The 66563-nt window shown below is 52.7% G+C and overlaps 4 protein-coding genes, 6 non-coding genes and 1 pseudogene across 14 annotated transcripts in view; 6 read left to right on the forward strand and 5 right to left on the reverse strand.

Annotated features, from left to right (window-relative positions):
* Nucleotides 1-9231, forward strand: part of PER1 (period circadian regulator 1) — an 11333-nt gene extending 2102 nt beyond the window's left edge. For both annotated transcript variants that reach the window (XM_045198968.3, XM_045198969.2), the window contains exons 3-23: nt 53-151; nt 245-399; nt 492-613; nt 705-906; nt 1062-1113; nt 1252-1394; nt 1751-1829; nt 1907-2013; nt 2184-2337; nt 2418-2526; nt 2614-2745; nt 2977-3082; nt 3190-3361; nt 3448-3575; nt 3798-3974; nt 4577-4819; nt 5700-6310; nt 6723-6909; nt 7123-7312; nt 7824-7974; nt 8380-9231. In XM_045198968.3, the coding sequence (XP_045054903.2) occupies nt 53-151; nt 245-399; nt 492-613; nt 705-906; nt 1062-1113; nt 1252-1394; nt 1751-1829; nt 1907-2013; nt 2184-2337; nt 2418-2526; nt 2614-2745; nt 2977-3082; nt 3190-3361; nt 3448-3575; nt 3798-3974; nt 4577-4819; nt 5700-6310; nt 6723-6909; nt 7123-7312; nt 7824-7974; nt 8380-8643 (3583 nt within the window). In that variant the 3' untranslated portion in view covers nt 8644-9231. The remainder of the gene's footprint in view (nt 1-52; nt 152-244; nt 400-491; nt 614-704; nt 907-1061; nt 1114-1251; nt 1395-1750; nt 1830-1906; nt 2014-2183; nt 2338-2417; nt 2527-2613; nt 2746-2976; nt 3083-3189; nt 3362-3447; nt 3576-3797; nt 3975-4576; nt 4820-5699; nt 6311-6722; nt 6910-7122; nt 7313-7823; nt 7975-8379) is intronic.
* Nucleotides 9232-10524: 1293 nt separating this feature from the next.
* TRNAS-CGA (transfer RNA serine (anticodon CGA)) lies at nt 10525-10606 on the forward strand. Its single transcript has one exon. It is a non-coding gene; the product is annotated as a tRNA-Ser (tRNA).
* A 10295-nt stretch (nt 10607-20901) lies between these two features.
* TRNAG-GCC (transfer RNA glycine (anticodon GCC)) lies at nt 20902-20972 on the reverse strand. Its single transcript has one exon. It is a non-coding gene; the product is annotated as a tRNA-Gly (tRNA).
* Nucleotides 20973-21073: 101 nt separating this feature from the next.
* On the forward strand, nt 21074-25128 carry HES7 (hes family bHLH transcription factor 7). 2 transcript variants are annotated; one of them, XM_053911592.1, is made up of 5 exons: nt 21074-21210; nt 21549-21615; nt 23597-23692; nt 24269-24356; nt 24677-25128. In XM_053911592.1, the coding sequence occupies exons 1-5, from the start codon at nt 21149-21151 to the stop codon at nt 25126-25128; spliced, it is 765 nt and encodes a 254-aa protein (XP_053767567.1). In that variant the 5' UTR covers nt 21074-21148. The 2 variants fall into 2 exon arrangements, with proteins under 2 accessions (XP_053767567.1, XP_024421014.2); XM_024565246.3 differs by lacking the exons at nt 21074-21210; nt 21549-21615 and adding an exon at nt 22638-22688.
* A 570-nt stretch (nt 25129-25698) lies between these two features.
* TRNAR-UCU (transfer RNA arginine (anticodon UCU)) lies at nt 25699-25786 on the reverse strand. The gene is given in 2 exon segments: nt 25699-25734; nt 25750-25786. It is a non-coding gene; the product is annotated as a tRNA-Arg (tRNA).
* Nucleotides 25787-26251: 465 nt separating this feature from the next.
* On the forward strand, nt 26252-26333 carry TRNAL-AAG (transfer RNA leucine (anticodon AAG)). Its single transcript has one exon. It is a non-coding gene; the product is annotated as a tRNA-Leu (tRNA).
* Nucleotides 26334-26780: 447 nt separating this feature from the next.
* TRNAQ-CUG (transfer RNA glutamine (anticodon CUG)) lies at nt 26781-26852 on the reverse strand. Its single transcript has one exon. It is a non-coding gene; the product is annotated as a tRNA-Gln (tRNA).
* Nucleotides 26853-27552: 700 nt separating this feature from the next.
* On the reverse strand, nt 27553-27825 carry LOC112308752 (small ribosomal subunit protein eS28-like; annotated as a pseudogene).
* Nucleotides 27826-27971: 146 nt separating this feature from the next.
* On the reverse strand, nt 27972-28044 carry TRNAK-UUU (transfer RNA lysine (anticodon UUU)). The gene has a single exon. It is a non-coding gene; the product is annotated as a tRNA-Lys (tRNA).
* A 1200-nt stretch (nt 28045-29244) lies between these two features.
* Nucleotides 29245-46582, forward strand: LOC112308514 (hydroperoxide isomerase ALOXE3). Its single transcript, XM_024564792.4, has 15 exons — nt 29245-29406; nt 30023-30227; nt 31324-31405; nt 31944-32063; nt 32408-32533; nt 33515-33618; nt 34181-34353; nt 35115-35258; nt 35346-35549; nt 35638-35724; nt 36280-36449; nt 37047-37168; nt 40105-40205; nt 40808-40978; nt 45664-46582. Exons 1-15 carry the CDS (start codon nt 29260-29262, stop codon nt 45841-45843), a joined length of 2136 nt encoding a protein of 711 aa, XP_024420560.1. The 5' UTR covers nt 29245-29259; the 3' UTR covers nt 45844-46582.
* Nucleotides 46583-52759: 6177 nt separating this feature from the next.
* LOC112308751 (arachidonate 12-lipoxygenase, 12R-type) lies at nt 52760-65020 on the forward strand. Of its 3 annotated transcripts, none has more exons than XM_024565045.3 (15): nt 52760-53210; nt 54691-54895; nt 58216-58297; nt 58413-58499; nt 58613-58735; nt 59045-59148; nt 59475-59647; nt 59893-60036; nt 61019-61222; nt 61465-61551; nt 61862-62031; nt 62299-62420; nt 64167-64267; nt 64440-64610; nt 64768-65020. In XM_024565045.3, exons 1-15 carry the CDS (start codon nt 53064-53066, stop codon nt 64945-64947), a joined length of 2100 nt encoding a protein of 699 aa, XP_024420813.1. In that variant the 5' UTR covers nt 52760-53063; the 3' UTR covers nt 64948-65020. The 3 variants fall into 3 exon arrangements, with proteins under 3 accessions (XP_024420813.1, XP_045055020.1, XP_045055021.1); XM_045199085.2 differs by having other exon boundaries at nt 54718-54895; nt 64768-65007; XM_045199086.2 differs by having other exon boundaries at nt 54721-54895; nt 64768-65007.
* Nucleotides 65021-66563: the final 1543 nt, after the last annotated feature.

Below are 66563 nucleotides of genomic sequence, written 5' to 3' on the forward strand. Positions count from 1 at the left end.
TCATGCTGCTAGTCACTTTCTCTTCATCTTGAGCCTGTTGCTTCTCCCTTAGCACAAACTCTCAGAGCCCCTCCCCACCCAGCAGTTCCATTGCCTACAGCCTCCTGAGTGCCAGCTCGGAGCAGGATAATCCATCTACCAGTGGCTGCAGGTTTGTGGGTTAAGGGTTCGGGGAGAGGCCGGGGACCTGGGCCATGCTTTGAGGCTAATGCTCATACCCTCCCCCTTCCGATGGGCCTTGCAGCAGTGAACAGTCAGCCCGTGCAAGGACCCAGAAGGAACTCATGACAGCACTGCGGGAGCTCAAGCTTCGGCTGCCACCAGAGCGCCGAGGCAAGGGCCGCTCTGGGACCCTGGCCACACTACAGTACGCGCTGGCCTGCGTCAAGCAGGTACAAGGTGAGTGCTGCTTCCTAGGAGGGCAGGGGCCAGGTCCTGGGTTACTGCGGTGGGGCCGTCTCACTGAATGCCCCACTGCCCTTGCCCTGTAGCTAACCAGGAATACTACCAGCAGTGGAGCCTGGAGGAGGGTGAGCCTTGTGCCATGGACATGTCCACCTATACTCTAGAGGAGCTGGAGCACATCACATCTGAGTACACACTTCGCAACCAGGTCAGCCGCAGCCTGGCCTCTCTGTCATAACTCACCCTCATCCCTACTCCCATGGCTTCTGAATCTGCTCTTTCCTCACCCTCCTGCCCAGGATACCTTCTCCGTGGCTGTCTCCTTCCTGACAGGCCGGATCGTCTACATTTCGGAGCAGGCAGGCATCCTGCTGCACTGTAAGCGGGATGTGTTCCGGGGTGCCCGCTTCTCAGAGCTCCTGGCTCCCCAGGATGTGGGAGTCTTCTATGGTTCCACTGCCCCATCTCGCCTGCCCACCTGGGGCACTGGGGCTTCAGCAGGTGAGGTCCCCAAGTGCCTGCAGGGGGGGATGAGTGGTTGCAGGAAGCTCCTTCTGTGAGGGACCAGGGGACCTGAGATAATCCTTTTGGGGTCTTCTCAGACCAGAGAAGGGTGTGGGGGGGCCTGTGCTCACTCCTCTCCTGGTCTGTCCCAGGTTCGGGCTTCAAGGACTTCACCCAGGAGAAGTCTGTCTTTTGCCGTATCAGGTAGGTGGGGGAAGTGGGAGCAGATCCCTCCCACTTTCCACACATCTCCTTTCTTTACTGTGTGAGTCCTGACCTTGGGGTGGAGGGTGGGTGGCCTTTCATTGATAGTCCCTAACACCTCTTTCTTTCCTTTGCTAGAGGAGGTCCTGACCGGGATACAGGGCCTCGGTACCAGCCATTTCGCCTAACCCCATATGTGACCAAAATCCGGGTCTCAGATGGGGCCCCAGCACAGCCATGCTGCTTGCTCATTGCAGAGCGAATCCACTCGGGTTACGAAGGTGGGAAGGCCAGGGACCTAGCTGGGGGTGAGGCAGGACATAACTTTGGAAGGCGTAATTCAGCCCCTTGGAATTTTGTAGTAGAGAAGGTGTTAAAAAGATGAGGGTTTGAGGCCTCCTTTAGAAGTGGAGTTGGATAAGAGTCCTGAGCTAGGAGAGGGTAAAGCAGAGTACCTTGTTCTCAGCTCATTACTAGTATGGGACACAGGGGTGGTCCAGGCCATCTTTGTAGGCCAGAAGGCCCAGGGAAGGGCTGTGGGGAGGATTGCCAGCCGGCCTGGGCCCCAGGCAGCATGGGGGGCTGAGGAGCTGGACCATTTCAGATGAAACCCAGTGGCTACATTTTCTGTGCTCAGCTCCCCGGATCCCTCCAGACAAAAGGATCTTTACTACACGGCACACACCCAGCTGCCTCTTCCAGGATGTGGATGAAAGGTGAGGTCAGGACCTGGAGGAAAAGTGGGTGGCCAGGGCTGAGGCCATAGCCAGACTGATGCCTCCTCCCATTTCAGGGCTGCCCCACTGCTGGGCTACCTCCCCCAGGATCTTCTGGGGGCCCCAGTGCTCCTGTTCCTGCACCCTGAAGACCGACCCCTCATGCTGGCCATCCACAAAAAGAGTGAGTTCCTCTCGCCCTGCTGTTCCTTCCCAGCTGTCTGCAAGGCTTCTTAACAGATGCCCTTGTGGTTATGTCTCTCATTGCCTTACTCTCCTGGATCTCCTGTGGGGTGGCTGTCTGTCTTAGCTCTCCTTCCCGCTCACCCTGACCTTATTTCCCATTCCCTTCAGTCCTACAGCTGGCCGGCCAGCCCTTTGACCACTCTCCCATCCGTTTCTGTGCTCGTAATGGGGAATATGTCACCATGGACACCAGCTGGGCCGGCTTCGTGCACCCCTGGAGCCGCAAGGTGGCCTTTGTGTTGGGCCGCCACAAAGTACGAACGTAAGTGGGCCGTGACCCAGAGCTGGCGTTGGATAGTGTGGGAGGGGGAAGGGTTCGACTCACCCTTTCCCACCTCGCAGGGCACCCCTGAATGAGGACGTGTTCACTCCCCCGGTCCCCAGCCCAGCTCTGTCCCTGGACTCTGATATTCAGGAACTGTCAGAGCAGATCCATCGGCTGCTATTACAGGTGAGAGTTGAGGAGAGGAGGCTCGGGAGGTGAAGAAGAGGTGAGGTGCAGGGCTGTAGATACCTAATCTGTTCCTCTCTGCCTCAGCCTGTGCACAGCCCCAGCCCCGTGGGGCTCTGTGGAGTTGGCCCTGTGACTTCCCCAGGCCCTCTCTTCAGCCCTGGCTCCTCCAGTGATAGCAACGGGGCTGATGCCGAGGGGCCTGGGCCTCCTGCGCCGGTGAGTGTCCTCCTGCTTCACCCCTCCAGTCTCCCCTTCCCCTGTCCTTGGAACCAACATTGCCAGTCCCAGAGGAGTTCTGCCTCATCCCCTCTCCTTTTCTTTCTTGCCCTGCGCTCATCATGGCCTCCACGTCTCCCCACTAGTTCTTCTTGCACTGTTCTCCCCTGGGCCCCGGACACTGGCCAGGACCCCTCCCAATGCTGCCCGCTGCCCTTCTCTGTCCCACAGGTGACCTTCCAGCAGATCTGTAAGGATGTCCATCTGGTGAAGCACCAAGGGCAGCAGCTTTTTATTGAGTCCCGGGCTCGGCCTCTGCCCCGGCCCCGCCTCCCTGGTGAGTTGGTGGGGGTGTGGGTGTGGGTGAGGGGTGAGACCAGGTGGTCTCCTGACCTTCACCCCAACCCAGAGGAGCTTTCCCCTCTTTTACTCTCCTCGGCTCAGCTACAGGCACATTTAAGGCCAAGACCCTTCACTGCCAGTCCCCAGACCCAGAGTTGCAGGCAGACCCTGCTTTAGTCCAGGCCCCACAAGCCTTGGCCCCTGAGGAAGCTGAGAGGAAAGAAGCCTCTAGTTGCTCCTATCAGCAGATCAACTGCCTGGACAGCATCCTCAGGTAAGGCCAGTCTGGCACCTGTCCCACTTGGGCACTGACCTTGCCCACCCGAGGCCCTGCCCTCATGTCTTCTGGGGCATCGCCAGGTACCTGGAGAGCTGCAACATCCCCAGCACGACCAAGCGTAAATGTGCCTCCTCCTCCTACACTGCCTCCTCCGCCTCCGATGATGACAAGCAGAGGACAGGTCCAGTCCCTGTCGGGACCAAAAAAGGTAAAGACCTCGCACATGCCCTGTTTTCACTGCCTGGCTGCTGACCCTGTGTCTCTGCCCTTCTGCCTTGGGGCCCCCACCTGGCTCTGCCCTGTCCCCCTCCCAGCCTCCAGATCTCCAGACCTCCTCCCCGCTGTCCATCCTTCCTCCTCCTTCCCGGGATTTCCTCTCCTGATGTCTGGTGGGGGCAGTGGTGGTAACTGGCACCATCTCTTTGCACAGATCCATTGGCAGTGCTGTCTGGGGAGGGGGCCACCCCTCAGAAGGAGCCGGTGGTAGGAGGTACCCTGAGCCCGCTCGCCCTAGCCAATAAGGCGGAGAGTGTGGTGTCTGTCACCAGTCAGTGTAGCTTCAGCTCCACCATCGTCCATGTGGGAGACAAGAAGCCCCCGGAGTCGGGTATGGGCTTGGACTGAGGGGGCAGTGCCCGGGCTCCCCTTGGTCCCCTAGCCAGAGCTCCCTCCTGCCTGTCTTTTCCTGCCCCGTCTGGCCCTAATGGAGAGAAGGAGGCCTCCATCTTAGCTTGGAGCTGCCACTTCTTGCCTCCATCCCCACCAGCCTTTGCTGCTTTGTCTTTTCCCTACCCTGCTTCCTGTGTTCTTACTGTCAGTTCACACACAAAGTGTGGGGTAGGGGGTTCCACCTGAGGTGTGACCACAGAGAGTCAGAAAAACCCTGAAGGGCATTGACCTGGAAAATGTGGGAGGGAAGAGCAAGGGGTGGGCTTCCCTTCCAAAGAGAGTCATGGCGCTGTCATCCTTGGGTAGTGCCACTGGAGGGGACTGAGTGTCTTCTGCCATGCTGGGACAGCTTTGCATAGAGAAGAGGGCCTAGAGCCAGTCCTCAGTGGGGAGGAGGGTAAGAGATACACACAGGGCCCAGGCTTGGCTGTGGGGCAGAGGCCAGGGGTTGGCTAAGCTGTTGGACAGGGAGGGTGTGGTGTGGTTGTATTAACCCCTGAGGTGATTCCGATGACCTTTCCCCCATTTCACCTTCCTCAGATATCATCATGATGGAGGACCTGCCTGGCCTGGCTCCAGGCCCGGTTCCCAGCCCAGCCCCTAGCCCCACTGTAGCCCCTGACCCAGCCCCAGATGCCTACCGCCCCGTGGGCCTGACCAAGGCCGTGCTGTCCCTGCACACACAGAAGGAGGAGCAGGCCTTCCTCAGCCGCTTCCGTGATCTCGGCAGGCTGCGTGGACTCAATGGCTCCTCCATGGCCCCTTCAGCCCCCGGAGAGCGAGGTAGCCACCCTTTACCTCTACAACCCTGTCCTCTGCCTGGTCTAGGACCAGACCAGTGGGGGGAGGGGGTTCTTGATGGAGATGTTCCTGCTCCAGGGACCCAGGCTGGTGTTTCCTCCACCACCAGCGCCCTGCCTGGGGATAGGTGCCTGGCTAGCCTCTCCCCATTAGGCTGGGGTTCCAGGCTGCAGCTAGGGGAGGGTAGCCTGGGGGGCTGGCACTGAGACAGGCAGGAGGAAAAGGTACTCTGCTCCAGGTAAGCTGCTTCAGGTCCAGTCTGGGGGCAGGGGTAGAAAGTATGCCGACTTCCGGCTCAGTTGTCGCTGATTAAGAGATTTATATGGACTCTGGGCCAAATAAGGCAGGGAGGGCTGGAACAACTCTGGGTGGGGCCGGGCTTCAAGGGCAGGTGGCAGCCCAGCAGATGCCTGAAGGAGGCTTCCTGTAGGCAGATGCAGGGGTCTGAGCTAGGCAGAGTGTGGCCTTGACTGGCAGAAGGAGCACCAACATTGGCAGTGCCTGAGGAAGTTTGGCACATGGACTGAAGTGAAGCCTTCCGCCTGTTCGTTTATGGACCCACCCTGCTCCTCCCATCTGCCAGTGTGCCTGTCTCTTCTGCACACGTCCGACTCATTCCCTCATGTAACTTATCCTTTCCCCCTCCTTTCTCAATAAATCTCCCTGTCCCTGCCTCCTGTGATTCTTCCCTGAAGGTTCCCATGTTCCCAGAGCCCCCTCTGTTCTGTGTGGTCTGGGAAGCTAGACTCTTCTCTAGGGCCTTCGCCTGCCCTCTGCCTGGTTAGAATGGCAGGGCGGTAGGGGTGGCAGGGGCACTCAACCCCAGGTTGAGGCCCTTGCTAACCCTGGTTTCTCCCCACAGGCTGCCACCATGGCCCCACACCCCCCAGCCGCCGACACCACTGCCGATCTAAAGCCAAGCGCTCTCGTCACCACCAGGCCCCCCGGGTCGAATCCCCCTGCTTTGTCTCCCACCCCTCACCTGTTCCACCCTCTGCCTCCTGGCCCCCACCACCAGCTGCTACTCCCTTCCCAGCTGTGGTCCAGCCCTATCCCCTCCCAGTGTTCTCTCCCCGAGGCGGCCCCCAGCCTCTTTCCCCAGCCCCCACATCTGTGCCCCCTGCAGCTTTCCCTGCCCCCCTGGTGACCCCAGTTGTGGCCTTGGTGCTGCCTAACTATCTGTTTCCCACCCCATCCAGCTATTCCTATGGGGTACCTCAGACTCCTGTGGAGGGGCCTCCTACCCCTGCCTCCCACTCCCCTTCTCCGTCCCTGCCCCCGCCACCCCCCAGCCCTCCCCACCGCTCGGACTCTCCACTATTCAACTCGAGATGCAGCTCCCCACTCCAGCTAAATCTGCTGCAGCTTGAGGAGCCCCCCCGTGTTGAGGGGGGTGCTGTTGCAGGGGGCCCTGCGAGCAGTGCTGGGCCTCTGCCTCCCAGTGAGGAGGCGGCTGAGCCAGAGGCCAGACTGGTGAGCACTGATCCCCCTGCGTCCTCTTACGGTCTTCATGCAGCCCTCCCCCCTTGCTCCTCCACTGGGCGCTTTTCCTGCCTTCTGCCTGCCTGGTATCTCCATCTCCATGAGATGGTGTGGGGGGTGGGAGAGCCAGCCCAGCTGAATTTCTGAATAACGTAGAAACCAGCTGCCTCATCTGTGAAGGGAGCAAGTAACTTCTGAGTGCATCTGACACTTGGAAATGGTCCAGTGCCATGTCCCTACTCTTCACCAGCTCCCTGCTCTCTCATTCTGGTCCCACTGTCATGGAGTGGGATCAGAGACCACCTGGGTTGGTGTGTCCCTCAACCAGTGGAAACAGTTGAAGGGAAACCCAGGTGTTGACCCCTTAATTTCTCCCCATTTCCTTCCTTTCCCCCTCCTCCAGGTGGAGGTAACTGAGTCCTCCAATCAGGATGCACTTTCGGGCTCCAGTGACCTCCTGGAGTTGTTGCTGCAAGAAGACTCTCGCTCTGGCACAGGCTCTGCTGCCTCGGGCTCCTTGGGCTCTGGCTTGGGCTCTGGGTCTGGTTCAGGCTCCCAGGAGGGGGGCAGCACCTCAGCCAGTATCACACGTGAGTGCCCCCCCACCACTACCTCCCAGGGTAGGACAGTGACTGGGGAGTTAGGAGGCCAGGCACCATCTTGGCTGAGCAGCCTGGGCCCATGTCCTGCCTCCTGAGGCCAGTGGGGTGGACATGTATGTGGCCTTGAGGGAGGCTTTTCAGTGTCCCAGGGATGGGAGCCCTGGCCGGCCTGACGTTGTTGGCTGGCCCCCTGCTTCACAGGCAGCAGTCAGAGCAGCCACACAAGCAAGTACTTCGGCAGCATAGACTCTTCTGAGGCTGAGGCTGGGGCTGCCCAGGCCAGGGCTGAGCCCGGGGACCAGGTCATTAAGTACGTGCTCCAGGACCCCATCTGGCTACTCATGGCCAACGCGGACCAGCGTGTCATGATGACCTACCAGGTGCCCTCCAGGTGAGGAGTTTGAGCCCTCCTTGGCCATCCTCACTCCGCAGCTAATTTGGAGTTTTCTTTTCTGGGGCTGGCTATGTTCTGTGGCTTTCCATCTCATCCCCTGCCTTTTGGAGCCCCCTCATCAGTTCTTCTCAGGCTGAGGACAGCTTCCCCGGGCTTAGAAGCCCTGCACTCTGCCCTGGCTGGTGTGGCTCAGTGGATTGAGTGCCAGTTCGATTCTCGGTCAGGGCCTAGATTGCGGGCCAGGTCCCAGGCTGGGGGCTTAACAGAGGCAACCAATCAATGTATCTCTTGCACATCAATGCTTCTCTCCCTCTCTTACTCTCTCTCTTCCCTTCTGTCTGAAAATAAGTAAATAAAAATAAAAAAGAAGCCCGGAACTCCCAGAGCACCAATTCAGAGGAAGAGCATGAGGCAGTGGATGGGGAGTTGTGGTAGAGGAAAAATGCCAGCCTCATGGGCCCTGATCCCCTCTCTGAGCCTTTGCCTTCTGAACCCCTTCCCTGGGCAGGGACGTAGCCTCTGTGCTGAAGCAGGACCGAGAACGGCTCCGGGCTATGCAGAAACAGCAGCCTCGGTTTTCAGAGGACCAGCGGAGGGAACTGGGTGCTGTGCACTCCTGGGTCCGGAAGGGTCAGCTGCCTCGGGTCCTTGATGTGATGGTGAGAGGAGAAGTCTGGGCCAGGAGGGAGGAGAAAGAATTAAGCTCAAGTCAAAAGGATAGAGATTAAGGGCTGACTCCCTTTAGTGTCATTGGATCATTCTGAAGGATGGTGATTCCACTAAGTTTGCTTTTGGGTTACATAGTATTAAACCACTTGAATTTTTGTAAACCTTTTCTGGACCAGTTCTGTGCTAATGCACACTGTGACTTTTCCATAGTAGGGTCTAGATCCATGGGGTACAATGCATTTTCCTATCCTGACCACATGTGCATCTTTGTGGACTAGTGTTTGTTCCAAGTACATTTTGGGAAGTCTCTTGGGCTGGGGGACAAGAGAGCTGGGGTAGCAGGTCATCAGTGACAGAACCTTGCCTGACTCACTCATTCCCTTTTTCCCTCCAAGGCCTGTGTGGACTGCGGTAGTAGCACCCAAGACCCTGGCCACCCTGACGACCCACTCTTCTCAGGACTGGATGGATTGGGGCTGGAGCCCATGGAGGAGGGTGGAGGTGAAGGTGGTGGTGGTTGCGAAGATGAGGGTGAAGAGGCTCAGGCCCAAGAGGGGGCTGGGGTCTCAGGCTCTCAGGACCTGGCCATGGAAGAGGAGGAGCAAGGTGGGAGCTCGTCTAGTCCAGCCTTATCTGCCGCAGAAAATGGCACCAGTTAGACTACATTTTGGGGCCACCTCCAGGAGTGCATGAGAAGCTTCCTTCTTCCGTGCCCAACTCTCAGAACTCAGATGTGGCTGGACCAACCAATAGCAAACTGCCCCAGATTCTCCTGCTGTGGGGGCTGGACCCCCATCACCAGCCCAGGATCCAGGCGCTGCCTCTGGCCTCTGAGGGAACAGAGGGTGGAGCTCTCCAGAGAAGCTTTATCTCCCACTGCTGGTGAAGAGTCCTTCCTTCCCTGGACAGAGTTGCTGACAAGCTGCTGAAGTGGTCTCTGGAAATCCCAGCTGAGCCCTAGTCCTGGTCCCCAAGGGTTGGGTCTGCACTTATTTATTGAGGGAGGCAGTCCTCTCTCCTGCCTCCTCCCCAGATGGGAGGGGGAGGGCCTGAGGCCCAAGCAGGAGCCAGTGGTCCAAACCCCTAGCTGCTCCAGGGTGGGGGAGGTTGGTGGACCGTGGAGTCCCTGGTGCTGCCTCTCAGGTGGGACCCAGGTGTTCTCAGCTGTACCCTCTACCAATGACATTTGTGTTTTTGATATTGTGTCTGTTAATATTTTTTTAATACAAAAACAAACAAAAAACAAATCCCAGGACTTTGTGGAATAAAGTTTGCAGGTTGGGTGAGGCGCGGTCTTTGTGGGAAGGTGTGGCCCCGCTTCCAGGAGGGTGGTGGTGAGAGTGCAATTCCTAGCCCTCTTCTCCCCACATGCTTTCCAGCCGAAGGGCCTTGCTAAACTTGCTAAATATCCACCTAATTCAAACCTTGCTCTCACCTCTAACATGACCTCAGCTGTGTTTGTCCAGAGATGGAGAGATGAGGAGCAACTTGTGGCTAAGGGCAGCGTTCCCAACCTTCTTAATACCAGGGATGGGTTTCGTAGAAGACAGTTTATCCATGGACCAGGGGTGGGTGGGATGGTTTTGGGATGAATCAAGTGTACTACATTCAAGCTCACCTCTTGCGGTACTGCCTGGTTCCTAACAGGTCTGTGTCCCAGAGGTTGGGGATCCCTGGCTAAGGGCTTAGGCAAGCTCCATTGTGGGTCATGGTGCCTGAGTGAGGGGAAAACCCCCTTAACCCACTAGTGTCCTGAAGCAGTTGAGGGCCTTTGGCTTTTTTGTCACCACACAGGAAAAGGCCTGAGGGTGTCTAGGTGGCTAAGGGAGCAGGAGTCACACACCCATGCATGGTCAAGTTGGCCCCCAAAAGTGTGGATGGCGGGGCGGAGCTTCCTGGTTCAGATCCCAGAACCTAGGAAGGGAAGGGGGAACTGGAAGGGATGAGTTACTGAGGACTTTGGATCAGCCATTGCTCTGTAATTATTTCTTACTGGCGGTGGAAGTAGTCCATCTATCTAGATGTAGCACTGGCTTGGGTGGTTAAAGTGCCTGTCTGTAGTTAAACAGGAGATCCTGGATTCCAATCCCAGCGGTACCTGAGCCAGTTGACAGTAATACATTATTGCTGAGGGGCCAACGCATTTCCACCTTTTCCAAAGGGCCTTTCTTGGCGCAATCGAAAACTTCTTATCAAGTCAAGTTCTTTGAGCTTCCGTGGCCGTGCCCTATCAGTGTGCATCTCTAGGCATATTCCCACTTCCCCTCCATGCACTACGTTGAAGTGGGCAACCTTTGCCTTCAAGGGTGTAGGGCCCTGCCCTCGGATTTTGGCTTATTTTGTTGGGGGCATATTTGGGCGAGGAGGGGGAAAAGGAAAGTTGCTCCCAAGAGCTGCCAATGACTAATGCAAAGCAGGCACGGTCAGCAGCATCCAGCCAAGGCACAAGTGCATAGGTATCTCTAGACAGTGGGGTAGGGTCGCAGGAGGCGGGCCTGTTTATAGGCAACTATAGTTGCACAAGCCCTGGAGTTCACGTGGCTGTGATGGCCGAGTGGTTAAGGCGTTGGACTCGAAATCCAATGGGGTCTCCCCGCGCAGGTTCGAATCCTGCTCACAGCGTCAGTAGTTTTGAGAACATGCATTAGTGCTTTGGGAAAAAATAATTTGTTTTCCCCACTGCGTTCTTCCCTTGGAGAAGAAGATCTTGCATTTGTTCTGGGACTTGCAGGGATTCAGCCACAGGTAACCACTCCGCGAGCGCCCCCTACCAGGCCTTACACTCCGTACTACATACACCTCTGAAGGTTGTGTCCGGCAGAAGCCTTGTAACTGCTGATATGAATTCATAACTCCACCAAACTCAGGCGATTCCTCAGGAATATTTGGCAATTGTAACCCATTCACGTTGCAACTGTCCCATACTATTTCATTTCTCTCCTTACACCTCAAGGCACAAATCCCTGTCCTTTCTCAGGTTTGTATGCTGTTTCAGTAAATAAACAAGGTATTCTGAAGGCCTTTCCCCATCGATATCCACCTACCTACCTACCTGTCCGTCTGTCTGTGGCCATATATTTTTCCTTTCCCTCGTAAGATCCCTTAGATCTTACTGTAGATGAACCCTTCCACGTAAGATCAACCCTTACGCTTACTAGATAGATCTCCATTTCCCTTTTGGCCCACAAGGGCTCAAGAACACTTCTCTCTTTCCCATACCATCAAATTTTCCCAGTCTAATTGGATTATTCCCACCAGCCTACAAACATACCGAAATGTATTCCAATTTAGAATAAGCAAGACAACAAAAGGTATCGACCTCATGTCCCCCTACCACCTCATTCCTTTGTTCCCCTCTCCTGCAAAGTTAGTTATACCCACTGTCTATCTTCCCAGTCTCCTTTGAACCATCTCTCTTAAGGTGCACCTCCCCCCCCCACCCCCAATTCATCAAAGCTGCTCTTGTTAAGGTTACCAAATGACCATTTGACACACAAGCTTACTCCCTCTTAGAAATACTCTCTTCACTTGCTTTCTAGGAGACACTCTTCTGATATTCGTTCTACATCTTTAGAGGTTCATTCACAGACTCCTTTGCTGGCTCATCATCTTCTGGATCTCTAAATGTCAGAGTGTTCTCAGAATTCAATTTTCCAACCTCTTCTCTATCTGTACTCACTCCTTCAGTAATCTCCAGTCTCAAAGCTTTACATACCAACTAGTAATACATTAATGCCTCCAAAATGTTCATCTCCAGCTCCAGAACTCTCCCCTGAATTCCAGATGCCTATATTATATTGCCTATGTATCATTTCCACTTGGATATCTAGTAGGCAGTTACAAACTTAAAATATCCACAACAAATTCCTGGTGGTCTCCCCAAAACCGGCTTCACCTGTGGGTCTTTCCATCCCAGTTAATGGAAATTTCATTTCTTTAGTTGGTCAGACTAAAAACCTTAGGATCATCTCTGATTCTTTTCTCACACACTGCACATTGAATCACTCAGCAATTTCTTATTTAAAATATGTAAAAAATTTTTTGACTACTTGTCACTATTTCACCACCACATCCTGGCCCAAGCCACCCTCATCTTTCACCCAGGCTGTTTACATTAGCTCCTAAATTATTTCCTTGCTTCTGCTCTGGCTCCTTGTTCCCTTACAGTCTGCTTTGAACACATTGGGCAAAGTGATCCTTTTAAAAAATAAATTAGATTCTGTCATTCCTCTTTTCTTTTCATGGGATATCAATATGAATTCCTGGTTTTTAATGTATAGAGGTAAAGAAAAAATGTATGCACATACACAACCTAAACACATACATATGAGTATATTCCCTAGCTTTGTCCACTGGGAGATCCTAAAAGGAATGATACATAAGTAGTGATAAGTACACCAAGTGTCCATACCTTGGTTAGCGAATATCATTCTCTCCCAAATTGAACCAGGGCTCCTTGGGAAAAGGCTGATTCCAGAGCTATGGTTGGGGAATTACAAGAGAATCTTGAAACATTTTGTTGTACCAGAAAGTAAAGAGGTACTCAAGGAATGTTGGGTATATATAAAAAAGACACAGCAGCTAGGGACTATAGTCAAAGAGGTTCCTATTGACAAATTTGAGGCAATTTGAGCATTAAAATAAATAATGATTGTGGTGGATTATAGCTCATCGAATCAAGTAAGAATCCAAAGTTCATACCAGTATAAATAAATGGGAGGAAAACTGAAAGCTTTTTTCAGTAAACTGCCAACTAATAAATATAGGAGTACTGAAGTTAGAAATCAGCAGTGGACACTACATTAGTGGGTGAACTTTTGATGAGATAGTAAAGAATCTCAAAATGTCTTCCCCCAAATTACATATTAATTACTACTAAGGGGAAATAACAACTCTACAGTGGAGAACCCTGGCAAACACCACTTTACCCATGTGATCCAAGTGTGTATCTCAGTGTTGGGACATAATGGCATGTGTCTTCTGAGGTGATGCATTGAGGACACAACATCACTTCCGTGGTGACATTTCTGCCAAACGTGCATAACCTGAATGATTTGAATCTGACTTTTCTCTGTGGAGAAACATCTGACAAAACAAGCTGAAGGACATTCTACAAAACAACGATCCCAAACTCTACAGAACTGTGAAGATCAACAACAAAGATTCTTCCAGATTAGAACTTGGTAACCAAGCTATCAAATTAGGTGAAAACATTTTCAGATGTACAATGTTAAAAAAAAAAAAAAAATCCCACCCATTCTTTCTCAAAACAAACTAGAGACTGTGCAACACTAAAACAGAGGAGGTAAGTCAAGAGGACGTGAGTTATAAGAAGCCCAGAGTCTAACACAAAAAACACGTGACGAGGCTTCTCAAGGTGACAGTAAAGAAAAGCCCAGGAGCAGCGCAGCAAAGAGGAGCAGCGCAGCAAAGAGGAGCAGCGCAGCAAAGAGGAGCAGCGCAGCAAAGAGGAGCAGCGCAGCAAAGAGGAGCAGCGCAGCAAAGAGGAGCAGCGCAGCAAAGAGGAGCAGCGCAGCAAAGAGGAGCAGCAGCCAGTCCAGGCTGAAGCAGTAAGCGTGCTCCAGAAGGAAGACTCTTTAAAAAAATTTTAAGGCTGAAATTGAAGGATCATGTGACCTGTTTGCTCACATCTGACACTTTAAATTGAGTTTGGGTAAAGAATTAGTTATACATTATAGAAAACTAAATAAACCAAAAAATAAAGCAGTTATTAACTCCGTGAAAATAACACTACAATAAAGGTGACTCAAGTGCAAAAATATTTACTTTATCATAATTATATAAACATTAAATATTCATTTAACTAAAAATTACAATAGCAGAACTGGAAGAATGAGGGAGAAAGAAAAACATCTGTGGACGGGGTTCTGGGGGAATAGTGTAGAAAGCCAGTAAAAGCGTCTAAAATGGGGGAAAGGAGATCAAGTATACAGTATGTCATTCAGAAATATGAAGCATAGATTTAAATGGTAGAACTGACAGCTATTAGCTGTCAAGTTGCCTCTGAAGCGTAGGAATCAGGGATGTAGAACGGAAAGCCAACTAGATAGAAATCTAGAAAAACTAGATAGAAGCTGTCTGGAAAAAGGAAAATTAAAGAATCATAAGTGACATTTAAAAATATGTTTATTTATTTTAGAGAGAATGAAAGAAACATGAGTGATTGAATCTGCAACCTTTTGGCTTATTGGGTGATGCTCCAACCAACCGAGCCACACCAGTCAGGGGAAGGTATATTTTCAACAAGGGCAAAAGTAGGTGTGAAAGAGTAGAAAAATGGCAAAAGGAGATGAACCAATGAAAACACAATGGGAGGCTGAGGAGATGTGAGACCATGGACCTGTCTCCGCACTCCAGAACTTGGACATCCCAGAAGGCACTGTCAGTCCTGCCAAACTGGAGCCAAGTAAATACCAATCTCTTTCTACTGGTCACGGGGGCTGGCACCCAGTGTCGTCATTTCACTAAGTTTATAGAACACCTTCACAGGTTCCGAAGTTACTCACCTTCTAGTTGCTGTTCCCAAATAAATGAGTTTTTCATTGTTTGGAAAAAAAACATCTGATTAAAATAATGCTCTTTAAATGTTTTAAAAAAGTTTTTTAAAAAGGAAGGATTCTTTCAGCCCTAGCTGATGTAGCTCAGTGGATTGAGTGCGAGCGTCAAACCAAGGGGTCGCGGGTTCCATTCCTAGGCAGGGCACATGCCTGAGTTGTGGGCGGGGTTCCCAGTGGGGGGTGCGCGAGAGGCAGTCACACATTTATGTTTCTCTCCCTCTCTTTCTCCCTTCCTTCCTCTCTGTCTACAAATAAATAAAATCTTTAAAAAAGGAAAAGAAAAGAAAATATTCTTTCAGATTAAAAGTAAAGAGACATAACAGCTAAATGCAACATGTGATCCTGTATTAGATCGTGGGTTGGGGGGAAAAAAAGAGCTATAAAGGAGGTCAGTGGAACACTTGAGGAAATCTGAATAGGGACTGGGGCTTAAGTAATAGTATTATATTAGTTTTAATGGACTGATATCGGTAATTGTACTATACATACTATTTAGCTACAACTGTCCTTGTTCTTAGGAAATACACATTGAGTGACTAGGGGCAAAAGGGCCTGATGTTTCCCGCTTACCCCCAAACGGTCCAGAAAACACATATTTTACATTTGGAAAGCAGTGATAAAGCAAAGGTGGCAAATGCAAACAATTAATGGGCCTGGGAAAAAACAGTACTGGAGTTCCTTGTATTATTTGTTTAAAAATTATATTAATTTATTTTTAGAGAGGGGAAGGGAGGGAGAAAGAGAGACAGAGAGATGTCAAAGTGTGGTTGCCTCTCGCACGCCTCCTAGTGGGGACCTGGCCTGAAACCCAGGCATGTACCCTGACTGGGAACCGAACCAGTGACCCTTTGGTTTGCAGGCAGGCACTGCATCCACTGAGCCACACCAGCTAGGGCTCCTTGTATTATTATTGTAACTTTTCTGAAAGTGTGACATTATATAAAAATTAAAAATGCCAGAAAACAAAACAAAACATAAAAGCAAAGGGAAAAAAGAAGCCCTCCAATGTCTTCTCAGCTTCTCAGTTGACTCAGAGATGAGTAAGTCCGGACAAAGTCTTCTCAGTGGCCTAGATGGTTCTACATGATCAGCCTTCCCATTTATGGCTCCAATCTCACCTCCCACAACTTCTGCACTTGCTACCTCCACTGCAGCCATGCCTATGCAGGCCCTTGTTGCTCTCTGATCCTCTGACAAGCCAGGCCTTTCTGTCACTTTGCCTGGAGTGTTGTCCCCCCAACCCCCGCCCCGCACTGTATCCTTGTAGCTGGAGCCTTCACCTTACAATTTACCTCCCTGATGACACCTTCTAAAATTGTAGTTCTCACTCTCTACTCCCCTGCTTCACTTTTCCCCATAGCACCTATCACCATCTGACAAAAGGTAAGTTTTGTTTAATGTTCATTTGATTGTTTCCCCCACAGGAAGTTTATGACTCATAAGGGCGAGGAGTATTGTGTTTTGGTTTGGGGCTATATGGAGGTCTTCTATCCTGATTCTTCCTGTGGCTCAGAGGCCAGGTCCTCCTACTTCCCGACCCCCAACCCTCCAGGATCCAACCCTCTAGGTACTCCCCCTACCCAGGACCCAGGGGGTCCCAGGAAGCCAGCCTTCCCTTTGAAGAACAAAGAGGGAGGAGCTGAGCCTTGGAACCCAGGCCCGGGGAGACATCACAGCAGGGGAGGGGAAGCTCAGACAACAGGATCAGCCCACCAGCCTGGTGCTGTCTCAGTTCTTTCCCTGCCCCCTGCCTCCCTATCGGCCGAGGTCTTTTGGACAGGAGCTCCTGTTTCTCAAGTCCAGACATGGCCCAGCGTTGAAGAGGCTGGAGGCCCAGACATTCATACACACACCATGTAAACAGACACAACCACAAACAGACATACATACAGGCCCACACTGACATAGAGGTGTGCCAAACACAGAGAGACCCTATCCTATAACCCCAGAAACCCTGGGAACAGGGTGGGAGAATGTCCTCAGAGCCACATCCGTACAGGAATAGTGGCTGGAGAAAAATCCCCCAGTCTGAATAACTGGTCTCAGGTCTGGGAGGGTCTGAAGTGTGTGTGCGTGGAGGGGTTTCTTTATTTTTTTAGTCTTTCCATTACTATTTACCCCTTATATACCCCCCACTGCAATCACCACACGTTGTCAATGCCCATGAGTCTTTTTTCCTTTTTGCTGGATCCCTCCACCCCCTAACTACAACCCCCCTCCCAGCTGTCAGCCTGCTCTCTTTGAGTCTGTCTCTATTTTGCTTGTTAATTCACTTTGTGTGTGTACTTTTTTTTTTTTTTGAGCGGAGAGGGCTTTTTAGAAAAATAGTACAAAATTAGGTACAAAAAGTAGTATTTAGAGGGAAATAAGAGACCACAACTTACACATTGAAAAAGCTTACAAATGTCACAAAGCCCAGAAAAATAACATATTTGTATTAATTATCTGCCTGAACACCTCTATAATACTTTCCACAGACTAGCTACTGGCTCTACACATTTCGAATCTTGTTTCTCCTCTACTACCCACTCTTGTCACTGGGCACATTCATATCACATGTGCCCTCTGGCATTGCGCCTCCACAGCACAAAGCCTGGTGAGTAGGCACAGGGGATAGGAGTATTCCTGGAAGCTGTTCTTACACCAGGGCGGCTAGGCTAACTTAACTGTGTGTGGACTGACTGGGAACCGTGTTAACATATCCCACAAAAACATCAATCTTATTTCTTTCCAACTCACCTTCCCCCTAACCGAATCCCTCAAAATGCCCACAGCCACTCCAACACAGGTGGGGGTTGGTGACGGGGAAAGCGAACTGGAAAGTGACAGTGGTCTTTACCATATATAGTTAAAAATATCTTCAATTTGCAAATTTTACAGAAGCATATAGTCATGTGAAGATGTTGCTAGGGCCCTCCCAGAGGCCTGTGAAAATGAGGGGTCCTGAAGCATGAAGTTCTTTGTTGTTTTAAAGATTTTATTTATTTTTAGAGAGAGGGGAAGGGAAGGAGAAAGAACAGGGAAAGACATCAATGTGGGGTTGCCTCTTGCACACCCCCTACTGGGGATCTGGCCCACAACTCAGGCATGTGCCCTGACTGGGAACTGAACCAGTGACCCTTTGGTTTGCAAGCAGGTGCTCCATCCACTGAGCCACACCAGCCAGGGAGCATATACTTCTTTACTTTTGTGGTGAATTGGCCCCTGAAACTTGAAATGTTTGATCCCACATCTCAGATGGACTCTCAGCCTGCCTGGAAACCCCATTCTCCTAGTTTAGAAGTTTTGTTTTCCTGCTCTCTAAAGTGAACATTTTACACCTTTCTTCTCAAAGGGCCTGTATGTAGCTCTCTCCCCTCCAGAGATGAACTTGTTTCATTCTTCTTTGAGAAAATGAGAGCAACCAGAGATAACTTTCCTCATCCTTCCACCACCCCAACTGACCCAAGCCCTCTGTCTCTCCTGCCCACCTACTAGCGGAGGCTGATTTCTCTACCTGGCCTTGGAGTATACCTACCTCGCCTCCACCCTCCCCCACACCACAGGTTTTGGTTATTCCCATCAGCCTCAAACCCTTTCTAGCATTCCTCATCTCTTCTACTCCTACCTGCCACACACTGTTCTGCTCACCGTTCACAGAAAACTGTTGATGGAGTTGGCTATACCCACTGTCTGCATGCCATCACTTCCCATCCTTGCCTCGACCGGCTCAGCAGGACTGCACAGTCACTCTCCCCCCAGGTCATCTGTGACTTCCAAGATGCTAAACTGGATGGTTGCTTTTCTTTCTTCTTACTTGACCTCCCAACAGCTCAGCTACAGCTCACTGCTCCCTCTTTCATATACTTTATTTTCTTGATTTCCTGGACACCCCACTCCGCTGGCTGTTCAGCTGTCTCTTTGATCACTCTGGATTCCCTTGACAATTCTCCCTCCTCGACTTGGCCTCAAGTGTTAGGATGCCTCAGGGCTCCTTGCTCAATCTCTTCTCTTCTCTCTGTCCATATTCTATTCTCTCCCTAGGTACTCCAATCTCACAGCATTAAAAACCATGTCTTCCAATGACTTCCCTGTATTTACCCTCCAGCTCTGACCCTCTAACTTGTATATCCCTGGACTACCTGGAACCTCCACTTGGATGTCTAAGGGGATCTCAACTAACCTGACTAAAGTATAATGCTTATTTTCTCTCCCCAAACCTTTTCTGTCCCCTCCTCCTTCCCATTTCAATAAAAAAAGCCAATCTCCTCGTTGCTTAAGCCAAAAACCTAGGTGTCCACTTTCTTTCTCCACTGCCACCACCTCAGACAAGCCACAAAATCATGTCTACCTAGATGACCGCTCTGGCAGCCCAGATGATATCCCTGCTTCCATCCTCCACACAGCAGCCAAAGTGGTCTTTTAAAACATAGGTCATGCCCTGGCTGGTATAGCTCAGTGGATTGAGTGTGGGCTGTGAACCAAAAGTTTTTATTCCCAATTGGGGCACATGTCTGGGTTGCAGGCCAGGTCCCCAGTAGGGGGTGCTCAAGAGGCAACCACACATTGATGTTTCTCTCCTCGTTCTCCTTCTCTTCCCCTCTCTAAAAATAAATAAATAAAATATATTTTTTTAAAGTAGGTCAGTAAATATAACATTCTTATTAAAACTCTCCACTGTTTCCCATGGCACTTAGACCAAAATCCAAACTCCTGGAGCCTCCAGCGCTCTGCGTGATGGGCTATGCCTTCAGTTTTTATCTTTGCACACTCTAAATTCTCCATCCCAGGGACACTGGCCCTCTTTCTTTAGCTCCCACCAGCAAACTCCGTTCCTGCCTCACAGTCTTTGCACTTGTTCCTTTTGTCTGCACTCATGACTGGCTTAGCTAGGCTCAAATATCACCTCCTGATAGAGGGTGCCTCTGAACACTGAGTAACAGTAGCAGTTATTTCCCTCTGAAGTCATTGTCATATCCGATTGTTTCTTGCTCCGCCCCAGCCTTGTACCATCTGAACTTACATTATTTTCTGCTTTCTCAATTCTTTCTGTCTCCTCTGCCCACTAAAATGTAAGCTTCAGGGTAGCCCAGACCCAATGTACCCTCAAAGCCTAACCATACTGAACACACAGGAGGCACTCCATAAATAATAACAGCGGTTGTGCGCAAGACATACAGATGCCCAGACTGTTGTACAATTTCCTTCTGGGGGCCACTGTCCCGCCTTAGAATTGAGAAGAGAGTATTCCCAGTCACCGACACAATCCAGAGACAAGAAGGACCCAACTCGGGCCCAGGTGAAACAGGAGACAGAAACCAGAGGCAGTGACACAGACTCAGAGCGAGTTCCAGAGAGTGACCAAGAGGGACACGGCGGGGAGACCCCGGCTCAGAGACTCAGAGACTAGCCAGAGACAGGGATAGAAGCAGGGGCGCGGAGGGAGGCAAAACACGCCGGAAGACAGGAAAACCTGCGCCACCGGGAGTCGAGCCGCCCTCGCCCCCGCTTACGAGTGGCCACTGCGAGTGCCGGGTGTGCCCGGCCGTCCGCCGGCCCGACGCGTGCGGGATCAAAGCCGCCGGGAAGCGGCGGGCGAGGAGGTGGCAGGAACCTGGAGGTGTGAGTGAGCGAGCTTCCCAGGGGATGGCAGGAGCGTGGGAGCGCAGAGTGCCGGCAGGCGACAGAGACCCGGAGAGCAGGCGAGAGATCCCAGAGACCCGGAGACTCCCAGAGATCGAGACGCACATGCAGATGCAGAGAGAGACGGAGAGGCCGGAGAGACCCGGAGCCAGAGAGGCAGAGACAAGTAAAGAACCAGAGAGACGAGCGCAGAAATTGCTGAGACCAGGAAAGAACGTGAAGTATAGAGACAGAGATGCCAAGAGGTACTCAGCACAGAAAAACTGCGACAAAAAGGCCGAGACACCTGTACTTGGAAAAAGAATGGGCGCTTTAGAGAGAACAGGAGGTAAGACAGAGAGCGAGGCGGAGAAATGGAAAGAAGAACAAGGCAATTAGAGCGCGTGGGGCGGGAATACCTCGCCCCGCCCCTCGGAGGGTCCAGAGGACCCCCGGGGCAGGGATCCAAGCGCGGTGTCTTTTCTCAGGGTCACGCCTGCGGAGGTGAGGGCACCCGGGGCGGAGGAAGGGGTGGGGAAGGCAGCACGACCCCCTGGCTGGGAAGATGGGTGTGTGAGGACGTATGAATCAGTATCTCCATCCAGAGTGTCAAATCCTGAGATAAAGTAAAAAAGTTAATTATTAATATTTGGTTGATATATTAAACTAGGATGCTTCTCAGACACAACATCATCAGATTTCTCTCCATTTGGGGGAAAAGGAAAGAAAAGCATGACTTGCATTGGCCGGGAATCGAACCCGGGCCTCCCGCGTGGCAGGCGAGAATTCTACCACTGAACCACCAATGCACCCGAGAGCAGGGTTGGACCAAACTTTAGAAGAGGTTAAAGTAGCGGTGGTTGGGTGGATTGTACAAACTAGGGACCTGGTGGAAAAGAGACTCTGAATAGTTCACTAGGGTGGAGCGAACAAGCCATTCTTCCTCTTGCCGGAATCCGGCCACCCGGCCATAAAATCGCCCCATATGGCCAGGGGCGGCCCCACACCCGGGTGCGAACAGCCTGGGGCCCCAAATCTCGCGTGCAGGTGAGAAAAACTCAGCCTGAGCCCAGGTTCCCAAGGAGGGGGGTAGCGGGGGCTGCTGGGGCCACCCATCTGCGCTCCCATTTGGCCCAGATAGGGGGAGGTGGGATTGCCGGGGGCCCTGAACCCAAATGGGAGCGCCCTCCCCAAGGTCTGTGTCCCTTGGGGCTCGGGCTTTGGCATGACAGGCAAAAACAGTGAAGTGTGGAGAGGGCTAGGCGGAGTCCCATTCGTTTCCGACTCTGCAGCTATCTTCCGACTCGGCCTCCAACCTTGTCTTTACGTCTCCTTGTCTCTAGCACTTTTGCTGTCCCGTTAAATCTCTGATTTTATCTTCGCAGGCATTTTGTCCTGAAGTCTCCGAGTGTTCACGCATCAGTTTGCAGAGGGTCATGGTCTAGGTTTGAGGTCGGTTTTGATCCCTTTTTCGTATCCCTTTCTTGTCCCTTCAAGAAAACTACCTGCTCCCCTGCAGTCACGAGGGCTTTCCTGGGAACAAGCAAAGCGAGCACACTTGTGTCAGGTGTTCTGGCAGCCATATGCCTAACTGTCCTATAATTTTGAGTCAAATAACTTGTAAATGGGAAGATCTCTCCACCTCCTGTCTGTACTTCAAATCTTTGCTCCCTCTTCCTTGATGTTTCCCCCGCCCCAGTCCAGATATCCCTCAGGATGATCCTTTTCCCGATCACCTACTTTACTCTGATTCTATAATAGATACCTGATAACATATCCACCCCCCCCCCATCCTTTCTAGTGCATATCTCAGTATAAAACTGTCTGGGTCTAGATCAGTGCCCAGCGCTCATGAGTGCGGTTGACCACCGTCCGTTCTTCCGGACTCTGACGTGTGGACGGAGTCCCTTCCCCGTTGCGGAAATTGAATACGACTGCCCTAGATCGAACAGAGCTTCTCTTCCACCTCCAGACAGAGCCCCAGTTGAATTAGATCCACCTCGCACATTCAGGTCTCTCCCTATCTTAAGTAGGAGGTAAAATTTGGGGGAAGATATATAGGATCTAGCCTAGGGGCTAACTTCTACTTTACTGGTCAGTGAGGGTACAGAGACCTCCCCAAAAGGCTGCGATTCTGGGGCGCGTTTTGCCCTCAAATCACCTGAACCCTCTCCCCCTAATAACCTCTTCCCTTCAGCTGGGACCCGCCTCATTATACAACCTTATGGTCCTTAAACCAGCTGGTGCTGCATTGACCCCTCATTTCCCACACTCCCAGGCCAGGTCCCCTCCTTCCCCTCCCCCTTGCGCTCCTCCCCTTTCCGGGAGCCTCGTGCCTGGAGCCGCGCTGGGAGGGATCCCGGTGCCTAAGAGGGCGGGTCCGGGTCTCCCCTGCCCCCCGCCCCCGCCCCCCACCGGGAGCCTGAGGGATATAAGGCGCAACGCGCGCAGGGGCTCGGTCCACACCAGGGTCCAAAGGAGAGATGGTCACCCGGGATCGAGCCGAGAATAGGGACGGCCCCAAGGTGAGAGGCGGGAGAAGAGGGAGCAGAGATCCCTGGTCCAGTCAGGGGACCGTGTCTCTGAGACCGTAGGTCTGGGAAGAGGCTGGAGACGCTGGGCTGGAAGGGGATGTGCACGGGAGATCCAAGGAGCCAGGAGCTGGGGAGAAAGCTGCAAAATATGAAGAAGGGAACAGGGTCAGAGCAGGACCTGCGTGGGCGGCAGAAGCAGAAGCAGAAGCAGAGGTCTGGGGTTCGGGTGATGGGAGTTGGCAGCTTGCCGCCTCGAGGGCGTGGGAGTGGGCTGGTGTTTGAGTGAAATAACCTAGAGGAGCACAGAGCTAAGGGAGGAGGGTGGAAACAAAAAGCGGAGACGTACACTTGCTCCACGCGGGCTGGCCCAGTGGGCACTGGTACCAGAGGACCGAGACCGCGTGGAAGATTTTAGAGCCAGTTGAGAACGGTGACCGCTTAAACGGGTTAGAGAGAGAAGAGGAGGCGCGGTCGCGCTGGGTATCTCGCTTTCTACACTCAGGGTCGCCAACTCTGAGTCCAGCACCTTGTGGCCCACGTGTCTGGGCGCAAAGAGGGCCCCCAAAGTTCTCCACTGAGACAGAGAGAGACTGCACGATGCGGAGAAGTAGAGAGAAAAGAGGAGAAGGAGAGACACAGAGAGGGGAGGAGGGAGGACAAGACTGAGAGAGGAGAATTCAGAAGACCCGGGAGAGAGAGGAGGCGAGCTTCAGAAACTGACCCTAGGGGCGCTGGGAGGGGGAATGGAGAGGGATCGAATGGGTTGGGCCCTAGACTCCCAGGAGTCTTGGGGAAGGGGTGGAGGCGGGACTATCCCAGCGGCGGGATTCCGACGCGCGCGCGCGGCCGCGCTGAGTCTTGGTGCGGTCGGCCCGCTCTCCCTTTCCTGCTGGTCGCAGATGCTGAAGCCGCTTGTGGAGAAGCGGCGCCGAGATCGCATCAACCGCAGCCTGGAAGAGCTGAGGCTGCTGCTGCTGGAGCGCACCCGGGACCAGGTCAGTCTTTCCGGTCCCCCAAGCATCCCGTTCTTGCGTCCCAGGGCCGCCCACTTGGGTGGGGACATAAACTGGCTGCATTGGCGACCCTGGCCCCAAGGCATCCTGACCTGAGTCCCGCCCTTGGAACCCCATCCCAGACCCCCTCTTGCTCTCAGAACGCGATCTTCACGGCCACCCCTCGGGTCTGTAAGTTTCACACCCGGTTCTATAAATTTCACTCCCAGGGTGGGTGCGTTTCAACTTCTGGGTCTGTAAATTCTTCCTCTTCCTCCCCCTCCCCCTAAACAGCCAGCAGGGGAGTTAATTTCAGTCACTGGGTTTGCTACTTCAAATGCCCTCCTCATAATGCGGGATCGGTTTCACTCCCTCGGGTTCGACAGTTTGGTGTCAGGGTGGGTGAGGACCATTCTTGGTCATCTCCACTCCGCATTTGGTAGCGCGCTCTGTGGTCAGCGCGCAAATGCGATCCGGGGGCACCCCCAGCTCCCGCATCCCTCCTTCCTTTCTTCCCCCTGCCACTTTCCCCCTCTCTCCCCACCCCTCTGTCTTTGCGCCCTCCCCTCCTGTCTGTAGAACCTCCGGAACCCGAAACTGGAGAAAGCAGAGATACTGGAGTTCGCCGTGGGCTACTTGAGGGAGCGAAGCCGGGTGGAGCCCCCGGGTACAGCGCGGGGGTGGGGCAGCGGAGGGAGGGAGGGGGGACTCACTGAGGTCCGGGCCGGGGTAGATGGGGCGGAATTTGCCGTGGATGGTGGGCTTGGGGAGTGGCAGAGTCTGCTCTGAGGCGAGGTTAATAACACCCGCGCGTGTCTGTCTCTGTGTCTCCCTCATTTTCTCTCTCTGTCGGTCCATCTGGTTTCCTGTCTCTGTGCGCCTGTCGGGCCTTGGTACCTCTGCGCCCCGCCCCTTCCCTTACCCCTGCTGGGCCCCTGCCCTGACTGCCCATCCTCCCATCGGCCGCACCCACCGCCGCGGCTCCAGGGGTCCCCCGGTCCCCAGCCCAGGACGCCGAGGCGCTCGCCAGCTGCTACTTGTCCGGTTTCCGCGAGTGCCTGCTTCGCCTGGTGGCCTTCGCGCACGACGCCAGCCCGGCAGCCCGTGCCCAGCTCTTCTCTGCGCTGCACGTCTACCTGCGCCCCAAGCCTCCCCGGCCGGAACCCGTAGATCCGAGACCCCAAGCGGCGCGCCCACCGCTGGACCCCGCCGCCCCGGCGCCTGGCCCCGCGCTGCACCAGCGCCCCCCAGTGCACCAGGGCTCCTCTAGCCCTTGCTGTGCCTGGTCCCCGTCCCCTTGCTCCCCCGGCGCCGGGGATTCCGGCGAGCCGGCGCCCCTCACCGGACTGCTGCCGCCTCCTCCGCCGCCTCACAGACAAGATGGGGCGCCCAAGGCCCCGCCGCCCCCGCCGCCCGCTTTCTGGAGACCTTGGCCCTAAGCTTTGGGGGGTGGGGGTGGGGCTGGGGGTAGGGTAGAGACTCCAGCCTAAGGGCAGCAAAGGGATCGGGGCGTCGGGGTGAGGAGGTGTTGGGGAGGGCGGCGGAGCGCGCGGGCGCAGCGCGCGGGTGAGATGTGGTCTATATTAGAGTATCTATATAAATATATATTTCCCTGGTTCCTGTCCCTTTCCCCTACCCCGCCTCCCCGGTGTCTAGGATTGTACCTTTTCTTCCCCTAGCCCAGCCCCAGTCCCTTCTCGAGTCCCTAGTGCATGGAATAAAGTGGTTATTAAACCCCCGTGTGTCCCAGAGCCAGGGGCCTGCCTTTATCTCGGCGTCCACGCCCACTTTCCCTCCCCTTTTGTCTCCCATCCCTCCCTCTCCCCCACCCCAGTCTTGCTCTCCATGGCCCAAGCCCCGGGGCAGACAGGTAAGTAAAGAAGAGGGCAGAGCGAAGACCGAGGTTGGAGCTGAAAACGTGGAAAACACGTAGATAGGGTAGGGTGAGAAGGGATGGTGGACCTTCAAGAAAAAAGTCGGATATAGAAAAGAAAAAAGTTGAATAAAATCGACTCTGGTGGGATTCGAACCCACAACCTTTGAATTGCTCATTTTATCACTAGAAGTCCAATGCGCTATCCATTGCGCCACAGAGCCCACTCTGCAGTTATCCCCGTCTGACAGCTTACGGGTAATAGCATGGGGGAGGGGGAGGGTGGCCAAGAGCGCGAGGTTTGGACTTCGGAGGCTTGCCTGGCAGAGATAGCGGGCTAAAAGCAGGTGAGCCAGGTGGGAGCGCGGGCGCACATGGGTGGAAGAAAAGAGAGAGAGTAACCAAATATGAGCGAGAGGGCGAGTACAGAGCTCCGGCTGCCTGCTTGGGGGATGCTTCCAGCCCAGGTGCACCGCGCTCCCAGATATGGCCACACCCATCCAAATAAACTCGTTTCGTTGTAAATTTCTGTGTCAGTTTCCTTTGGTCTACCTGCTTTGCCATCCGCAGTCTTGCAGTTCTGAATCTAAATTATTTCCAAAGAAAACCGGCTAATTATATACAACCATTGCTCGCTTACTTCTCTACAGTCTCTTAGGAGGACTACGGAGAAACTTTCATTTCACGTAGGTAGCGTGGCCGAGCGGTCTAAGGCGCTGGATTTAGGCTCCAGTCTCTCCGGAGGCGTGGGTTCGAATCCCACCGCTGCCAAGTCAGAGTTTTTCTCGTGTGTTATTCTCCGTGTAAAATCATTCAAACCGTTGCGGGATCTTTCTCAATTTTATGAGGACTCCTGGAAAGGTCTCACCGCACTCTTCCCTCTCTGGTACTCCAGACATAATTTTATCTAGGTTTGCATCCCAGCCCCAAACCATAATGGTGATGGAAACAGCTGAAGTAACCCTCACTACTTCATAGTTTATCTCCCGGTTAACCTCTCCTCAAATAACATTCTCATATCCCAGAACCAGCGTAACACTTGTTCATACACAGACTAAAGTAATTTGTCGTGTGTTTTCCTCACGGTGTGCTGGAGGAACCAACTACCCACTCCGAAAAGCTCATCGGGTTGTAGTTTTCTTTTTAGATTATCTCAGATCATAAAAACACTTCATACACAAAACTGATGAGACACATCAATATTGAAAACAAATTGCAAGGTTCCACCGAGATTTGAACTCGGATCGCTGGATTCAGAGTCCAGAGTGCTAACCATTACACCATGGAACCTGCCCAAGCTCTGGTTTTTTTCTGAATGTTTATATATTAGTCAACTCCCTGTTCTACTTATTCTTCTATCCTCTGCTTTTACAGAAGACAAAGCAACATAAAACAGCTGTCGGATAAGGTAAAAGCCACTATCGAACAATGAAATATGAATTGAGATGTAAGTATAAAATAGAAACAGTACTTAGAAGACAGCATAAAAAATTGTTATAATTCTATGAATATAAAAATGTTGATTATATGTTAAAATGCTAAGATTTTGGATATTTTGGGTTAAATAAAATGTTATTAAAATTAATTTCGACTGTTATTTTTCACTCTTTTTTAAATAACAGATTTTATTTCTTAGAGCAGTTTTAGGTTTCCGGAAAATTTGAAGAGAAAGTACAGAGAACCCCACGTACTCCTGGACCTCCAGTTTTTTCTTCTTCTTTTATTATTATTATTTCATTTTTAGCCTTATTGAGGTATAATTGACATACAAAAAACTGCACACATTTAGTGTTTATACATCTTGGTGAAACTTCTTGCTCTTTTTAGTACAGCTACTAGAAAATGTAAATTTAGCATATATGACTCCCATATGTAATACTCTAACCACCTCTACTTTCCTTCCCGTTATTCGTTCTATCTTCTGAAAACTAAAACCCTGACTCACTTAATACCACTTTTTTTTTTAACAGACAATAAAAACTGTTAACATTCAAATATCATCATCCCCATGGGCCATGTGGCCCACCCAGACATCCAAGACCCAGACGCAAATCCAGCGCAGTCTCGAAGCCTCTCGCTGTGATTCTAATAGGTGAGGCCCTAGTTCACAGGGCCTTTCACGCTGCGGATGATCGAGCGACTCGTGTAGTCCATGAATTTCACACATACCTGCTTGCACCGTCCCCGGGGGGGGGGGGCGGGTTCTGCCCAGCATGTTGGTGACCCTGGCTAGCTTGACAGATTGCACACGGCTCGTGTCCATGACGTTGGCGGTCCGGCCACCACTTCCTTTTAAAATTAAGTAATAGTATTTTCGTTAATCTTTTCCTTTGTTTTGTTCGAAGACACACAAACATTAATTGTACTAAAAAAGGAATGGTGTTGTTCGGGTAGAAAAGTAAAAGCAGACGCCCGAACAGGGACTTGAACCCTGGACCCTCAGATTAAAAGTCTGATGCTCTACCGACTGAGCTATCCGGGCTCCCTTGTAGTGATGCTGCTCTGCTATCCTTAATAGTATTTTACGTGCAAAAGTTCGAGCCCGCAAAACTGAGGGGTAATTGTATGTACATATTCAGATGATTTTGGCACAGACCCTAAGAAAGCTAGAGTAGCCGGACGACTGCTGATCGCGCTTCTTACCAAGCCTGTCGAGTACAGTTCCTACGGAGTTTGGTTTCTTAAGGCTGAAGCGTTGCGAAGGCTGGGATGGTGCGATGCCGAGACTGGCCGCATGGGGTCGCTGCCGGCTACCGGCTTCCCTCGCCGGGTGGTTTCTCCCCAATCTGGAAGACCTAAATTCTAGGCACCCCGGCACCCCTGCTCCAGCCCAGAAAGTTCGAGGGTGGGCCCGGAGCAGAAGAATGCTATATGGGCCTTTCAGATGCTGTGCACGCAGAGTACACCTCGGTACCCCGACGGGCCCCATTCCAAGGGAGAGATTGATATCTGGCGCGCCAAAGACGTGGGGCACTGACTGCTGGGCATGAGACGGTGGTGCGGAGTGTGGGGGGTGATAGGAGAGTTATTTCTGACCCCCATGCGGTGTACAGGAATGCGTGAGACTCACCTGCGTGTGGTTGTAGTCACGTGTGGTTTATGGCGGTGTGTTTCACTTGTGTATAGTGATTCACATGGATGATTCACAAGTAGGAATGTGGGTGCTCTGTTCCCAGTTGTGGTTGAGAGAGAAGAGGAAAGGGTCTTGTGGGGCAATTTGGGTGTGGAGGGACGGACAAGGGCCCCAGAACATCCGTAGGGCTCCTAACCAGGAAGAGGGCAATGTTTCAACCTTATAGATATCACCTACTCCCTGTCTTTTTCAGCATTTGGTCCTCCCCTTCCCAATGGGGCTCGAGCTCCTGATACCCATCTGGTTGAGCCGCCCTGTTCTGTCAGCCAGAGGGACCGGCTGTGTCAGAGGGAAGCAAACAACTATTAGGGTGCAAGTGTGGGCGGAGAGAGGGAGCCCACAGTGAGCAAGGGCAGAGACCAGGAGTTTCTGGAGAGAGAGCACCTCAGAGAGAGCTGAGCCTTTTCTCAGAGGCCTAGCCTACCCGCCCCCTCCTCACCTCAGAGCCCCCCCTCCAGCGGCTCAACATCCCAGCAATCCAGTTCTGCCCCGCCTGCTGCTCACCTCCAGGCCAGCTGCTGCTGGGGCGAACCTTGTCGGCGGCATTACTCCTTCCCTCTCATCATGGCTGTGTACCGGGTACGGGTGACCACTGGTGCTTACCTGGGGGCAGGCACACTGGACAACATTTCTGTCACTCTGGTGGGCATGTGTGGTGAGAGCCCCAAGCAGCTACTGGATCGCATGGGCAGGGACTTTGCCCCTGGATCGGTGAGTACGGAGGAGAGAGGGAAGAGCCACGTCTGGGGGGCAGGGCAGCTGGGGGACCCTGAAGGAGGGGAGGGTCTTCCCTCCCGGCTCATTAAATCCTGCAGAACTCAGAATGCCAGTCCTGACCTCCTCACCATTCCTGGTTCTGTCTGGTTCCTGTCTTTCCTGGGGATAATAAATCCCACCCAGACAGGACTGTGAAGGAGTCCTGGGCAAGGGGGTCAGAAGAATTCCCCTGGCTTCCTAGCTCCTCTCATAACTGAAGATGGGCTTTGGGCAAGTCGCTTGAACTCCCATAGTCTGGGTTTCATGTCCTCTGGAAGAATCTGCCTGCCTCTGCCAAGCCCAAGGATTGTTTGCTGATGGGTCCTGGGGAGAAGTCGACTGCCAAGGGGGTTAGTGAAATCCAGAACCCAGCCTTGCCTGTGGTAGCTGTGGTTGCTTCTGCCTTGTGAAGGGATGCTCTTTTCAAATTCATACAAAAGCATCACATGGGTTAGCAGCAGCTCAGGTGTCTATGCCAGAATAGGTGTAGGTATAGCTGCACCTTTCAAGGTGCAAGGACAGCTCTGGTGGTTCCTTGCCTCTCACCTGCTCCCTCTCTTGGTCCCCTCAGGTGCAGAAATACAAGGTGCGCTGCTCAGCAGAGCTGGGTGAGCTCTTGCTGCTGCGTCTACACAAGGAGCGCTATTCTTTCTTCCCCAAGGACTCCTGGTACTGCAGCCACATCTGTGTCACTGCCCCCGATGGTACCCTTTTCCACTTTCCCTGCTATCAGTGGATTGAGGGCTACTGCACTATAGAGCTGCGACCAGGAACAGGTGGGCCAGAGGCAGGGACTGGCATGTGCTGCAGAAGGCATCTGTTGGGATTAGGAGCAGGGTCTCCCAGAGCCCAGCGTGTGGGAAACAGGGTTGGGGTTAGTGTAACAAGTTCAGGGCTCCCAAGTAGATGTTTCCTGAAAAAAAAAAAAAGTGAACCTCTAAAGCTCTGAAAGGTAGAGGCTTTCTAGACAGTATTCACCCCTCTGGAGACACACATAGACTAGACACATACTCGCGTCCACTCACACCCCCCAGCACAGACACGGACACACACAGATGGCAGTTTGCTTTCTGCTGACCCCCTCTGCATGTCCCCAAAAGGAATTACTCTGGAGCCCAGAAAGGAACTAACCTGGAAGCTGAGTGGATTTCAACAGGTGGAGAAGCCCTGAATGTTGAAAGAATTTAGCTGAAAAGACTCTGGCCACTACTACAGTCTTTTCCAGTGTAGATGACGTCCCTGTGAAGTGCTATTAGGATTCCTTCTTGAATTTAGGTGGCCTTTCAAGAATGCTGTGCTCTGGCTCCTCTGGCCTCTGGACCCCCATATCTCCTGAGTTGTCTGATCCAGAAAGGCGAGACTAGGGCTAGTCTATGGTTTGAGATGAATCTTAGGGATGAGAGATGCTGTTCTAGATCAAGGTAAGGTGAGTGACCATTACCCCTTGGTCCACAGTGAGTTCTTCATAGATCTCACTCTGAACCCCCATCTATCATCATAATAATCCATTCATCACTTCACAAAATATACTCACATATGTTCGCCTCATGTATTTGTGCGTGCTATGTATGTACACTGTGCTAGGCACCATGCTAGATGCTGAGGATGCAAAAAGCACATATGATGTGACTTCTGCCCAGAAAGAGTTAGTCTTAGGAAGGAGACAAACATGCAAACAATATAGAAGATTGTTATAATTCAGGGGTTGTCCTGCCTCAATCCCTTCTACTGATGAATGTACAAAGAATGTGGGGTATCCATGTCACTGAGGGATTGGGTACCAGGGTCAAGGGGTTCAGGCAAGCTTTGCTGGAGAAGCTGTTGTTTGGAAAAAAAAAGACTTAAACGATGAGTCATTTTCATTTCCCACAGCGAGAACTATTTGTCAAGACTCCCTTCCAATCCTTCTGGACCACAGGAAACGGGAGCTCCAGGCCCGACAGGACTGCTACCGGTGAGGGTGACCTAATTTGACTTCTTTCCCCATCTTTATTATGACCTCAGACTTAATCACTTTACTGACTTTGATCTCGATTCCAATCTTGGGGCCCAACTCCAATCAGAACCATTATTTAAACCTAACCTCAACCTAATACTGACCTTGAGTCCAGACTCAGAACACCAGTACCAACAATTGTGTCAATACCATCAATGAATCCACACTCAGCCCCAGCTACCTTTGATGTGACCCTAGTATTGACAAATCTCAGCCCATCCTCAGACTCACCCCCTCCTCAGCGGCACTCCCAAACTATCCATGATCTTGATCTCAGCACAAACCTGACCCTAAAGCAGTCTGGACATTCACGTCATCCTCAAATTCTACCCTGATCTGAAGCCCAGTGCCTCGGGGAGGAAATTCCAACTTTCTGTCACCTACCCAGAAAGTGGGAGTTTTTTTGGAGTTTTAATTTCAAGGCATGTCTTTAAAAGCTAAAGTTTCTGTGTACCCTAAGTTTGACCCACCACCTCTAACCTCGTTCTCCTGGAAGCTGGAAAGTCTATGCCCCTGGCTTCCCTGGCATCGTGGACGTCAGCAGCTTTGAGCAGATGGAGTCAGACAAGAAATTTGCCTTGACCAGGACAACACCTTGTACAGACCAAGATGACAGGTGAGGGAAGACCCAGGCTTCGGGAAGAAGGCGGAAGGGTGTGAAGTGTAGGGTCTGTTGGGAGGCTGGATCCCAGGCAGCCTGGAAGGAGAAGTTGGGAACTATGATAAGTGCAATTTACTCCAAATGTCAGGAGTGGAATAGGCAGGGAGGGCCCGGGGGCTGGCAGAGAGGAGGAGGTGGTTTCAGGACTGATGGGAGGGGGCAGGGGAAAAGCCCAGAGTGAGGGAAGGCCTAGGAAGTCTGGGGGAGAAGAAAGGGAAGGAATTAAGGAAGTGAGCCGCAGATCTTTCTAACTGTTCTCTGTTCTTCTGCCCCACTACCCTCCCATCCCCCGCTCCCAGCAGTGGGAATAGGTACCTGCCTTTCTTCCCCATGAAAGTTGACATCCCGTCTTTGCTGCACATGGAGCCCAATATTAGATACTCGGCCACCAAGACGACCTCGCTGATCTTCAACGCCATCCCTCCGTGAGGCAACTGCCCGCTCTGTGCTCCTGCTCACTCTCCCATCTGCCTCTGCCCCTTTGATGCACAGCCACATCTCTGCTTCACTTTCCCTCCTTTCTGCCTCCAGTCTTCCCTCTCTTCGTCCCATAGTATCCCCTCTCCCTGCCGCAGTCTTTCCCCTCGGTGGCCCCCAGTCTCCTCTCCCTCTGCTCCCCAGTCTCCTCTCTCTCTGCTGCCCAGTCTCCTCTCTCTCTTTCTCTCTCCTTAGATTCCTCCATTCTCTATCTTCCCATCGCCTCCTCTTTGCTCCTTATTCATCCATTCTTGTTTTATTCCTCAAACCAATACAATTGATTGTGCACAGCATTGTCCCAGGCACTGCTGGGACCACGATGAGTAGAACAGAGAGGCCTGGCTCTTATGCTTTAAGGAGGTGGTCAGACCACCTCAGTTTCAATTCCTAGAACCAATGCTTTCTAGCTGTGTGAACTTGATTTTCACTTAGCCTCTAAATAGTTCTCTCATTTATAAAATGACAATAATATATATACCTACCTCATAAGTTTGGGAGAAAATTTAATGAAGTAACACCCAGCACAAAATAACCTCTCAATAGATGCTAGTAGTATTCGGATATAATCTTGGCTGGGAAGAACTCAGTATCACAAGGGAGACATGCAACACAATGAATTAGCAATCAGAACGGTCATTAGCAGCTCCAGGCAACAGCTGAAGTTCTAAGTGTGACATGGCTGGAGGGGGTACTGTCCATACTCTGGTGTCTAGAGGAGGCAGGGGTCTGGGGGTGGGGAGGCAGGAGGTGGCTCCTGGGGTGGCAGGTGGGATTGAAGCAGGCTCTGAGCCAGGGGGAGAAGGAGAGGTGAGGGGAGAGTGGGTGGGTCCTGGGCAAACCCATTGACCTTGTCAGTTCCCTCCAGACCTCTAGGCTGGGGACACAATGCTCCTGGAAGCCCCGGACCCCACCTTCACTCCCCCCCCCAGGTCCTTGGGCATGAAGCTTCGTGGGCTGCTGGACCGAAAGGGCTCCTGGAAGAAGCTGGATGACATCCGGAATGTATTCTGGTGCCACAAGACCTTTACTTCAGGTGTGCAGATCCAAGCAGGAGATGTCCATCCTCTGGCCTATCCCACGCTCGTCAGACCCCTCTGCCCATCCTGGGAGAGCACCCTCCCCCAGCACTCTCAGACAGACTGCTGGATTCCGGTGGGAGGGGCTCCTGGGTTCCCTGGTAGCAACCTCACAGACCCCTCCTCAGGAACCCAAGCATCTCCCCTTCGTCTGGGAGGGGACAAGAATAGGGGAGTAAGGACAAGAGATACTCTGCTTGCCTGGGAAAGGGTCAAGAGTCATTTAGGGAGCCCTGATCCTGCTCAGGAGCACTCACCTCTCTCCCTCTATCCCCACTGCTAAGCCTTCTGGGCTTTGGGGCCAGACTTAGGTTCAAAGCCCTGTTATGCCACTCAACTAAGCAACTCACTCCGCCTCTTTGACTCTCAGTGTCCAGGGTTAAATGAAGATGTAATTCGCTTACTTTGTAGAGTTGCTGTGAAATCCTAAACCAAAGTGATGAGCAAAGAGCTGGGCAGGAGCAAGATCTGAGGAAGTAGTTTCCAGACCAACCAGTCCCTCCCCCTCTCACCCTCTAGAGTATGTCACGGAGCACTGGTGTGAGGACCACTTCTTCGGGTACCAGTACCTGAATGGCGTCAATCCCGTCATGCTCCATTGCCTCTCGAGCTTGCCCAGCAAGCTGCCTGTCACCAATGACATGGTGGCCCCCTTGCTGGGACCTGGCACCTGTCTGCAGACAGAGCTAGAGGTGGGTGAGCTGCCATCATGGAGAAAGGATGATGTGAAGGGTAGGGTGGAATGGCCAGGGCTGCATCCAGCCTGCAGACCTCATCCTCTGGGTAGCCCTGGGCCTGCACCTTTTAAGTAGAGTAGATGTGGATGTGGGCCACAAGGGGCTGGGGATGGCTTAAGGCCTGCCATGGGGTCTGGTGCAGTGATGTGAATGTTCAGGACTCACTGAAGTGGTATGAATGAACAGGACAGTTTGGAGGAGGCTCTTCCTCTATTCTGGGCCTCCAAGATCCTAAGTGCTGATGCCCAAAGAAGGCTCTTTTAGGACAGACCAAAGACAGCGCCGCTAGATACAGTAGGCACAATCATGGAGAACTAGGAGTTTTGGGGGTGTGGGAGAAGATGATGATCCAGTTTCTCTGAAGCAGTCAAGTCCTCAGGCATCCTCTAGAAGGTTGGAGATGTGTTTGGTGATTTTGTTTTTCTTGGATACACTGAGGTCATCTGCGCTGAGAGTAGGAAGGACCAGGTATGGGCAGAAGGGGAGAGGATGAAGGCTTGTCCAGGCTGGGAAGCCAGGTGAGAGGTCGCACAGCGAGGTATTCTGCTGGACCTCATTCCGAACATTGTGGGAAGGGTGGGGTACCCGACATTGACCGTGAGAGCAGATACCAAGCATTACCGAGGCCAGAGCTGAGGTGGAAATGGGCAGAGAACAGGGAGAAAAGCCGAGCGCGGGTGGGAAGGGTACTCTGAGGCTCTGTGCGCCTTCCGCAGAGAGGGAACATCTTCCTAGCCGACTACTGGATCCTAGCGGACGTCCCTGTCCAGTGCCTGAACGGCCGCCAGCAGTACTTGGCTGCCCCTCTCTGTCTGCTGTGGCTCAACCCCCAGGGGGCGCTAATGCCCTTGGCCATCCAGGTGAGCCTGGGCCGGGGCTTTTGGGGGTGGCTTCAAGGCGCACACTAGCAGTCTTGAGTCTCACCCCCTTATTATTCTTGGACGCAGCTCAGTCAGACCCCAGGGCCCGACAGCCCCATCTTTCTGCCCACTGACTCGGACTGGGACTGGCTCCTGGCCAAGACGTGGGTGCGCAATTCCGACTTCCTTGTGCACGAGAACAACACGCACTTCCTGTGCACGCATTTGCTGTGCGAGGCCTTCGCCATGGCCACGCTGCGTCAGCTGCCACTTTGTCATCCTATCTACAAGGTCGGTGAGACCCCCTGGCGGGTCGAGAGGTGGCGGGGCCAGGGCGCGGCCCTGACCTTAGGTTCCTGTGACCTCATCCCACTCGCAGCTCCTGCTTCCCCATACTCGGTACACGCTGCAGGTGAACACCATCGCCCGCGCCACGCTGCTCAACCCTGACGGCCTGATAGACAAGGTGCGGCCTCCCCGCCCCCCGCCCACCCCGTCTCGGAGGCCCTGCTCGGAAGGGTACTTTGCTCCACCTACAACCCTGTTTGGCCTCCAATCTTTCACTGTGGCCTCCACAGTTCCCGCCAGCCCCTTTTCCCAAGACCCGCCCCTGCCCTCAGTCTCCTTGCTCCGCCCACAAACCTTGTCTGCCCGCCCATCTCACCCACGGGGTCCCATTCCTCAGGACAAGTTCCAAATGCTCCCTGAGGTGGGTGGGGTGCCCCCAGCCTAAGCACAACCCCTCGCTGACCCCAGGCCGAGCCCTGCTCCTCCTCCCTGACTCCCTAGCATCAGTTCATTCATTTAGTTACCAAATACCTAAGGATTACCTCCTATGCACATAGTAGGGTCATAACCTTGGCAGCCCACGTCAAGTCCCAATGGATGATTTTGATCCGTGATCTTGCACTGCTTGATTTACTGAAAAATCCCCTCTGCTGAGTCATTAGCCCTGCCTGGTCCCCAGGCACCAGGGTGGAGGTTGGGAGGGCCCAGGAGCTGAGCTGTGACATCTCCCCAGGTTACCTCGATCGGGAGACAAGGCCTCCTCTACCTCATGAGCACTGGCCTGGCCCACTTCACCTACACCAATTTCTGCCTTCCGGACAGCCTGCGGGCCCGTGGTGTTTTGGCTATCCCCAACTACCATTACCGAGATGACGGTCTGAAGATCTGGGCTGCCATTGAGAGGTGTGGGCCTGGGACCCTGAAGCCAGTCTGGCCCGCAAGGCCCTCCTGGTTCAGGGGCAGTGTGGACCTCTGTGTTGATGTAGGCTGGGGTGCTTGGTGGTGGGGTTTCCAGGTGTTCTCAGCATGGGGCACTCCCAAGGGTGAGCGTTAGGGTTGGGGTCCCCTGTGAAATGGCAGATAGCTTTGGGCTGGGGAGAGGTTGGGCTGTGGGTGAACACAGTGGAGGAAGGGAAGGACAGGGTGTCCAGAGAAGGTGAAACAGCTAGGTGTAGCCTGGGGCCTCAGGGCAAGCAGGTCTTCCTTTTTCTTGGGTACTGAGCAGGGAGGGGATGCAGCATGAGTCTGGCTCTCCTCTGTGTACGGTTCTCCAGCCCCTGTGCAGGAGGGAGGCCCGAACACCCGTGACTCAGGTGTGGGGGTGGGGAGCCTTGAGGGAAGCCTGGGCACTCAGGTTCCAGCTGCATCTGGGGATCTTCCATGGCTGTCAGTGGACCCTGACCAGCTGCTATCCCCAGCCTGAGCAGCACTGGACCGCAGTTTTCTGGCCAGACCCGAGCCCGAGGGCACTGCGATAGCATGGGCATCTCTTTCCTGCAGCTTTGTCTCAGAAATCGTGGGCTACTATTATCCCAGTGATGTGTCTGTGCAGCAGGATTCGGAACTGCAGGCCTGGGTCAGCGAGATTTTTGCTCAGGCGTTCCTGAGCCGGAAGAGCTCAGGTATCTCTTCTCCATCCCTTAACCATAAGCTCCCAAAGATGCAGTGCTCTCCTCGGCCTCACCATTAATCAGTTCCTATTTATTGATCAGAGTTTGAAGTACATCCTAGTATTAGCCCCACTGAATAGACGAGGAATAGGCACAGAGAAGGTTATACAGTAAGTGGTAGGGGCAGGATCCAGGGCCAGATCCTATGATCTGCAAAGCTCTTGCTTTCAACCACTACCCTGTGCCCCTCTGGTCCCTTCTAGACCTTTCCATGAGCCTTAGCCCATCCATTCGCTTCTGCTTGCTGAGTTGAATGGATGTGTTGCATCACGCAGTAGGGGCCATCTTCGGCCTCAAACAAGAACATTTCTCAGGGTACGCTGTGGTCTCCGCATTGCACCATCTTGGGAAGCACATAATGCCAGGTTGTCCCACTGTTAGTGATGCCTAGAGTGATTTCTGAGTAAAGGTGGTGACAGCCAGATTGCTTTTGGATCTTTTAAAGGGTGACCCCTCCCTACGCTTTGCAAACCTACTGTTAATCACTGGCAGCCGTGATTTCAAGTGCTCCGCTTCCTGAAGGCGTTTCTCTTTGGGGTGGTCTGTTTCTTATTTAAGACCGAGAAGGGGGTATAATTACTGTTGGCTCCACTCTCCTGTCTTACTTAATTAAGCTTGCCTCTAACTTAATACACCAGAACATTCTTCAGACTGACAAACATCTCTCCTGACCAGTAAACTTATCCTAGTTCATCTGTTTTAAGGTAAAACACTCATTCATTAACCTCAGGCACTATGACTCTTGCTCCATATTTCTAGGGGGGCAAATACTAATATGAGTTACAGGAAAATTCCCATAGACGATCTGACTGCTTTCCTTTTTTATTTTCAGCCCTCAAGGTTAGAATATCAGCCAGGAATAGAACATTCGGAAACTTCCCACACACTCCCAGGCAGATACCCAGTTCTTCCTCGAAACCTCTCTGTCTGCGCTGTGGCATCAGTGTCCCTCCAGTCATCCTGACTCTGAACCTTGGAGCCATCTTTGACTCATGTTCCCCTCTGCCTTCCGCTTCCCCTAAATCCCGGTGGGTGGCAAACCCTATTGTCCCCGTTGTTTCTCACTGTCATCGCCCTAATCCCAGTCCTCAGCGCTATTCCTGCATTGTGGCAGCTGCTTCTCAACCTTTAGATGCTTGCCTGAGCGAGCAGCGCCCCCCTGGCGACCCTCCGAAATAGTGCCCAGAAACCTGGCCTGGCAAACTGCTGCAGCTCACCCCCAATGAGCACCCTCCCTGACCCTCCACCTTGCTTGTGCCCCATTTCTTCCCACTCTGGCTTCTTACCCTCTCATGAATTCACTCCATTCAACCAGTCATCACAGGTCTCTTTTAACACGTAGTAAGTATTGCTCTAGGTGCTGGGGTTCAGCCGTGAATGTGACAGACAAAAATCCCAGTCTTCACGGAGCTTAACATTCCTGCGGGGAGACACAGATAACAAACAAATATGTTGGGTGGTTATGAATTCTGGGAAGGACGAAACAGCATCAGAAATCACTGGTGTGTTGAGGTGGGGGGATAATTTCAGATACGTGGTCAGGGAAGGCCTCCCTGAGGGGGTGATGTTTGAGTAGAGATGTGAAAGAAATGAGAGAGCTATTTCTGTGGATGGCTGGGCTTGACGGGTGCAGGCAGAAGTGGGAGTGCAAGGCCTTGAGGTGGGAGCGTGCTGGCAGGTTTGAAGAACAGGAGGAAGGCCTCTAACAGAGTGAGAGAGAGAAAAGTGGGGAAGGAAATGAAGTCAGAGAATAAGCCAGAGCCAGATCGAGTAGGACCACGGTGAGGTAGGAGAGATGGGAATCCCGTAGAGGGTTCTAGCAAATAGTGACAGAATTGAATTTATGATTCTAAAGGATCACTTCCTCTAGCTGTCGGGGTAATGGTGGAAGTAGTCAGATTCACCCGGGAGTGAGATGCTGGGTGCGGGGTAGTGGTGGAGACAGGCGATGAGACGAAATTGGCTTCTTGAAGTGTTTGCTGGTATGTGGGGTGTGAGATAAGAGCGGTGAGCGTGCGGGATAAAGACTATCAAAATGGGACAACTGTGGGAGGGACAGGTTTGGGGAGTGTGTGGAGTAGGCCGTCAAGCATTAGGTTTTGCAGATGTTAAGTCTGAGATGGCTTGTAGACACTCAGCTGGAGCTGACAGGTAGCAGCTGCAGATTTAAGCCCACTGTTGAGCCTAGAGTTCAGGGGCCGGGGGAGCCAGCCAGAGATGTGAACTTAGGAGTTGTCAGCCCACGGGAGGTGGTTAAACCATGGACTTGGAGGAGACCAGGTACAGAGAGAAGAGTGCCAAGGCCTGAAATGCTTCCTCTGTCATCTTTTTTCCATTCAAAGCTTACCCACTCTTCCTCAGGAAGCCTCCTCTTCCCCTCCAGCACAGCCTCAGTGCCTTGCCTGCCTGCCCACTCTTCCAAGAGCCAAGCCCTGGCCTGAGAGCTTCCTTCTGCTTCCACCACTGTGAGCTTATGAGTAGCACATTCTGGTCATCTGTCCCTGCGACTAAGCCCAGTAGCAGACGACCTGCTTGCTTGGACAACAGTGAACTAGGCAGATTTAAATCATTAGGTGCTAACATGGGCTGTGGACAGGAGTGCCATGGTGGCTGGCTGGGACCTGGCTGCTTGGCTGTGAACTCTGCCAGCTGGGCATTTTCTGGTCTGACCACAGCACACAGCTCCTCTGCTGACCTTCTTCAGAGACAACCAACCATGGTGATGACCATCCCTAACCTCGGCCCAACCCTAATCTTAGTGTAAAGACAGTGGTGGCCAAATATTCAGCCCTCACCTCCTCACTCTCCCCCTGTGCTGAGCCCCAGCCCTGAGCTGCCCCTAGGAATCTGGTCCCCTTCACACCCTCTTCCCTTCCTCCCACACCCAGGCTTCCCATACGAGCTGTGCACCCCAAAAGAGCTGGTGAAGTTCCTCACAGCAATCATCTTCAACTGTTCTGCCCAACACGCTGCTGTCAACAGTGGGCAGGTGAGGCTGCAGGGGTCAGGCCAGAGGGGCACTGGGCCAGGAAAGGTTACACTCAGCAATGCACAGGAGGCTGGAGTTTGGGCCGAGAGCATGGGTGGGTCGGGTTTGGGATGGGTTTATCATTAGGGTTGGGGTAGGAGTGGTGACTGGGTGGAGGGAAGGACTGGTGTCGGATGATGACTGGGGCGGAGCTGAGTCCCAGGTTGCAATGGTGGCTTGAGTCGGTGTTGCACAAGGAGTAGAACTTATGGACTCCTGTCACGGTTAGGACGAAGCCAAGTGGAGTATCAGATTGCTCTGTCTGGCATGCCAGCCCAAGGCCTATTTCTAGGGTTACCTCCTCTCTGGGTCCTCCTCCTTCCTTGGTGATTCATTCCACCCAGTCCTGGAACATTGGGAAGGGAGCAACATGGGTGAGCCAGGCTCCTGCTGCACTGCTGGAACTTCCTATGCTCTACCCCTCCCTCACTTCCCTTCCCACAACCTCCTCATTTCTCAGCTGCAAGACCTGGGATGGTAAGGGGCAGGATCAGGGATGGTGATAAAGGAGCTGGTCCTCTCCCTCCGGCCAGTTGACTAAACTGGGGTGGGGGTCTCCACAGCATGACTTTGGGGCCTGGATGCCTAATGCCCCATCATCCATGAAGCAGCCCCCACCACAGACCAAGGGGACGACCACCCTGAAGAGTTACCTAGAGGCCCTCCCAGAAGTGAATGTCACCTGTAACAATCTTCTTCTTTTCTGGCTGGTCAGCCAAGAGCCCAAGGACCAGGTGTGTGTATGGGGTGGGGTTGGGGGGGGGGTTTGTAGGGCCTAAGCACTGGAGGTGATGGTGGCCGTTCCAGGGGTCTTAGGGGGTGACTGCTGGCATTTATGTCCACTGCTGAACTGCCTTGGGTTCTTCAGTTTCTTCAGGAAAGGATAGTTGATCCCCAGAGACATACATTGAAGCAAATACCAGTTAGTGGCTGGGATACAACCTCCATCCTATTCACCAGTTTACCAATCCATCCATCCATCCATCCATCCAACAAACTATTCTTCCATCCATCAGCCACTCATCCATCAACCACTTACCCATTCATCTAAACATCCAACACACATTTATTATTGGATACCTCCCATGTGTCAACACAATGCTGGGCACCAGGCATGTAAAGTTGGGTGAGACCTTCCTGCCTTCAAGAATCCTATCATCTAGCTGAGGAGACACACAGATAAATTTGAAGGAGTACCATAGCATTGTAGGTATTATTTAGGTGCTAATTCCTCCTTTTGAACATGCACTTCTTGAGTACCTGCAATGTGCCAGGCACTGATGGGCAGATATGAACCCTGTCCCCATGTTCTGGCTACAGTCCAGCGGCAGAGGTAAGGACAGGGCCCTGTTGGAACCTGACCAAGTGTGGGTGAACCCAGGGAAGCTTCTTGGAGGAAGTGACATCTAAGCTGGGACCTGTGAAACCAGTAGGAGTTTGAGAGACAAAGGAGAGGCAGTGTGAATTTCTAGGCAGAGGTGAAGGATGAGACCAAGTGAAATGAAGTGAAGTGAAGGCAAGAGTCCATTGTGTCTCGAGGATCACAAATGGTACAGTGTGGGCACAGTATTCATTCAGAGGACGATGGGGAGACACTGAAGAGATTTAAGCCTGGGGTGACATGGCTAAATTTGGGTTTTAGCAAACAGTGCTTCTGTGGCTGTGTGGATGCATGGGAGGGGCTATTTGGGAGGCAGGAACAACAGGGAGGAGGCGCTACTGAGGCTACTAGGCCTCAAGGAGGTGAGCAGCCCTTTGATCAGCGATTACCATCATCTCCATGCGCACATTCAGTCATCAGTCATGCCTCTGCCCTCCTGGTTTTGTTCACACGTTCTCTGACATTACAGGAACATCCTCATTTCTCATGTCTGACTCCATGTGGTGCAGATATTTTATCTCCTTAACAAGTTCTCACTTACCGTCCTATAGCCTGGGATTGCCAGGAACTCCTCTCTGGGTCCTGATCCTTTCTGGTCCCTTCTCCCAAGGATTTCGAGGCATTTATTTCTATCACTATAAAGCAAAAACTCTTTTTTTGGTCTACTTACAGAATACTTTATTACTATCAATGCAATACTCTCACTCAATACTTCTGGCTACCAATGCGTGGGGGTTGTTCCAACCCGAAACGATTCTCAGACACCGGCTGGGTGCCCTCTAATTTAGCTTAGTGCTGACACTACCTGGAGACAGTGTCAGGTCCCGCAGGTTAAGGGCTCTGTCCCACAAGTCTGCCGCTGCCCCCCTTCAGGCATCTGCTGCCAAATGAAAGCCCAGGTTGTCAGCCGTGTTTTGACCCCCAGCTCTAAATCAGAGGTTTCTACAAGCCCCTCCTCAGGTTTGATGTTGTGCTGGAACAGCTCACAGAACTCAGGAAGAGAGTTTCTAGAGTACAGGTTTATCATAAGAGGGTGCGACTCAGGAACTGCCAGGTGGAAGAAATGCACAAGGTGAGGTGAGTGGGAAGGGGTGCTCTCTTCCCACACACCTCACCTTGTGTGCTCTCTCGGGGTGTGCCACCTCCCAGAACCTCCACACATGGACCAACGTGGAAGTTCGCCAAACCTGCATTTTAGGGATTTTGATGAAGGCTTTATTACATAGGAATGATCGATTAAATTATTGGCCATTGGGGATTAATTTAACCACCCGTCCCTCTCCCCTCCCCAGAGGTTGGGGGGTGGAACTAAAAGTTCCAACTCGTTAATCACAGGGTTGATTCCCATGGCAACCAGCTGGGTGGGTGTGCTTTCCAGAAGTCACCTCATTAACATAAACTCAGGTGTGGTTGAAAGAGGCTTATATTGAATGACAAAAGACACCTGTAACTGTCTATCGTGAAATTATAAGGGTTTTAGGAACCCTGTGCCAGGAGCGGGAGGAAGACCAAATACATATTTCTTATAAATCACGATATCACAGCGGAGAGGGATGAGTAGGTAAGAGAATGACACTGAAGGATTCCCTCCCCATGAGCCAGAGGGAAGTTTAGCCTGGGAGGTTGTACCAGCCACAGTAATAGCAGCTATCCCTTTTTGAGATTCTATCATCTTAGTCATTAAATCAGATACCGTATGTGCACCATTTAAAAATAGAAAATAAATAAGTGTCTATACTGAAAGTACTTCATGCAGTGCCTAGCATATTACTATTCAGGAAATGGTAGCTCCATTTTACAGGGGAGAAAACTGAGGTTCAGAGACACTAAGCAATTTGTCCAAGGTCACACAGCTAGTAAGTAGGCTTGAACCCAGTCTGCCATACTTCTGTGTTTTGCTTTTTAAAAAACTAGAGCTTTAGAAATTAGATGTCAATTTGGTAAATCAGACATAAAACTGATTCTTTAAAAAGACCAATAAAAGAAAACAAAGACAATTCTGGTCAAGAAAAAAAGAGAGAACATAAATGTACAGCATTAGGAATGGGAAGGGCATACGGCCACAAATACAGAGAAGACTGAAGAAATTGGAAGGAAATTCTACTTACAGTTTTATGCAAACAAATGTGGAAATCTAGATGAAAGAAAAGATTTTCTAGGAAAACATAAACGAAACTTAACAGCAGAAGAGATGAAAACCATACATCAACGGGAAAGGCTGTAAAAGACCTCACCCCGGCCCTTACAAAGGGAAGTTCTAACAAATCGTCAGTGACCAAGTCATTCCTAAATTATTCAAACTGCCTGGAAGTATAGACAAAGGTGAAAGTTTCCCAAATCATTGTACTGGGTTCTGCTTCCCTGGGGACCCTGATACCCCCACCTGGCAAAGGTGGGGCCTTTCAGAAGAGAGGTGGGTCTTAGGCAGACGGTTCCTGTCCCAGATTGCACTTCCCACCTATGTGACCTTGGGGAGGGAATGGGGCATCTCCAAGCCTTAGTTTCTTTGTCCCCTCTTTATTGAATTTATTGGGGTGACCCTGGTTAACAAAATTATACAGATTTCAGGCGCTCAATTCCACAGTGCCTCATCTGTACACTGTACTGTGTGTTCACCACCCTAAGTTAAGTCCCCTTCCATCGCCATTTATCCCCCGTGCCCCGCTCCACCTCCCTGACCCCGGACCTCAGTGCCTTTCTCCGTGAAGTGAGAATGACAAGAGCGCCTACCTTACAGGATCGTTGTGCCATTGTGATAGTCCACACGAAGTACTTGCAATATGCCACCTGTAATTAAGAAAATAAAATTATAAACTTTTCCACTTAGCTACGACAATATTAAAAATATATCATCAGCCAACGAAGGCCGATAGTACATAGTAAAACAATAATACACCGTGACGAAGTCTAGTTTATTCTAGGAATGAGAGGAATGAAAGGTTGGCTCAACATTATGAAATCTAACAATATAATTTGTTACATCAGTAAAGAAACACACCATGTAATCATCTCAATATAGGTCAAAAAAGCATTTGGTAAGAGTGACCAGCCATTCCTAATGAAAACTCAGTGTAAAATGAAACCCCCTTACGGAATTTTGATAAAAAGTTTATTTCCGAAAACAAAACACTGTCCTTATGGTCTGACAATAGAGGTCTCCTCACTTCAGTCAGGGACAAGAAAACATCCCACTGTTGCTGATGGCATTTAGCACTTTTCTAGAAGGCTTTACTAGTGCAATAAAACAAGACAAAGCATTTGAAAACATCGGTATTACGCGCCACAGGTTTATAGTAGAAGGTTATATTGGGGCAGCGTGCAGCGTGTGTGGTTCGCCACCAGCTGTGACGGCGAACCCGCGGTCAGGGAGCGGGGCCGCCCCGCTGCCACAGGATGGCCCGGACCGAAGTTCATCGCAGTGTTTCTTGATTGTCGTTGGCCATGCTGTGCGGTGTGACAGTGTATGGTGCTGGCGACTGTGTTGGCAAGAATTGCATGATGTTGGGTGATTGGGAAGCTACCTCCGGCCTGATGGTCTTTAGGGGTGAATTTTGTTCAGTTGTGAGGTAGTAGGTGTATAAATAGGGCATGTTTGCCAGAGCCTGTTCACTTGGCTCTCCGTTGTGTTATGAACGCGGTTGTGTTCTTGTAGTTCACAGAACAGTGGACCCGGCACTTGGCAGGGACCTTCAGAGATCTTCTGGTCCAATCCACCGATTTTCACAGGCAGAAACTGATGCAGGGTAACGGGCAAAAGGTTGCCAGCAGAGGGAGCACTAGCCTTAGGTTGGCAGGCTCCCAGGTCCCCTTCCGGCCCCAGGCTCGGCGTGCTGTGGGTGTTCGGGCTCCTCTGTGCGGGTTGCAGTCGCCTGAGTGGTGGTTTGGGGTTGTGGTTTGAAGGGTGTGCGTTTACAGTAGCTGTGCCTAGTTCATGCCCTTCGAAGCAACCTTGACTGTATTTGTTGGCAAATGCGGTTCTTCATTATTCTTCATCCTGCCCTGAATATCACTCTTACCCTGCACCTGATTTCCCCCCAGCGGCCCCTGGGCACCTACCCGGATGAGCACTTCACCGAGGAGGCCCCGCGGCAGAGCATCGCCGCCTTCCAGAACCGCCTGGCCCAGATCTCACGGGACATCCGGGAGCGGAACCAGGGCCTGGCTCTGCCTTATACCTACCTGGACCCTCCCCTCATCGAGAACAGCGTCTCCATTTAATCCCCTTCTACAACCCCGGAAGAAGGGCCCAAGCATGAGTAGAGCCAGATTCTCCTGGTCCTCCAGGCTCTTTTGCCCTCCCTGTTCTCCATCAGCCTGAAACTTCTCTGCAGGTGGGGACATTTTCCACCCAAGGTGGTTCTAGCATCGTATGAAGTGGGCCCTGAGCTGTGAGGGACCAGTACAACAATATTCAGGGTGAGAAGCTGCTGGTTAAAGTCAAACGCACAACAGACCCTCCAAAAGGAAGGAACCCCATCACCCCTTGCCTGCCTTTGGGCAGCCTCCTACTTCCCTCTCCTGTCAGAATCTACCTCCTCACATTGGGATCCCCAGCTTGGGACTCTAGACTCTCCTTCCCAGTTCCCCCTCTTGTCTCCAAACTTTCTCTTACCTTGCCTCTTTGTTTCCACTTTCCTCCAACTCTGGGACCAACCAATCCAACTTCCTTCTCTGGAAGAGCCTGGAAACTGCACAAGAAAGGATGTATGCCCTAGATCTGCCATGTGGACCCCTCTAACCCCAGCATCTTTAAGGGGAGGGTTAGAGTTAGAGTCCGGCTTACCTGGACCTCTAGCTGTAGTTCCTTCAGGGCCAGGTTCCCTGGCCTGGGTCTGTATGGAGTCTCTTCCCAGCTCTTGTCCGCCTGCTACCATCCCTCCTCCTGTTTTTTTGTTTGTTTATTTGTCCTTGAGCCCGGTGAGTTCAATAAAAACCAACATACTTGGCTCCTGTTTCATTTTTGGTTTGATATATGTGTGTGTATGTAGGTGCGGGGAGGTGCCAGGGGCTTGGACAAGGTTGGAGCAGCTGTGAGTCCCTGGGTCATCTGCTGGAGACAGGAAACCTCCCAGTTCCACTCAACACCTAGCCAGGCCCTGCATTCCTGCCTTCACCTCCCGGAGTGTGTCATCCATCCATCAGGAAGTGAAGGAGTATCCAGAATGAAGGGGTTGATAGGAAAAAAGTAGGTATTTTGCAAAGCCTGAGAATCCAGCTTCTGGGCGTGGGAGTTGTTAGTGTTGCCATTGAGATCCAGTTCCTCTTCTGGATTCACGGAAGACTCAATCTCTAGCTCTTTTAAGGGTGGGTGGGGTCATGGATGAGTTTTGGCTAATGAGCATTTAATTACTGGCATGAAACCTCCAGAGTTCTATTCTCTCTGCCTCTGCTGTTGGAGAAGCATGTGTTGAGATGGCACTTCTATCAGTTTCTGCCTCTGAGCGACTAGAGCAGAACAGAATCCCTGCCAACCTGAGTTGCACATGATGCTGAGAGAGAAATAAACTTTTTTTGCGGGGGAGGGGGATGTTAGGGGTGTTGGAGGGGTTAAGCCATTGAGATTTCAGGGTTGTTTGTTGTTGCAGCATAATCTAGCCCATTCTGACTGAAACAGATGGTAATCTGGGGAGTCTAATGTTCTCCCTGCCAGCCCTGCTGTCTGTAAAAATAGAGATCTGCATCTCTCTCCACAGCCACTCAGCACCTTCCTGCTTCCTGCTTCCCTAGACCTCAGATCCCACTCCCCTTACCTACTCTGCTCCTTGAGTCAAATTCTGTACCTGAGCAAACCTTGCTCATGGCTTCTCTCTGGCCAGAGTCACAGTGCAAGGAGTGGTGGGTGGTGAGGAGGTAAGGGGTGAGGGGCGGTGTGAGTCTTTGGCTCTACCAAAGGTCAGATATTCATTTCTTGCTCCTGAGATCCTGGGAGAAGATGATCCCCATGTCATTGTGCATGAAGAAGTGCATTTGGCAAAATATAACCAGAGACATTGAAGTTGAGAACAGTCTAACAATAGCCAGAGGGGAGTGGGGAGGGGACATTGGGGAGAGGGGTTTACAGGAACTACTATAAAGGACACAGGGACAAAATCAAGGGGGAGGGTGGAAGTGAGGGGGGGAGGTGGGTTCGGATGGGGTGGGGTGGAGGGATGGGGAGAAAATGCAGACAGCTGTAATTGAATAACAATAATTTTTTTTAAAGAAGTATGTTTGGGTTTATCTCAACTGCAGAGTCCAACCTAAGAATTTAGTCAGAGTCACCAGATTTTGTCCATTTTAGAACAAAATCGGAGAACCAAGAGACACCCCCTTGTGGCTAGGAGGACCATAGCAGGAGCTGGATGTGCCCGCTCTTTAAATTTGGGCTTTGATTTAAAAGAGCAGGACCAGGTAGGCTGGAGGGATATCACGGCACAGTCAGGCAGCCTGACCCTCCAAGAGGATGAACACAGCTTGGCCTGCACCAAAGTTAGTATTAGGAGGCATGCCCATTCTGAAAATGCCCCTGAGCCGGAGAGGGAGGGGCCAGGGCAGATCACTTGAATCTGATTTCCCAGAAAGCCAGCTTGGAGGGAGGTTTATTGAGGAGACACACCCAGCTGCAAGCAGGATTCTGCCCAGGCTCTGGGCACCTCCAGGGACAGGACTCAGGGAAGAGGCTCATGTAAAGCTTGAGGCCTGTCAGATAGGAGGCTCCCTCCAGCTTGCACTCTGGACCCTTCTATGCTTCATGGTCAGCCTGGAAGGTGACTGGTATAGTGGGAAGCACATTAGCCCTCTTTCCCCACCTGACCTTGAGGAAGCCTTTCAGCCTCGGTGGCCCAAATATGTCAGATAAATGGGAGGGACAAGAAGGCTTGGAAAGTCCTCTGGCGTTGACATTCTAGGATCTGCTTGCCTCGTGGCTCCTGCCTCCCCAGACACTGTTTGGGACATTGGGGAAGCAGCTGTACACTCCCCTGGTACTATCCTTACTTCCACTGCTTTACAGGCAAACAGAAAACAAACACATAAATAATCACACAAGCAAATAAATCCTTCCCGATGGTTGTAGTGCAGTCAGGAGATGAAACCAGGTGCTGTGTTGCCATGACTGGGGACAGTGAGTGGGGACAAACATTAGGTCTGGTGGTCAGGGAAGGCCACTCTGAGGAGTGGCAGTTAAGTTGAGATCTGGATGAGAAGACCAAAACCCTTGGGACAGCTTGGGGGAAAGGTGTGACAGACCAGGAACAGGTCCCGTGCAAGGTCCCTGAAGGGCATGTGTTTGAGCAATGGGGAGAAAGCCAGAGGGGCTGGGGTGAGGTGACTGAGGGATGGACAGAGCTAGGTCATGCACAGTCCTGTGGTTCCTGGTAAGGCCTTGGTCTTGACTCTAAGAGCAATGCCGTTTTAAGCTCTGTTGGGTTTTAAGCAGAGGAGTGAACTGATTTTCCTTTTCTCTCTGTGTCCTGGGCGCGAGGGGTCCCAAGGGTTGATCCCTGACTCTCAGGGCTTAGGGTGAGGCAAAGGGGGGGTGCCCCAGCAGTGAAGACTTGGTTTCCTGTGTGGGTGGCCCCCTGTGAGCCAGCCGTGCAAGCTCCCATCCTTCCCAGGGGCCTCTTCTACTCTCTGGGTCCACCCCTGGTCCAGGAGAACCAGTTCTTCAGCCCAATGAGCACCTACCCAGAGTCATGTGTCCACGTTTTGGTCGTAACTGGGGAGTGCCCCATTGACAACCTCATGCCTAATCCCGTCCACGTCCCCAGCCACATTCACATCCCCACCATCCCATACACATTTCCATCCATGTTTCCCTCAGGAACGGAAATCCCACCCCAGACTTCAGCAGAGTCACCCCTCCTGCTTTGTTGGGAGAGAGGGGCTGGCTGCGGGGAGACCTGTTGCTAGTGGGTTATGACTTGAGGAGGCAGCTGTCGGGGGATAGAGGTAGATCCTTCCATTTGTGGTGACACCCAAACTCTTCTACCCCATCAGCTCCCTTCCTTGTTTGTCCAAGGTCCCTTTCCACTCTGCCTTCCAATTGCCTGTGTGCCCTGCTTCCTCCCCACCCCCCACAGAGTGATTTTTCCCCACTAGATGAGAAGGTTAAGACTGGGCCTCTCACCTCTCTGCCCCAGGACCCTGTGTCCCAGAAAAGCCTGAAGAGGCAGTTTCCCAAGCTTCTGAGCCTCAATTTCCACTCCACCCAACCCTGCTCCTCACCAAACCTTAGCAGCCCCCGGGGATGCATCTCCAAGGGGGAGGAGTGGCTAGATGGCAGGAGACTGGGAGAAGTTGTAAGGAATTTGCATCTCAAAATGCAAATTTATGTCATCAGGCTCCTAGCATTCCCTCAGAGTCATGGGGTAGCTGAGCAGAGCCCAGGAAGGCGGGCCTGACCTGCCTGACAACTCCTATCCTCAGTGGGGACAGCACTATGCCAAGTGGATGAGACAGCCCTGCCAGTCACCCAGGGCGGGGGCACGACCTTCATGCCCAGCCTTCTCCTCCATCCTGCTTCCATCCGCTTAACCCATTCCCCTCCACACCCTCCCTGCCCCTCATCCCACCCTTACCCCAATCTACCTCAACTCCCTGAATCTTCACTCTAATTTCAACCGCATTGTTGATGCAGTTCCTAATCCTGACCTTGTCCTCATTACTGATCCATCCAACCATTAAGAATTATATTTCAAGAGTCTCCCGGACACCAGGTACTGTGCTGGGAGTTGGGGAGAAAACCCAACCCAACCCAATGATAGACAGTCTAATCTAGTGGGGAAGACAGACATCACCCAAAAATGTCAACCACTGGGCTGTGAGAGCCATTAATAGTTCGATTTGGCCTTCTTCGATGAAGCAATTGTCAAGCTAAGATCAGAAGGACGAGGAAACAAAAATCAGCTCCATGAGGTAGAGGACAGCATGTGCAAGGGGCCTGTGGTTGCAATGGGCTCACTCACTTCCTTCATGTTTTTACTGAAAAGTCCCTTCTGAGAGAACTCTTCCCTGGCCACGCTATAGCTAAAATTTGCTCTCCTGTACTTTATAATATCCTTCCCTCCTTTGTTTTTGCTCTTCATCATTTATCACTATTTAACATAGTATTTAATTTATTTGGTTATTAACTAGTATTGTCTGTTCTCAACACTAGAATGTAAGCTCCAGGGGAAAGGCAGGCATTTGCTTTGGTTACATTGCAATCTTAGGATCTGACACAGTGCTAGGCACATAGTAGGGGCTCTGTCTGCTGATGATGAATGGAAGGCACTTCGTCCCATGTAGAAGAGAGGAAAGGGGAGTGTGGTGGCGGGTGAGACGTGTGCGGTAGGCCCTGGGGGTCATGTGAAGGGATGACTGTGGACAGTGGGTGGGTGTCCTCATCTCAAAGGCAGGACAGAGCCACTGCCTGGGGTTGGAAGGGATGGGGGTGACAGGAGCAGATCGGAGTCTTAGAAAGGTCATTTCACTCCGTAAGTCCAACCACATCCCCATCTCTAAGCTCAACCTGAACTGCAATTTCATCCTCGTTCCTCGCCAAATCCAGCACCTACCAGAACCTTCTCTCCATCTCAGAATCCCAGCTCCCTTTGGCCCTAACATGGCCCAGACATGTGTGTGACCATTCCTCGATGGTGTCAGAAGGGTGCCACCAGGGAGGAAACCTGGGTTGGTGCTTCCTGGTTGGCAGGAGCTGCCCCTGGGAGGCAGAAGGAAAGAGGGCAGGCCCAGAAAAGGGGGATGGGAATGCGACTCTCTCCTCACTCTCCCTGGGTCCCAAACACTATCTGTTGACAGTATAACTCCAAGCCTCTCTCCTAACATAATCTCAGTCCCAATACCCTCCTAAACTTAGCCCTCTCCCAGGGCCTGACCCTACTGCAGTCCTCAGGACTCTGGGTTCTGTGGTCCTATCACAGAAACTAGCCCCAATCCCACCCCCCTTTCCACTTCAGATTTTTCTTCATAGCGCTTACTATCTAAAACTATAGCAAATAAATTATTGTTTGCTCTTTCTTATCCTTCTCTCCCAGCTTCAGTAAGCTCTGCGTGTATCTGCAGTGCCCAGAACGGTAGCTGGAATGCTGTGTGTGCTCTTGAAACATCTCCCAAGTGAATGAAGGCAAGAAGGAATGAGTGACCAGCTTCCCCACAAACTCAGTTCCCTTGGAGCTCAACCCTGATTCCAACCCTCTTCCTGGCTTCATTCTTTTTTGTTTCTTTTTTGGGGAGGAGGTATGGTGAGGGGTGGAGTGAATACTTTATAAAATTGAGGGATAATATAAATATAGCAAAATGCATATAGTGCATTTTATACCGCCTAGATCAAAAAAGAGCCTTTCTAGCTCCCTACATGGCTCCCCGTTCCAGAGCTACTCACTGGTCTAACTTCTGTAGGACTTGGACTCCATACCAATGGAATGATACAACGTGTACTCTTTATGTCTGGCTACGTTCATGCAATATAATTTTTTTGATATTCATTCATGTTATAGTTCATTCTTTTTTTTAAATTGCTGGGTAGAATTCTATGTTACGATTATACCACAAATTATATATCCATTCTTGAGCTTAGTACTTGTGCCCCAAATGTACTCCGTCTTCTATTTTTGTAGTCAACCCCAGTCCCTCCCCAGCTGATCCTGACTCAGCAGGAAGCAACAACCTCCCCCGACCCCAATCCCTGATCACCTCTCCCTGGAGCCTCTCCGTGCTCCAGGGCCCCCGAACTCTAGTTTTAACACCTACCACCCTTCCTTTTGCGGGCTCTGGACCCTGGGCAGAAGGATGGGCTGGCCTTCCTGCTGAGGCCACCACCTGCTCCATTTCCCAGGGAGGAATGGCCAGGCAGCAGGCCAGCTGCACAGAGTTTGTGCCTCACCATCTCCCCTGCCCCTCACCCACTGGGGGCCCCAGAACCGAAACAGATAACCGACCACCCGTAGCTCTGCTTAGCAGGGATGCCCAGCTCTGCAGTCCATGGGGGCGGGCAGAAGGAAGGAGCTTATTAGGATGATAAAGATCTGGGGGCCCCACCCAGACCCCTCCCCCAACTTCCCTGGGGCTGTGGCTCAGGCTGGACTGGCTCCCCCACCCTGAAGTCTTCTTCATCCAAGGCATCTTCCACCCGCCCTCTCAGAGGCAGGCCGAGCGCCCTGCCTCCTGTTCCTCCCTGCCAGTTCCCAGAGGGCTTGTAGCCCAGACACCTGCTCACCAGCTGGGATCACATCCTCACCGCAGCCTGCCTGGCTCCCATCCTGGCCGCTGAGGGCAGCAGCTTCACCAGGCTCTGGGTTCCTGGGGGGACCAGTCGTCCCCGCTCACCTTACCACCTTGGGAGGCTGGCCCTTTCCACTCCTCTGAGTCTGGCTTCCACAGCCTGGCTTGAGCTCCTGTGCAGTACTCACAGTGTCTGGGATTGAGCTCCCCCTCCTCCTGCCACCTGAAGAGCAGCCATGGCCACCTACAAAGTCAAGGTGGCCACTGGTGATGACCTCTTGTCAGGAACAATGGACTCCATCTCGCTGACCATCTTAGGGACCCAGGGAGAGAGCCACAAGCAGCTGCTGAACCACTTTGGGAGAGACTTTGCAACTGGGGCGGTGAGTGTGCGTGTGCTGTATGTATGTGAGTGTGGTATATGTGTGAATGTGCGAGTGTGGTGTATATTCGTGTGACTGTGTATATGAGTGTGTGTGCTGTGTAGGTATTTGTGTGTGGTATATGTGAGTGTGTGGTATATGTGTGTATGTTTGTTTGTGTGAGTGTGCAAGTGTGTGTGTGTGTTTGTGGTATGTATGTGTGTATTTGTGGTATGTGTGTGTGAATGTGTGTGGTGTATGTGTGAGTGTGTGGTGTGTGTATACGTATATATATGTGTGAATGTATCTATAGTGTATGTGAGTGTGTGAGTGTGGTGTGTGAATGTGTGTATATGTGTGAGTGTGGTGTATGTATGCGCATATATGTGTGAACGTGTACTGTGGGCATGTGGGAGTGTGTGTGAATGTGTGAGCATGGTGTATGGGTGTGCGACTGTGTGTACTAGTGTGCGTGTGTATGTGTCTGGGTAGCATAAGGAGGGATGGAGGCGTGCAGACGAGGGAGACAGAGGAGAGGGTGGGGAACTCTGGGAGAGATCTGAAGGCAGTGGGGCTCCAAGGGTGCCTCTGAATGCCCCTCACCACAGACCTGGCTGCCAACCTTCCCTGGTCTTTGGGCTGGCCTTCTTCTTCCCCGGTCCGGCACCTCTCATCCCTTTTTTGTATTCCTCATCTCTTTCCCCTCTCTCCCTCTTCCTCTCCCTCATCACTCAACCCACATCACTCATCTCTCAACCCTCACCTACTCCCTTTATCGCTTCTTCTTTCTCATCCCCTTTCCACTCCTTCCCTCATCTTTTCCCATTTCCTCTCTCCCCCTCTCCCTCATTCCTCTCTCTCCTTTCTTACCCAGTCTCCCTAAGTTAAGATGCCTCATAACTGGCTTAAATTCACACTGCAGTCTCTGTGACTTCAGATGACACCAGACCAGCCTGTCCAGTGGTGGCCTGCCTACTCCATGATGAAAGGCACCATTTGCTGGGCCCCTGGCGCTCGGACCTGCTTCTGAGTCAGGTTCAGTAACCTGCTGCTATGTGACCTTAGTAGGTCACTCTATCTGTGTGGCCATTTTTAAATCTCCACATCTTCATTTATAAGTGGGAGAAAGGTGGGCTGGCTGGACCACTTCTGCCCATTCTAAGACTGTAGGGGGCTTGAGGGGTCCTGGACCCCATTTGGACCCCTTTATATAACAGCCCCTGGGGGTTCGTATGGCTCGTGTTGTCTCAGATGACTGGAGAGGTGGGTGAGAGGATGGGACCTCAGGAGCTGGGAGTGGAGAGAGGGAGGGTCTGGGTCCGGCCCAGCCCTGGGTAGATAGGCCTATCAGGGACAGTCAGGTTGGAGGGGTGGGAGGAGAGCCCAAAGATCAGGTCATCTCAGTCCAGGAAGGTGAGCAAGGTGAGGAGCTAGCCCAGTAGGAAACCTGGGAAGCCAAGGTTGAGGCCTGCATGCTTAGCTGGCCCTGTGCCCTGCCCAGGTGGATAAGTACACTGTCCGGTGCCAGCAGGACCTGGGGGAGCTCATCATCGTCCGCCTGCACAAGGACCCATACTCCTTCTTCCCTAAGAACTCCTGGTACTGCAAATACGTGCAGATCTGTGCACCCAATGGCCGTGTCTACCACTTCCCCGCCTACCAGTGGATGGATGGCTATGAGACTCTGTCTCTGCGGGAGGCCACAGGTAAGCTCTCACCATCCCATCCCATGCCAGTAGGCCCCTTGCTCTAGTAGAGCACTCCAGCATGGCCATTCCAGACTCTCCACAAACTAGCCAGGTACCAGCCTCACAGAGACTCCTGGGATCTCCTGCCATGCTCACATATTCCTCTCAGTCATCACTGCTGTGCTGGACCCAGCTTGGGCTACACCCTGAGGAACAGAGATGAATAAGGCACGGACTGCCCTCAGGATCTCAGTTTCGCAGGTTCTGGCAAAAGACAAGTGTGCTCTCTGTTACCTCCGCTGTCCTCCCCTCGACTCCATGGGCTTCCCAGCCACTCTCAAAGGACCCCTTGGTACTCTCGGTACAGGCCTCAGGACTCTGATAGGATGCCCTATTTATTCCGAATAGCGTGTAAAGCTACTCCAAAAAGAACCCCTGTCACTCCAGGAAGGTTCTGTTACTACAACAGGATGCCTGGTTACTCTACTCAGACGTCTCAGTACTCAAACTGCTGTCTGTTGTTTCATTAAGAAGACTGTTAGCCCTGACTGGTACGGCTCAGTTGGTTGGGCATCGTCCCACAAAGCAAAAGGTTGCAGGTTCAATTCCTGGTCAGGGCACATGCCTGGGTTGTGGGTTAGGGCTCCGTATGGAGCTTGTACGAGAAGCAACCAACTGATGTTTCTCTCTCATGTTGATGTTTCTCTCCCTCTTCCTCCTTCCCTTTCCTTTGTTCTAAAAATAAATAAATAAAATCTTTTAAAAAAAGAAGGTTGTTCATTCAACAGTTCTCCATGGTGCTATAACAGAAGGACTTGTGCCTTATCATGATACCCTGGGTTTCTTTTTTTTTTTTTTTAATTTTATTTTAGAGAGAGGGGAAGGAAAGGAGAAAGAGAGGGAGAGAAACATCAATGCAATAGAGACACATTGATTGGTTGCCTCTTGCACACCTTGAACTTGGGACCTGACCTGCAACCCAGGCCTGACCAGGGAATTAAACCAGCAGTGACCTTTCAGAGGCCACCTTTAGGAGGTCAGCGCTCAATCCATTGAGCCACATCAGACAGAGCCCTGGTTTCTTTTCTTTTTAAAAAAGATTTTATTTATTTATTTTTAGAGAGGGGAAGAGAGGGAGAAGAAAGTGAGAGAAACACTAATGTGTGGTTGCCTCTCATGCGTCCCCCATTGGGGACCTGGCCTGCACCCAGGCATGTGTCTTGACTAGGAATTGAACCAGCGACCCTTTGGTTCATAGGCCAGCACTCAATCCACTGAGCCACACAGCCCCAGGCAGCCCTGGGTTTCTTAATGAGCATTTATTAGACTGATGAGTTGTTCTATTGCTCCAAAGGACTCCTTATTACCCCAACAAGACATCTTATTTCTCTAACAGGACTCGTTGCTTCTCCCAAAGGCCCCCTTAATCCTATAAGTCTCCATCCCACTTCCATAGGGGGCCTCGTTACTCATACAGACTCTGGGGGGTTTTCCTTGGTGGCCCAGGTGTTTTCCCAGTAGCTTGGTTGCTGCCATGGAGAAGACACATGATCTGAGTCTCTGCATTCTTTATGCCCACCCCTGCCGGAGCCCTTGTCTAGTGTGTTGGGCCAGCTTCCTAATATGTGGCTGTTACATAGGGACTGCAGACTTGTCCTCTTTTGTCCCTCTGGCACCACCTCTGAGCTTTTGCCAGCCTTGAGGTGAGTAGGAGGGGAGACCAGAGCTGAGGGAGCCCAGGGGCCTAGAGCTCTATCCTCCCCTCAGCTGACCACCCCTCTTTCATCTCTCATTTCCCTGTGGAGAGAGCCTTTTCCTGGGAGGAGGGCAACAGGGCCTGAGCTGGGGAAAGGAGAGTCAGAGGTAGAGAGAGGCAGGTTGGGGGAGGGTGGGAAAACCAAAGGGAGGTTCTTACTGGGGATTTGAAGCATCTTCCCACAGTGATAGGTCTGAGTGACATGGAAGCAGGGGACAGGAAGGATGACCCTAGGTGGCAGGGTAGGAATGGGGTTGGGTGGGGCAGCTGCCACACAACACCAGGGCAGGGAGACTTGAGTCACCAGCTGGGCTCTTGAAGGAGTGAGGCTCCCACTCTGGGGCTGAGCCTGAGCTGGGGCTCTGGTTGCACAACTCCAGGGAGAGCGGCTCACCCAGAATACAACATGAGCTGAGGCCGATGGAGGAGGGAGAGGCTAACGAAGGGAACCTTGAAGGAATATGATGAGACTTTAGCTATAGGTGCTTGTCAGCCTGGGACTCCCAGCCAGGGGCTGGGTCTCAGCTCCCGCATACTCACTGGACATATTGGGTATAATTCTATATTCTTTTAAGGCTCAGTGTCTTCATCTGTAAAATGGAGCTAACAGCAGAACTTACTTCATAGGGTTGATGTGAGCATCCAATGAGACAATTTCTCAAAGGAGCTTTTAAAAGGCTTAACAACTATTGGTGGTTGTTAGTGGTAGTGGCCGAGTGATCGGAAGGAGACTGCCTTGGGTTCGAATCTCAGCTCACTGTTTTCTCTGTAATACGAACTTTTTCCCTGTAAAATGAGTATGATGGTATCGTCCCTTAGCTGAAATTGTGGGGGCCAGAGATGTTTTGAAATTCAGATTTTATTTAGAAGGGATATGTAAATGTGGTACACACACTCTTCTTCATCTCTATGTCTCCAATTATCTTCTGCATATATGCACACACCATATGTTATGTGATATTTTCACAGGGCACCCCCTAATCAAATATACTAATATCCTGTATTTCAGCAGTAAAAACTATGAATAGTTATACCAAGTGAGTTAAATGAGGACTGTTTATAGTCTCAGGTAAACTTTGAGCAGGTTTTTCTGACCAAGCAATTTGTGCTTAACCTGTGGAAAAACCAAACCAGCCTGATTTGTACGGTCTGTTGGGCTCTGGAGCTGTGGAGAGCAGCTGTGAGCGTACAATGTCAGTCACCTGCCTTACAAGGTTGTTCTGGTGCGGGTTAAATTATTAATATAAGGAAAGTGTTTAGAAAGCGCCCCCTACCTAGCAAGTGCTAAATAACTGTTATTACTGTCCCAGTGGGTCTGGAAGAGAGACATCCCTGTGGCAGCAGGGCCCAGCTTGACGGGTAGAGCAAGGGACAGGAGGGTGGTCCTTGATCCTTTTATTTCAGTTTTTGGGAGGAGAAACACCCTCCCTCTCCCAGGGTAAGCCTTCCCCATCCTTGACCATGGGCCCCCCACAGCCAAGCTGGGAGGCAGGAGCTGAGTTCTGATTCCTGAAGTGGGAAGGAGCAGGCAGATGCTGGGGGGTCCGACCTTGAGCCCCCCCTCCCTTTGGTTTCCCTACAGGAAAGACAAGAGCAGACGACACACTCCCAATCCTTCTGGAGCATCGACAGGAGGAGATCAGAGCCAAGCAGGACTTATACCAGTGAGGGGAGCGTGGCAGGGGCTGTGGGAAGTCGGGGGGCCAGTGATGGTTTTGCCCTCTGTCCTGGGAACGGTGCATGGATATCAGGGCTCAGTATTTCAGCTTCTCTTCGCAGTTGGAGGGTCTTCGTCCCCGGCCTGCCCAACTACGTGGACATCCCCAGCTACCGCCCTCCGGTCCGGAGAAACCCCAACCGGCCTGAGTAAGGACCTGAGGCTGCCCGGGGGCCCTCCCATGGTGGGCCTTTGGGCTCTGCCCCTTCCTCAAGCCCTGGACCCCAGGTGTCCTGCCCCAGACCAGCACTCCTTCCTGCAGGTGGAATGGCTATATCCCTGGATTCCCAATTCTCGTCAACATTAAGGCCACCAGGTTCCTGAACTCAAATCTGCGCTTCTCCTTCATCAAGACAGCCTCCTTCTTCACTCGCCTGGCGCCCATGTGAGTGTGCCTGAGTGGGGGGAGGGGTTATATAAAGACTGCCCCTCTCCCTCTGCTCCATACCCACCTCCACCACAGCTTCAAAGGCTAGAATGGCCAGGAAGGTAGAGGTATCTGATAAGACAGGCCAGATGAGATCGAGACCTAGAAGACCTTGAGATATGGGCTCAGGGACCCTGAGACCCAGAGATACACAAAACAGATTTTGAGACCTAGAGAGCTAGCTGGGCTGTGGCAGCTCCGACCCTTTTCCCAGCCGGCACTTGGCAGCCTCTCTGATGGCTTTCCCTTTGAATCCCACCTCCTAAGGTCCCTGAAGCTCAAAGTCCAAGGCTTGCTGGACTGTAAACAGTCGTGGAAGAGACTGAAGGACATTAAGAAAATTTTCCCTTTCTACAAGACTGTCATCTCTGGTAAGGGGTGGGGCATACTGAATGGAACACGGGGAGCCTAGTGATCTCTGGTGGAAGAAACTCAGAGACTCGTCCGGGAGGCAGGACCCACCTGCAGTGGGGTGGGAGGAGCGGGCCAACCCAGGCAGGAGTTGGGAGGTGGGTGGGCGCGCCCTCTGGCGTCTTCTTGGGAAACGTCGCCCTGGGCCAGTCCCGCAGCTCAGGGGCGGCTGCGGGCCTAGATTTCCTCTCCGGTGTCCGTTGTCTTCCTCTGTCCCGGGCCTTGGCCCCGTGGCTCTCTGTCCCTGACGCGGTCCGGGTGTGACGCTCCCACGCCATCCCACCAGAATACGTGGCCGAGCACTGGACAGAGGACAGCTTCTTTGGGTACCAGTACCTCAATGGCCTGAACCCAGGCCTGATCCGCCGCTGCATGCGGATTCCAGACAAGTTCCCGGTCACAGACGACATGGTGGCCCCGTTCCTGGGCGAAGGAACGTGCCTGCAAGCAGAGCTGGAGGTGAGGCCTGGTTTGGCGGAGACCTCTCACAGCCTTCTGGCCTTCCTCCCTCCCGGGCTTCCCCTCTCTCCCCTCCTTCGTTGCCTGGCAGAGTACCTTGCCCCCAGCCCTGCCCTGCAGGCACCCCCCACTTGGTTCCTGGCCACCCCCTGCATCTGGGAGACCAGGGCACTCTGCACCCAAGGTGTGGGTCATGGGTGCCCCATGTTGGTGCTATCTGCTCACCCATGGCGGCTCCCTTTCAGAAGGGGAACATTTACCTGGCAGACTACAGGATCTTGGAGGGCGTCCCCGCCACTGAGCTCAATGGCCGGAAACAGCACCAATGCGCCCCCCTCTGCCTGCTGCACTTTGGACCAGAAGGGAACATGATGCCCATCGCCATCCAGGTGCCTGGGGTGCAGGCCCCACCTCTGTGTGAGAAGGTTGCCTGTGTGCAAGCTGATGTATGTGCATAGATGTGTGTGTGCCTGAGTGTGTGGGCCTGTGTACTTGCATGCCCCTGTGTGAGTGTGTGGTGAGTAGGTCAGCCTCTGTGTGTCTGTGAACCTTATGTCCCTGTGTGCTACCTATTTGTGAGGGTTTGTGCCTGTGTGAGAGTGCGCCTCTGCGTGTAAGCTTGTGTGTGCATGTGAGTGTATGCTCCTTTGTGTACTTCTGAGACTGTACCTATGTTTATGTATATCCCGGTCCGGGTGCGGGGCTAGTGGTGAGTCTGGCGTGTGGCCCTGGCTGTAGGCCTTTGGCTGAGTCTCCGTGTACATCTGCGTGCTACCCTGTGTGCCACCATGCATGAACTTGGGCTCCTGTGGTGCACCTGTGTGTACAGTGTGCACGCTGTGTATAAGCACAGCAGTGCGAGCTAATCAGACTTAGTCCCTGCCTTGAGATCTGGCCTGGCAGAAGATGGAACAGAGGTGCTTCCTTCCCAGAGGTCCCCACTAGAGTCATGTCCACATTAGGAAAAGTCACCCCTCTGGGGGGCATCAGTCAAGTCCTGATGCTCCTGGCTTGTTAGTGGAACAGTTTAGGCTAGATTTACGTGATCCCCTACCCTCAGGGGCTGGTGTCCTTGTGCAGTGCCCACCCTGCATGGCTGCATGTGGAGGCGCCTTGTGAGCTGGTTCTTGGAGAATCAGTGGAAGCTGCCAGGTAGAGAAAGAGACAGGGGAAGGTATTACAGGCAGTGAGAACAGCAAGAGCAAATGTTAGGAGGGAGGAAAGGCCTTGGTGTGCTCAGGGGAACAGAGGGCCTGGAATGTAGGGGGTGGAAGTTTTATCTCCTCAGACCCCCCTTAGTCTCCCTCCTGGGGAGCCTTGTGTGTGTAGGTCTCTGCCCTCATCTAACTCTCCCTCCTTCCCTACTCCCAGCTCAGCCAGACCCCTGGACCCAGTAGCCCCATCTTCCTGCCCAGTGACTCTGAGTGGGACTGGCTGCTGGCCAAGACATGGGTGCGCAATGCTGAATTCTACTGCCACGAGGCCATCTCCCACCTGCTGGGGACCCACCTCATTGCTGAGGCCTTCTGCCTGGCTATGCTGAGGCAGCTTCCCATGTGCCATCCGCTCTACAAGGTATGGGCTTGGGTGAAGGGACCTCTGTGAAGCATCGCTGCCCTCACTTGACCTCAGAGAGCCACGTGGGGCCACAGGGATTCCGGTTAGACTAGGGGAGGCAGCTGGGGACCCACAAGACAAGGCTCCTGGTGGGGACTTCCCAAAAGGAGAGGGTCTGATGTTGCAGAAATGGGGGTGCCGACGTCCTCTGGGGGATAACTTCAGTTCTCTTCCCTCGTCCTCCTTGCTCTCTCTCATAGCTCCTGATCCCCCATACCCGATACACCGTCCAGATCAACAGCATCGGGCGGGCCCTCCTCCTCAATGAGGGTGGGCTGTCTGACAGGGTGAGTAAACACCCGCGAGATGTTTACTTTCCTTCTGGCCTTTGCAGTTATTCTAATAGCAGGATTTCCCACTTGCCTTTAGTTCATGAGGGAGCATGGAGAGAGGGGACTGGTTAAAGTGGGTGCAGCGTCTACAAAGGCACGGAGGCAAGGGCTGGGTGTGCTGGCTGGAGTATGAGGACCCCCGGGTGGGACAGGCTTGGCGAGGGGTTAGAGGAGGACGTGAAGACTGTGTGTGAGGCGGGTGTGAGCTTCATCAGGGCGGACTCAAAGAGCCTGCTGGCTCCAGCGTCTGCTTCCTCCCTGACAGGGCACAGGTCTGGGCGTGGAGGGCATTGCTGAGGTGATGGTGCGGGCTCTGTCGGAGATAAACTATGACAGATTCTACCCCCCCAACGACTTCATGGAGCGCGGGGTTCAGGACCTGCCGGGATATTACTACCGTGATGACTGCTTGGCGGTGTGGGATGCACTGGAGAGGTTAAGATCAGCATGACAGCGGGTAGCACTCAGGGTGGACACCCTGAGGTGTTGGAGGGGAGCCTTCAAGTGCCTGAGCTTGGCCGAGCTTGGGTCTGGTGCCATCTTCTGACTTCAGCAAGCTTCCCTTGCCATTTCTGCCCACAGCACCTGCCCACCCGCAGGCCTAGGGATGCTCTGGGGCCAGGGCATCCTGGGAAAGGTGGGAGCGGAGCAGTTGGGGAGGGCAGGAGGAGGGTCCAAACTGAGGCCCTGCCCCCTGGTCAGGTACGTGACAGAGATCATCACCTACTACTACCCATGTGACGCAGCTGTGGAGGGTGACCCGGAATTGCAGTCCTGGGTGCAGGAGATATTCAAGGAGTGCCTACTAGGGCGTGAGAGCTCAGGTAGGAGCTTGGGCACCCGAGCATCCAGCAGGGGTCCAGGGCTTTGGGGTGGACCCATCCGGGCTGGGCTGGAGCATGTCTCACTGGGGGCTGTAGGAGGCCAAATCACTGCCCAGGAATTTTGACAGGGCCCTTTTCTGACCCTTGGAGCAGCAGCATCTCGGAGGAGTTGGGGAAGAAAGCATGACTGGGCACTGGTTCCTGTCTGAGTTCAGGGGCTGTGGGTCATCCCAGTCCCCCACCCAGAAACAAACCTTTGTAGACTGAGAACTGGGGCACGAACCAGACAGGACGGGGCAGAATATGCTCCATGCTGGGGAGCTGGTGGGGTGCTGGCAGGCTCCAGGACAGGGAGAGCATTCAAAGTCATGCCACTGGGCACCCACTCAGCAAGCACCTACGATGTGACAAGCGCTGTGCTGCTTACTGAGGAGACAAAAGGGAATGAGAGAGGTGAAGGTGCTGACTCAGGGAGTTCACAGTCTGGCAGGGGCGGTCTGCTCACGTAAATTACATTATAGCAGGCTCATTACTGCAGTTCGGCGGAGGGGACAGAAGCCCAGGGGAGGCACCTAATGCAGTTTGGGGAGAGGTGGTGGGTAGAGAGTGGGGGTGGGTAGCAGCAAGCTAAGGTCTAGCTGAGATCTAACATCTGAGCTAAAAGCTAGCTAAGATCTACCAGATGGAGAGGTTAGCTGTGAGATGACAGAGGTGACGTTGGAGAGTTCTGGGAGCTGCTGACTGGAGGGAGAATGGGAGTTGGGCAGGCTGCTGGTGGGGCTAAGGCTGATGTCATGAGCAGGGGCCAGGTTGCACAGCATGGTTAAGGAGTTTGGAATCACTCCACGCCAGAGGGAGCCACGGCAGGGTTTGCAAGGAGATCAGATTTGTGTGCTAGAATACCAGGCTGCACCAGCAGTCAGGAGACAGTTTGCAAGCTGCTGTGGTATCCAGGAGGGAGGTGGCAGGGACCTGGCTAGGGTGGGGGCTGTGGAGATGCAGAGAATTCTAGAGAGAGTTGGGAAATAGAAATGACAGGACTTGATGATTAGTTTGGGTTTGGCAGTGGGAGATGGCGGGGAGGGGCCAAGAGTGACTCTCAGGTTCAGAGCTTTCAAAACTGGGTGGATAGTGTGTGTCATTTCTTGAGCTGGGGGCATAGAGAAAGGAGGGGTTTAGGGAGGAACATGACTGGTTTGAATATGTCAGGGCTTTTGGAACCTGGGGTCACCATGGCAACTAGGGCTGGCTGCTTAGGTGGAACAACAGGGAAGAGAAGCAAGAAGCTTGGTTAGGTACAAGACCAAGAGCCAGGCTACTGAGAAATCTATCTGGAGTGAGCAGTGTCTCAGAAGAAGGGTGTGTGTGGTGGGGAGCGGATGAAGAACTATACTCAGGGGAGGGAAGCCAGGATTCTTCCAGAGCCTTTCCTCCCTGACACCTGGGCCCAGAGAGTTCCCCCGAAGGTAGTTGGAGGAGAGAGCTGAGGGCCCCATCTCAGGCAGGTGCCTGGAGCAGGCCTGGGGGACATCTGGCCAAGGCCAGTTGAAGCCCCCTCACCAAGGCTGCAGTTTGGACTCAGGGAGTGGGGTTGTGTCCACAGCAGGGCCGAGCAGGCAAGATGAGGGCAGGGATGTGGCAGTTTGGTGTTGGCAGGATAGGCTGGGCAGGCTTGGTCGTGCCATCTACGGGCCAGTCAGGGCCAGGGCTGGACTGACTCTGCCTGGGCATTTCCTCTCCCCTCAGGCTTCCCCACCTGCTTGCGAACGGTGCCTGAGCTGATCCGATACATCACCATCATCATCTACATCTGCTCCGCCAAGCACGCAGCTGTCAACACAGGGCAGGTACCTGTTCTTACCAGCCCGGGCCCCAGCCCCAGGCCCAGACCTAGCCTTATCCCGGATTAACTCAACCCCAACTCCAGGCGGCCCTGACCTGTCTCAATCCGAGTCCAATTTAAGCTCGAGAGTGCTGGGTACTCTCTGACCCAGAACCCCTCCTCTACTCCACCCCCAGCTGGAGTACACCTCCTGGATGCCCAACTTCCCATCATCCATGCGGAACCCGCCGATGCAGGCCAAGGGGCTGACCACTCTGGAGACCTACTTGGACACGTTACCAGATGTGAGGACTACGTGCATCATCCTGTTGGTGCTCTGGACACTCAGCCGGGAGCCCGACGACAAGGTGCCCTGGGGCCTCCGGGTGCGGGTGGGGGTGAGCATAATCAGGGGGTTGGGAGCTGGGGGGGGCGCCAAAACAGGAAGGGTGTGTGGTGCGTCAAGGGAGGAAGATGGAGAGGGAAGGGAGGAGTGGGGTCCAGCTACTCGTTCTGTGCCCACAGCGGCCCCTGGGCCACTTCCCCGACATCCACTTCGTGGAAGAGGTCCCCCGCCGGAGCATGGAGACCTTCCGCCAGCGCCTCGACCAGATCTCGTACAACATCCGCCAGCGCAACAAGTGCCTCCCCATCCCCTACTACTACCTGGACCCCGTGCTAATCGAGAACAGCATTTCTATTTAGGACAGCTCTTTTCGCCTAGCTTCTCCCCGCCCTGCGCCCGCCTATTAAAAAAAAAAGAAAAAAATCCACAAAACTTCAAACACAGGCCCTGGGTCTGTCATTGAGCGCAGCCGTTTGTGGACCAAAGGTGGGAGGTGGGGGTGGGTTGGGGGAGGGGAGGGCTGATGCGGCGCTCACGCTGAGATACTGGGGTTCCAAGGAGGTGTAGGGCCAGGCCCCGGTTCCACTCCCTCATATCCCTTGAGATAAGGGCCAGGCGACTCTTGCAAGAGGTGATTTCCTGCTGCCCTGCCTCCTCCGTGAAGTGTTCAGGTAGATGCCCAGGTGCCACTGGGGACGGCAGGACAGAGGGCTGGGACCTCTGCTCCATGATGCCGCAGCCTCATCTTTCAACCCAAAGTGATTCTGGTCTATCTTAGGTCCCCCGACTTAGGCACTAAGACCACCAACCACCCCAGCCCACCAGAAAATCCACTAACCGATGCAGACCACCACCCAAGCCCCGTCCACCTAGGAACTTAGACCACCCAAGACCTGCCCAACTTGAAGTACAAACCCCTCAGCCGCTAGGCAAAAGACTGCCCTAAGCCCACCGTACTGAAACCCAGACCCCTCTAAGCTCCATCTCCTGGGAACCTACCTACCCTAAAGCACACTCTCAGAAACCATGTCTCTGGAGGCAATTCCCTCAAAGGGGCCCAGCCTGTTAAGTGCCCCTCTAAGTAACCCATTGTCCCCAAATCTCTTCCTGTCCACTCTCCTGGAACCTGAGACACCACCCCTCCCCACCCGGGGCCTTGCTTTCACTGTCCTTGGTTTCATCAGTGATACCCCAGAAGAGCACCAGGCTGTGGCAAGTGGCATTGACCTCACGGAGTGAGGCCACTGGGTCTGTCCCCATGGTGGTGAAAATATTGGGCATCCAGGCCCTGAATTCAGACTGAACCCCCACACTCCGTAAGCACACGGCTGCCAATGTTCCTGCTGGGTCCTCTCCTCCTGGGACCCTGCTTGTCCCCCAGCGCTGGCCCTGGCTCACCCGGCTGCTGTTGATGGCAGCATGTTGGGCTGAGCGGGTGAAGATGGTCGTGGTGAAATACTGGATGAGGCCAGCGCAGCTGTCTCGGGCACAAAGGAGCCCTAGACGGGGGTGGGTGAAAAGAATGGAGCTGAAACCCAAGGGCTGCTGCCCTGGGGTTCTGGGGTCTGGAGGAGGGAAGACTGGGGCGGACATCTCACCTGAGCTCATGTGGCTTAGAAAACCCTCCTGGAGGATCTCCCTGACCCAGGCCTGCTGCTCCGAGTCCCCTCTCGCTGCACTGTCATCTGGGTAGTAGATGCCAGTGATATCAGACACAAAGCTAGGGATCCGGGAATATGTGGTGACTAACAGTGGGGAGGCCACGCAGCCCATGGAATGTGAGTGAGAAGAGGTGTTGAGACCAGTTACCCGAAAAGGAGGAAACTGAGGCCAGAAAAGGGAAATGGCCAGCCACACATTTTATAACCCCCTGAGCTGAGCTTCAAACCTGGAGGCTTCATCTCTACCAGGGAGTGCCAATCCAGGGCCTGGGAGCCAGAGTTGGTTCGCAGATGTGTTTTGATTGGCTGTCAAG

Source organism: Desmodus rotundus, chromosome 9 (assembly GCF_022682495.2).
Source record: "Desmodus rotundus isolate HL8 chromosome 9, HLdesRot8A.1, whole genome shotgun sequence".
Lineage (NCBI taxonomy): Eukaryota > Metazoa > Chordata > Mammalia > Chiroptera > Phyllostomidae > Desmodus > Desmodus rotundus.

Excerpts from the sequence above, each read along its gene's own strand:
- HES7 (XM_053911592.1), top strand. The coding sequence starts at position 21,149 with ATGGCCAGGGGCGGCCCCACACCCGGGTGCGAACAGCCTGGGGCCCCA. Across the intron at positions 21,211-21,548 it reads GCCCCAAATCTCGCGTGCAG|GCATTTTGTCCTGAAGTCTC; the intron begins GTGAGAAAAACT and ends TTATCTTCGCAG. Across the intron at positions 23,693-24,268 it reads TGGAGCGCACCCGGGACCAG|AACCTCCGGAACCCGAAACT; the intron begins GTCAGTCTTTCC and ends TCCTGTCTGTAG.
- LOC112308514 (XM_024564792.4), top strand. The coding sequence starts at position 29,260 with ATGGCTGTGTACCGGGTACGGGTGACCACTGGTGCTTACCTGGGGGCA. Across the intron at positions 32,064-32,407 it reads TGTACAGACCAAGATGACAG|CAGTGGGAATAGGTACCTGC; the intron begins GTGAGGGAAGAC and ends CCCCGCTCCCAG. Across the intron at positions 35,259-35,345 it reads TAATGCCCTTGGCCATCCAG|CTCAGTCAGACCCCAGGGCC; the intron begins GTGAGCCTGGGC and ends TCTTGGACGCAG.
- LOC112308751 (XM_024565045.3), top strand. The coding sequence starts at position 53,064 with ATGGCCACCTACAAAGTCAAGGTGGCCACTGGTGATGACCTCTTGTCA. Across the intron at positions 58,500-58,612 it reads AGAAACCCCAACCGGCCTGA|GTGGAATGGCTATATCCCTG; the intron begins GTAAGGACCTGA and ends TCCTTCCTGCAG. Across the intron at positions 59,149-59,474 it reads CTACAAGACTGTCATCTCTG|AATACGTGGCCGAGCACTGG; the intron begins GTAAGGGGTGGG and ends CCATCCCACCAG.